Source organism: Sturnira hondurensis, unplaced genomic scaffold (assembly GCF_014824575.4).
Source record: "Sturnira hondurensis isolate 20B ecotype Veracruz unplaced genomic scaffold, ASM1482457v3 Scaffold0007607, whole genome shotgun sequence".
In the NCBI taxonomy this organism is placed as follows: Eukaryota; Metazoa; Chordata; class Mammalia; order Chiroptera; family Phyllostomidae; genus Sturnira; species Sturnira hondurensis.
Window position 1 is genome coordinate 220,979 of NW_028080238.1, and position 72,089 is coordinate 293,067.

Here is a 72,089-nt window from a genome sequence, read left to right on the forward strand (position 1 = left end):
ACAATGTTTCTTGTATCTTCACTATTTTTCATTACATGGCTGGATACCTTCTGGACAGACCTCATATACCTTCTTTATCTAATCATCTATTGATGAATACCTAGGTTGCTTCCATCTCTTGGCTATTATAAATAATGCTTCTAGGAACATAGGGGTGCATAAATCTCTTCAAACTAGTGTTCTTGTCTTCTTTAGATAAATATCCAGAAGTGGAATTGTGGGATCATATGATAATTCTACTTTTAATTTTTGGAGACAACTCCATGTTTTCCATAGTGGCTTCACCAGTCCGAGTTCCCACCAACAGTGCATGAGGGTTCCCCTTTCTTCACATCCTCACAAGCACTTGTAAATTGTCTTTTTAATAATAGCCATTCTGAAAGGTGTGAGGCGATATATTATTGTGGTTTTGATTTGCATTTCACTGATTACAGAGGTTGAGCATTTTTTTACTTGCCTGTTGGTCATCTGTGTCCTCTAGGAAATATGTTTCTTCAACTTCTCTGCCCACTTTTTCATTTGGGACTTTTTTTTTTATTACATTGTAAGTTCTTCATGTATTTGAATATTAACCCCTTAATGAATGTGTAATTTGCAAGTATCTTCTCCATCTTGGTACGTTTTATTTTCATTTTGTTGATGGTGTCCTTTACTGTGCAAAAGGTTTTTAGTTTGGTATTAATCCCATTTATTTCTGCTTTTGTTGTCCTTGTCTGGAAGACTGACCCAAAAAAAATATTGCTGACTGATGTCAAGGGCTTTCTCCTTATGTGTTGTTCTGGGAGTTTTATGGTTTCAGTCTTACATTCAGAACTTTAATTCATTTTGCTTTTACTTGTATAAATGGTGTAAGATAATTGTCCCATTTTCTTAACACTATTTTTAAGGAGACTGTCTTTCCTATTCTTGCCTCCTTTGTAATAAGTTAATTGACCATATACGCATTGGATTCTTTCTGGGCTCTGTATTCTATCTCATTGACTCCTGTGTTTTTATGCCAGTACCATACTGTTTTGATTACCACAGCTTTACAGTATAGTTTGAAACCAGTGAGCATCATTCCTCCTATTTTGTTCTTTCTCAAGATCACTTTCTTATCTGAGTCTTTTGTGTATATGTACAAATTTTAGGATTCTTTGTTCTAGTTCTGTGAAAAATGTTATTGGAAATTTGATGGGGATTATATTGAATCCGTACATTGCTTTGGGTAGTGTGGACATTTTAACAATATCAATTCTTTCAATACACACACACACACACACACACACACACACAGTGGAATATTATTCAACAATATAAAAGAATAAAATCTTGCCATTTATCTATTTGTGACAACATAGATAAACTTACAGGGTTTTACGTTAAGTGAAGTCAGAGAAAGACAAATACCACATGATTTCACTTACATGTGGAATCTTAAAATGCAAAACAAACCAGAAATGGCCTCAGACAGAGAACCATCTGATGATTGCCAAAGGTTACAGCATGGGAAGTGGGGTAAAAAAGGTGAATAATAATGAGAGGTACAATTTTCCTTGATCTCATTGTTGACCCATTCATTGTTTAATAACTTTTTTTTTTAGCTGTCTTTGTGTTTTTCAGGTTTCTTCTTGTGATTTCTAGTTACATTGCATTGTGGTCAGAGAAGATGCTTGCTATGATTTCAGCCTTAAATTAACTGAGATTTGTTTTGTATCCTATAATGTGGTCTATACTGGAAAACTTCCATGTGTACTTGAAAAGTATGTATACTGCTCTGGGGTGAAGATATCAATTAAATGCATTTGATCTAGTTTGTCATTTAAAGCCACTGTCTCTGTTCATTATCTCCCTGGAAGACCTATCCATTGAGGAAAATGGGGTATTAAAACCCCCAGCAAAGACTGTATTTCTGTTGATTTCTCCTCTTATGTCCATCAAGATTTGCTTTACATCACAGGTGCTCCTATGTTGGGTGAGTAAATGTTTACTAGGGTTATAGCCACTTGTTGATTGTTCCCTTTCTCATTATGCAGTGTCCTTTGTGTCTTACTAGAGCTTTGGTTTTAAAGTCTATTTGGTCAGCTATAAGTACTGCAACCTGTTTTTTTTTTCTTTTCCATTTGTGTGATATATCTTTTTGCATCCATTTAGTCTTAGTTTGTATCTTTTGATCTGAGAAGGGTCTCTTGAAGGCAACATATGTATGTACTTTTATCCATTCATCTACTCTGTATCTTTTGGTTAGAGCATTTAAAGTGATTATTGATAGATATGTAGTGCTATTTTATTGTTAGACTGAATTACTGTGGGTTGTTTTTTCCCTTTTTTTTTCTTCTCTTCTTAAAGCAAGGCCTCTAATATTTGTTGCAGTACTGTTTGGGGGTTAAAAACCTTTTAGCTTTTCCTTATCTGGGAAGCTCCTCATTTCTCCTTCAGTTTTAAATGATAGCCTTCTTGGGTAAAGTAGTCTTGCTTGTAGGTCCTTGGCTTTTCATCATCTTGAACATTTCCCACCACTCCCTTCTGGCCTGAAATGCTTCTGTTGATTAATAAGAACAGTGTAATTGGTACTCCCTTTTATGTAACTACCTGCTTTTCTCTTGTGCTTTACAATTGTCTTTAAGCTTTGTCGTTTTATTATTTTTTGTTTAAATTTTTAAATATATTTTATTGATTATGCTATTACAATCGTCCTACTTTTTCCTTTCCTTTATTCACCTCTGTGCTGTACCCCGCCCTCCACCAGCATTTCACACTCCTTAGTTCATGTCCATGGATCATACATATAAGTTCTTCAACTTCTCCATTTGCTATATACTATTCTTAACCTCCCCGTCTATTCTATATGTACCATTTATGCTAATTCCCTGTACTTCTTCCTCTGCTCTTCCCACTCCTCCTCTCTAATAACCCACTATGTGATCTCCATTTATGTGAAGCTGTTCCTTTTCTATCATTTTAGTTTTTGTGCTTTAGGTTTTATTGTAGACAGTTGTGAGTTTCTTATCATTTCACTCTTAGTCCATCTTTTTATTAGGTAAGTCTCTCCAACATGTCATACATTAAAGTGCTTGGTGATGATGAAATCTTTAACTTGACCTTATCTGGAAAGCACTTTATCTGCCCTTCCATTCTAAAGACCTTTGCTGGATAGAGTATTTACTCTCGAACATGGGTTTTTGCCTTTCATGACATCGAATACTTCTTTCCAGCCCCTTCTTGCTTGCAATGTTTCTTTTGAGAAATAGGCTGACAGTCTTATGGGAACTCCTTTGTAGGTAATTGTCTCCTTTTCTCTTGCTGCTTTTAAGATCCTCTCCTTATCTCCAATCTTGGGTAATGTAATTATGATGTGCCTTAGTGTATGCTTCCTCAGGTCTAACTTTTTGGGGACTCTGAACTTCCTGGAAGTCTATTTCCTTTGTCAGATTGGGGAAGTTCTTCATTATTTGTTCTGGTAAGTTTTCAATTTCTTGTTCTCTTCTGGCACCCTTATGATTCAGATGTTGGAGTGTTTCAAGTTGTCCCGGAGGTTCCTACGCCTCTTGTCATTGTTTTGAATTCTTGTTTCTTTATTCTGTTCTGGTTGAATGTTTACTTCTTCCATCTCCTCCAAATCATTAATTTTGAGTCCTGGTTTCCTTCCCATCATTGTTGGTTCCCTTTGTATTTTCTTTATTCCACTTTGCATAGCCTTCAGATCTTCCTCTATTTTGCAACCATACTCAACCATTTCTTTGAGCATTCTGATTACCAGTATTTTGAACTCTGCTTGTAATAGGTTGGCTATCTCCTCATTACTTAGTTCTATTTTTTGATATTTGTTTTCTTCTTCATTCGGGCCATATTTCTTTATCATGGCACACCTGTTACATTGCAAAGAGTGGAACCTTAGGAATTCGCCAGGGCGAGGCAACCCATGACCCTGGCTATAGTGCTGTATGTGGAGGAGGGTTCAGAGAGGGAACAATGCCACTTGCTCTGCTCTCTGCCTTTTAGTGCCTTTCCCCACTACCCACAAGCAAATCAGTTCTTCTGGTGATTTCCAGATCGGTGGTCTTGTGTACCTTCTAGGACCATGTGGGTCTCTCTAATGAGCTCTCTTGTGAAGCTGAGAATTTCTCCTACTGCCGCAACCCCCACAGGTTTTGAGACTATTTTCCTGTGCTTGAACCCTGGGTTGCACGGTTTGTCTTGCTCCCCAGTTGTTCCTCCCAGCTTATCTGCACACAAATGTGGTAACACCTGCTCTGCCAGCTGCCACCTCACCCACCTGGTCCTCCAGCCACTGTCTTGCTTGGAGTCCTCTCTGCTCCTCTTACCAGTCTGGATGAATGTTTCTTCTTTAATCCTTGGTTGTTAGACTTCCTCACCTTTCAATTTTCTGGCAGTTGGTTTTGGTTTTTAAATTTGTTGTTGTACTTCTTTTGGTTGTGTGAGGAGGCAAAGTGTATCTACGTACACCTCATTTTGGCTGGAAGGATTATAAGTCTTGTCATTTTAATTATGTGTGCCCATGTAGTCCTCATTCAGTCCAACTTGTTGGGGACTCTTCTGAGCTTCCTGGACTTGTGTTTCTTTTTCCTTTACCAGATTAGGTAAGTTTTCAGTCATTATTTCTTCAAAAAGGTTCTTGATCCCTTGCTTGCTATTCTCCTCTGATAGTTCCATGATGCGCATATTGTTATGCTTCATGTTGTCCATATATTTCTTAAACTCTTAGTTTTTAAAATTTTTTTCTTTTTGCTGCTCTACCTGGGTCTTTTTCTCTACTTGTCTACCAAATCACTGATTTGGTCCTGTGTTTCATCTAATCTAGTGTTTATTCCTTCCAGTGTATTATTTATTTCAGATATTGCATTCTTTATTTCTGGCTGGACCTTTTGTACATTTTCTATGTATTTTTTCATGCTGTTGAGTATTTTCATAATCATTACTCTAAAGTCTCTATTTGGTAAACTGCTTGCCTCTATTTCATCTGTCTTCTAATGAATGTTCTTTCATTTGGGATCCATTCTTTTGTCTTCCCATTTCAGCTCCGTATTTTCCTCTTTAATTGCTAAACTAATCAGATGTTGATCTAATCTATCTGTAATCAGCAACCTAGCATAAGCTCCACTGGGTGGGGCATGTAATTCCTGTGGGTGGGACTACTGCTTCCCCTCAGGCTTATGCCACTTGCAGGAGGGTGGTCTGCCTGAGAAAGATGGCTTCTGCAGTGTGGGGAATAACTCAGCACAGTAATCCTGGTAACTGTTCCTTTAGCTTTCTCCTCAGAGCCACCAGAGTCTCTTCAAATGTCTCTTCTATTCTACAAAGGAAATTTTATGCATTGGCACTTTAGGAGGCATTTTGTGTTTTGTTGTCTGTCCCTAGCAGACAGAAACCCTACTGTTTTTCATAGGTAGATGTCATCTGGGTTCCTTTCTGGCTCTGGTGCTTTAGGCTGGGGAGCCCAGCTTATGGTTTAGACCCTACCCTTCTCAGAAGGAACCCCTCGCTATTGAAATATCCCTCCGGAACTTCAGCTGCTGCCTGTGGGAGCTCAGGCAGCCCTATTGCAGCTCTTCCACACTCTACCAGTCTTGTTGTAGTAAAATGGTTTCTTCTGTCTGTCTGTGGTTATAAGGCTCCTCTCAGCTAGTGTTCATTGGTTATTGTTCATTGGTTATTCGGGATGATTTCAAAGAGAGAATCTTAAAAGCAGCAAGAGAAAGTTACCTACAAGGGAGTTCCAATGAGAGTGTTAACTAATCTCTCAACACAAACTATTCAGGCCAAAAGGGACTGGCATGAAATATTACAAAAAATAAAAATCAAGGACCTACGACCAAGACATTTAAAAGTGGAAGTGAAATAAAGAGCTTCCCCGACATGAAAAAGTTAATGGAGTTCATCACCACCAAACCAGTTTTATAAGATGAATAATATGAATAATAGAAAGGTAATAAATGCATATTCAACAATTACTTTAAAGGCAAAAAAATTAGATGTGCCAATCAACAGATAAATGGCTGAATGGATAATAAGACCATTTCATGTGTCACTATCAGAAGCTCACTTCATATCAAAAGACACCCAGAGAATGAAAGTAAAGGGACTGAAAAAGACACTTCATAAAAATGGTAATAAAAAAACTGCTTGGGTAGCAATACTTACACCAGACAAAACAGACTTTAAAACAAAGGGTATAACAAGAAACAGAAGGACCCAGCAATTTCATATCTGGATATTTATCTGAAGAAACCCAAAACACTAAAAAGACATATATATACCCGTGTGTTTACTGTAGCATTATTTACGATCGCCGAGATATGAAAGCAACCTAAGGGTCCATCAATAAGATGAATAGATAAAGAAAAAATGATGCATATATACAATGGAATATGATTTAGGCATAAAAAAGAAAGAAATTATGTAATCTGAAACAATATGGATGGACCTAGAGCATTATGTGTTCAGTGAAATAAGTGAGGCAAAGAAGGTCAAATGGCAGATGATTTCACTTATATGTGGAATCTAAAGAACAAAACACATACACATGCACAAAATGAACAAGCATATTAGAAACAAACTCAGACTCACAGATACCAAGAGCATTTTTGGAGAGGGTATAGAGAAGTTGGTTGAAAAAGTAAAGGGATTAAAGGAGTACAAACTAGTAGTTACAGAATAGTCAAGGGAAGGAAAGTACAGCATAGGAAATATAGTCAATAATACTGTAAAAACTACATATGGTGTCAGATGGGTACTACATTTCTTGAGGTGAACACTTTGTAAGTTACATAAGTATCTAATCATATGGTTGTACACCTAAAAGTAATGTACTACTGTACGTCAATTGTAGTAGAAAAAAATTAAAAATATTTAAAAAGGAAAAACCAGGAAAAAAGATAATTTTGCTTAATGTAGGGATGAAACCTATCTCCTAGTGTAGTGTAAACGGGGGAGGAGGAAGAGATATTTTTCCAATATTATTTAGAGAGCTCAAAGATAGTGTGAAAATCTACTTTATCATATTACTTATATCCATAGTACATCTTTTTTATTCTCTTTTTTAAAAAAAACTATGTTTTTAGCTTCTTAGGTGAAATACCCACTCACCAGTAAATTTTATATCAACCTCTTTAAGCTATAAAATTGTCATGCAAACACACTGACAAAATATACCAATATAGAATGAAAATATCCAGTTTAAGTTATTTTAGGCCTTTTTATTTAATAAATAAATTCAGTAAACAGCATTGTAAAAGTGAACTATTAAAATTAAAAGGCACTTAAAACAAGAATATGACTGATGTGAAACAAAGTGGGCAACTCAAACTGTGAGGAATAAATACACAGTGGTCTGTTACATAGCACTGACTGACAGTAAGGCTGGCATAGTGATAGTAATTGCATAAACTACAGTACAACTTCACATATTCATTAGGCAAATTTACAGCTAAAACATCAAAGAAAAAGTACTGATTAAAGAAAAGTCTTACCCCAAACTGTAGATACATTAAATGATTAGAAGTGGTGATGAAATGAAAAGCACCAGGCTTTAAACAAAACAAAATAAAATAAACTCACCCAAAGGTCCTAATCTGGAATATACTATGTAAATTAAGACCTTTATGTAAATAATGGTAAATTAAGGACTTTTGCCTAAATTTTCCCAATATTTTTAGCCAAGGCTTGAAGTTATAAAGAGAAGGCATAAAAGTTGTAAGTAACTCTTAAAATGGCACACATCTTTTTAAAGCTGTTTCCCCTTCCCAATTCTGACATTTTCCCATGGCTTCCGTAGATCATATATTTTAAAACTATTTTACACAACTAACTCCTAACACACTCATCTTTCAGATATGTCATCAGTCATGTATAACAGTCAGGTAGCGAAATAAATTTAAAACAATTCTAAGCTAGCTAGCAAGACATTTACCTTGGACTTTCTTATAACTGAAAAGTGACATATCTGTAAAGCTAAAAATCTGTTTGAATACTTCATACTGAGAAATGCTCATCATTCTCACTACTTTAACTATTGCCCTTTCAATCATCCTAGAAACGTCACTTAATCCAATAAGCACTTGATTCAAATAGTCCAGGAGGAAAAGGATAAAAAGGCACAAGGTGACCTTAGCTGATAAAAATAAGCATCCTGTCTCAAGTCTTGTGTCAGTCCCTGGCATTGATTATAACATTATTTTCAAAATTACAGAAAAAACTTAAGATTATACATATTGTACATTTTTAAAACCTGCACATGAGTAAAACCCACGGTGGCAATGCCCTAAAGCTACCTTATTCTGTGAGTATGAAAATCACTACTTTGCATTCAGTGTTGTACAATTTGTATAGGTAGTGCTCATTTTCCCTCATACTTCGGATTGACAACAGTTGTCACAGCACTCTTATAAATAGGATTTTCACCCTAAAAAGAAAAAGAAAAATGATCAGTTACTCTACTAAAAGCATGTAATACTACTATATAAAACAATATTAAAAGTGATAGTCACTTTTGGAAGCTGTTTCTATTTTATCAGTCTAGATATCACATTCCATTTTTTAAAAAGTATTAGTAAAAGTTTACACTAATATGAAAAAGGGAAGTTTTACTCAACAGGTCTAAAAAGCTGCCCTATAATCTGGCATTATTCATTCCTGAGTCTTTCCTCCAGTGCAGAGTTCATTCAAGAATGTCCTCAATGGCAGTGTTCTGCTCTGGTTTCTCTCTTTCAACTAGCTTTGAATGCCTGTCTTAAGAAAGAATTAACTCTTTTGCCATCAACTGCCTAATTCTTAAGCCTTTATTGTGCACAGAAGATGCCTGTTAATTAAAGAGAACCCTTGGCTTTCATTTCTCTGAGGGAAGGAGGTGTTCTGAGGTTCTTCCACAAAAGTTGCTAATTTAGAGAGCTCTGGGGTAAGGTTTTCAGTGTCACTCAGGGCATTGAGCCTCCACCAAGTCACTACATAACTAAATCTGCTTATAATGTTAACAAACATAATTACCACTCTTCATAAAATATTATTCTTCAATATGGTACTGGTAAAATGTTTTATTTTTATTGTGATACTGTATTTTAACAAACTATTAAAATCAGATCCAGTAAATGACTCAAGCCATAAACACAAGAGTTCTTTCAAGATCAAAAAGTATATTGAGTGATATTTTAGGCAAGAAAATAACTAAGAAAACTATTTTTAAAAAATAAGTAAAAGAAAAAGGGAAAAGGGAAAATTCATGATAGGCAGCTCAGGTAGAAAAAAATTTTTGAAAATAAAAAGGGGAAAATAACATACAACCCCATACTACCACTTTCTGAAAAAAGTCTCATGCTAATTGATACATTCAGCTATCTGCTACAGCACTCTGTTTCCTCCTGTTCTTGTAGACTGAAAGTAGACTTGAAAGCCAAGTGAGAAATAACTGCCCAATAATTCTCTATCAGAGAAAATTACAGTGAGTACAAATCAAATATTAAATAAAAACTGAAAACATTGAGACAAAAATTATGATTTAAAAATTTTTAGTTATCCTGGCTGGTGTAGCTCAGTGGATTGAGCACAAGCCTGTGAACCAGAGGATCACGGTTAGATTCCCAGTCAGGGCATATGCCTGGGTTGCAGGCCGGTTCCCTATAGGCCAGTTCCCAGCAGGGGACCCACAAAAGGCAACCATATATTGATGTTTCTTTCGCTCTCTCCTTCTCCTCTAAGATAAATAAATAAATAAAATCTTTAAAAAAATGTTTAGTTATATCTTACTGGTTGCAGTTAGTTTTTAAAAATATTTATAGAAAGCATATAAACAGTAATTCTTGCTGTTAAATTTTATTCACACTTCACTACAGAGTATATTTGGATCTGGCTTTAATTGCCACAATTTCTGCATTCTAGAAGGATACAGTCTGGTGGATGACAAACAGGAAAATAAGTCACTTTAATATAGTACAACACAAAGTAGAATTACATGCATAACAAAAAAAATAATTTAAGAAAAAGTGAATTGACTTTGAGATCAGAAATATTGTCATAGTGAAACTGAGTACAGATAAAAATATTGAAAGGTAAATAGAAACATACACAAATCAAAGTTCAAGGTGTAGGAAAAGGAATAGCACATTTATGCAGAAATATCTCTGGCTCAGAGTTTTAAAGGGTGCATGTAGGAGTGTATGTTTTGAGCAGTGGGGAATAGAGAAGAGACAAGAAAGAAGACAGTGCCAAATCAGGCAAGGTCCTCTATGCCATGCTAAACAGATGGAATTTTATCCTGTAGACAGGAAAGCAACGAGGGGACACATAAGGGCCGGGTCCTGAGAGACACCAAATAAACCACTATGATTTCAGTAGTTAGTCTGAATACCAGTGAAAACATAATGACATGCCTTAGCTCCAATCCCTTGTCCCCTCATAGTGCAAAATGCAGCTCAATTTTTCATTTTTTTCAGAAACATGGAGGAACTAAGGAGCCCTCAAAAACAAATAATATAGATGATAAAAGTCATATATCAGCCCTGGCTGGTGTAGCTCAGTGGATTGAGCGCGGGCCTACGAACCAGAGGATCGTGGTTCGATTCCCAGTCAGGGCACATGCCTGGGTTGCAGGCCGGTTCCCTGCAGGCCAACTCCCAGCAGGGGACGCACAAAAGGCAACCATACATTGATGTTTCTCTCCCTCTCTCCTTCCCCTCTAAAGATAAATAAATAAAATCTTTTAAAAAAAATCATATATCAAATTCTGAGCTCTAATCCCAACTGAAGCCAATACCTTATCACAAACACATTACAGCAGACATTTCACAATAGAGACAGTAAACTGGATCCTAGCAACTACATTCTTAACAAGTTATAGAGTACAAATAAGTTACACTTGTTATTTCCATCTATAGTACTGCCCATTCTTTCACATATGCTGGGAAAATAATCACTTAATTAAGTTTATTTAAAGTAATGCTTTAGGTAAATCTAATATTTAATACTTAAGAATTATAAAGGAAGTAAAAAAACAAACAAACCCAGAAAATAAAAAATGAAAGAAGGAGAAAAAAACACTTGTTATGGACAAGCCCAAAGTACAATTTATATGGCAGAACTTACCTTTGGAGGAAAGTTTCCCTTTTCATATACACAAACATTTGTATTTATTATTTCAAAGACCATTCAAACAAAAATTCAACATGCAAGGTTAGAGGTGAAATGAAACTATTTGCATTAAGCATCATTTTAAATGGAGATAAAGAAAAATAATTCAGATTAGTTTTCATCATTCAGAATGCAACCCACCTCTATCCCCAACAAAAAAAGCAAAGCCTATTTAAATCAAGAGAATAGGGTTATATTGAGAAATGTACTCAATAAAATTTCATCTTTGTGCTCACTCTGGAATGGCTAACAGGGATAGCTACAGAATCACCTCTACAAAATACATTAGATATACAATGCATGATTGTGGGAGATTAGAAACCCATTTATTTTTACATAACTTCAAAGGAAAGCAGAATAAAGATTTTCATCCACTTGAACAATTATAAAGTTGATAATCTGGTTTTTCTAATGTCACTACATGAGAGTCTTATGAGCTGAAATAATTACAGTGGCTGCTCATTATCCAAAATATGTTAATAATATAATTGATTGGCCCTGGCTGGTATAGCTTAGTGGATTGAGTATGGGCCATGGACCAGGTTCCCAGTGAGGGGTGCACGAGAAGCAACCACACAATGATGTTTTTCTCCTTCTCTTTCTCCTTCCATTCCCCTCTGTCTAAAAATAAAATAAAACCTTTAAAAATAAATAAAGATGACAAAATATGTATATATAAAATGACTGGTAAATTTTGGTCCCATATCAGAAAAGTGCTTTATAAGCCATGATTTATTTTAATTTCTTGATATTCATTCATCAAATTCTATTTTTTATTTAGTTTAATTTTTCTTAACAAACCAACTCAGAATAATCTGTAGTTACTAGTCTCTCTGGATTTCACTAATGAATAGACATTTTTACATTTGCTTCTTTAATTATCCAAAATGCTTATTTTGGCTGAAAAAGTAACATTTCAGCCAAAAACTAAGTTAGCAATTCAAACACTGAGTTTTGGTATTATTAATAATTTCCTTCAAAGTATAATTCAACGCACAGTAAAGGTAAAAGATTTTACCTTTTGGACATACAGAGTTTCTTCTATGAGAAATAATCCTATGAAATTGTCAATATTTGACTGCTTTGACGTACCACAAAAAAGAAAGAGAGTGAGGAAAGTTCTGAGAAAGGAAAGTAGGGAGAAAGAAGTGAAGAAAGAAAAGTCCAAGCAAATCAGTTTTCTTCTAAAAATGACTTCCTGGAAAGTACTATGTAAGAAAAAGAATGTGGCAAGTCTCAGACTAAAGTGAAAATGGAACAACCTGCCTATATATGAATCTGACTATATTTTTCTGCCATAAAATTTAATGTTGCCATTTCAAGTCTCAAAATCTGCTTAGAAATAAAAATGAGACCAGTAATAGATTCTAATATTATTAATATTTCCTATATATCTAAAAATACTAACATTCTAGTATTAAGATTTTAGTTATTATTTTATAAGCAAAACTACAGCTTTGGTTTCTATGTAATAAAGTGATTTCCCCCTTTTACAATGTTTATCCAATACAGCAGTGTTATTCTAAGTTACAATAAATGACAAAAGCTATAATTCTATATAAAGCCTCATCTATCTCTTCCTAATTGGGTAACAGTCTTCTAAGAATATGTGATTGCTACCAGTTCAAGGAAATGGAGCCCAACTGCCTGGGTTTGTGTCTCAGCTCTTCCACTAAGAGGATGTGAACTTGGACCAAGTTACCTAGTCCTTCTTGTGCCTCAGTTTTCTCATGTATGAAATCAGTAGTTGGGAAAGGAAAGAAGAATTCTATATGACCAGGAAGGAGAAATTGTTCTAATCACAATCTTTTTATCACAGAGTTTTAGGGGTTTATACTAAAATATTCTAGAAGCACTTCATAAAAATACAAATATAAGGAAGAATCCTGTCCACTATTGGGAAGACAATGAATTTATCATTCAGGTAAAAGATAGGCCCACCAAAATAACTTGTCCTAATTTACAGAAGAGAATAAGCAAGCCTTATTACAACTATGAAATTTTCAACCAAGTTTTTATTTAAAACTATAAACTTTTCTCTTTAGAGTCTTGGTTATTTTTTTTAAAGTTCAATATTACATTTGAGTATTAGACTCATTCAATGATTAGCAAGAAATATACGAACATATACAAATAAAAGGTCTTCTGGTTTTTAACAGAATTTCAAACTGCAAGAACAAAGAATCTCAAAATTGTTCTGGATCAACAAATGTTATGCCAGGTTACATTTATTTTGTCCTATTTTGCAATTTAGATTCACATTCATTTTTCACCCTAAAACTTACACAAGAAAACTTTTTCTATAAGGATAATACCATCTAAAGCACTGGTTTATAGTGAGGATTATGACTGACATGCTGATATCACGTCAGTCAAAAACAACACCATGCATTAGACATTCTGAGTGACTCATTGTTAAAGACATGAAAAACTAAAGCTCTGGAAACTGAGTGGCTCAACGCCATTCTACTTGGTGGAAGAGCTGGGATTTCACCCTATTCTGTCAGACCACAAAGCACATTCTCTTTTCACTACTGCTGCTTCTAGGCCATTATTTTAAAGCCCTTCTAAAACTAACTCTAAATTAACACACAAAAAAGAAAGGGCTAATATAATCATATAAAGAAAGCCAGATTAAAAAAAATAGCAATAGTGATAAAGGACACACAGTGCAGTCAAAAAAGATGACAATTCACATGCAAAGATAGAAAATGAAAAAAAAATACGAACGGCACTTAGAGACCAGCTTTACGTCCATAGTTTGGATTCTTGAAATTATTAATAGGACTCCTGTAAATTGGATTTTCTTGCTAAAGTAAAAGAAATAGTTTCTAATGATTTCATCAGGAAAAATGAACATGTACAGTGTTTAAACACTATAAAAAAGAATTTTTACTATTTCACTAATTTTACTATTTTTATAATTCTAAAGTTCATTATTTAAAAAAAAACAAGTAAACTACACTAAAATGCAAATGACTAAAATTCATGTACAATTTAAAAACACTAACAATGGTCACAGCCTTCCTGTATTACAAGATGACTACATGAGGGCCAACATCTGGCCACCCTAGCTCTGACACCAAATTTCAAAGCCCTGAACACTAGCACAAACTTTAGCCACTAACATGTAAAAACAATTTTTTATATAAAGCAAGGTTATTTGCTTTATAGTTTATATACCCTTTATATATGCTTTTTAAATACAGTTAGTTCTATGAATTCTCAAATTTATAAACATATCCACAATCAAGGTCATCCCAAAAAGATGCCTCATGACCTTTACCCCCACTCCAGCCCCTGAAAAACCACAGATCTGACTGCTGTCCTTCTGGTTCTGCCTTTTCCAGAATGTCATATAAATGAAATCATACAGTATGTAGCCTTTTGAGTCTGGGTGCTTTTCACTTAAGGTTCTTCGTTTTAGAGAGAGGGAGGGAGGGAGAGAGAGAAAGAATCTTTCCATTGAAGAGGATTCCACTTTACATGAGATGAAAAGGCAGAAGAGCTGATTTAAGATCAAAATTATTAAAGAAATAAAAATACTGACCACAGTAACCAGAAGTTACATTCTTACAGCATTTTAATGAATATATTTGTTTTTTTACTAAATGTAACACTTAATGAGGACATTAATAATCAGTTTTAGAGTTAATAAACAAGTCTCAGAAACACTACATTTACTTTATGACCTGCCTTACTTTTTAGATATTTTGCAACTTACCGTGTCCCATTTGGCATTCATTTTTTCCTTTTCAAATTTGGCAAATTCCCTTCGGTCATGAATTATCATTAAAAGCTTCCAAATCAGCAGCAAAGCAAGGCCAATCAGAACAATTCCAGCCACCACACCAGCTACAATTGGAATGATGTCTGGACCAGTGGGGCACTCTGTAAAGTATGGGAAAAAAAAAACAAAACAAAACTGAGCACACAAGGGATTAATGTGTGTAGAGTACAGCTAAGACTTACAAAGAACTGAACAGTCTCTTATAAAAAGGTAAGTGAATATAAACTACCCCAAAGAATCTATAAAAGACATTAAAACAAGTGAGTTTACAAGGCCACACGTTAGATGATTAATAAAAAATCATTATGTAGACTTCCGGCCAAGATGGAGGGGTAGGTAAAAACACTGCCTCCTTGCACAATGAAGTTTAAAGACAACAAAGTTTTAGTAACAAATATGCAACCAAAACACAGAAAATTGAACTACATGGAAGTCCAACAACAATGAACCCTTCAGCCAGTCCGGTTAAGAGGTGTGGAGTCAGTGGCTGGCGGAGCAGGGTTGTGCAGGAAAACTCAGCCAGCCCAACCAAAGCGTGTGGGCGGCGGTCGGCAGATCCCAGGCGTGGGGTTGCAACGGATAGACCCAGTGAGGGCGCAAGGCGGCAGGCTGACTGTGGTCACACATTTGTGTGCAGATAAACCAGGCGAAGGAGCAAGCAGGGAGACGGACCATGCAGGCCCCAGCAGTGGGAAGCAGCAGAGGGGACGGCCACTGCCCCTCTCTGACCCCGCCCCCACATACAATGTCACAACCCAGCAACTGAGTTGCCCCGCCCTAACGAACATCTAGGGCTCTGCCCCTCATATGTAACAGGCAGGAACAGACCAAAACATTATGGCTCAAGAAGAACTCAAAGCCCCAGAGCCAATAACTCTAAGTGACAAAGAAATAGCCAACCTATCAGGTGCATAGTTCAAAACACTGGTGATCAGAATGCTCATAGAACTGGTTGATTTTAGTCACAAATTAGATGAAAAAATGATGGCTACGCTAAGTGAAATGAAGCAAAATGCATAGGGAACCGATAGTGATGGGAAGGAAACTGGGACTCAAATCAAGGGAGTGGACCAGAAGGAAGAAAAAAATGACCAAACAGGCTCTGGCTGGTGTAGCTCAGTGGATTGAGCGCGGGCCTGTGAACCAGACGATCGCGGTTCGATTCCCAGTCAGGGCACATGCTTGGGTTGCAGGCCAGTTCCCAGCAAGGGACTCACGAGAGGCAACCATACATTGATATTTCTCTCCTTCTCTCCTTCCCTTCCTCTCTAAAGATAAATAAATAAAATCTTATCAATGCAACCCCAAGTCAAATTCCTGGCAGAATTTTTAGCGTTATCAGCAAATTAATTCTAAAATTTAAAAGGAAAGCAGAAAACTTGGGAAGTGCTTGAAAAACACTTTTGGAAAAGAACAAAGTTGAACAACTCACATTATCAGACTTCAAAAATAGTATAAAGTGGCAGTAATTGAAACAGTGTAGTATCAGCTAAGATAGTTGCAGAGATTTAACGGAATAGAATATTAGACTCAGAAATAGGCCCACACAGCCATGGCTGGTGTAGCTCAGTGGATTGAGCATGGGCCTGTGAAGGAAAGGGTCTCCAGTTCGAATCCTGGTCAGGGCACACGCCTCGGTTGCAGCCAGTAGGGGGACAGTAGGGGGACACATGAGAGGCAATCATACATTGCTGTTTCTCTCCCACTCTTTCTCCTTCCCTTCCCCTCTCTCTAAAAATAAACAAATAAATAAATAATATATTTTAAAAAAAAAGAAAGAAACACGCCCACACATACATTAGCTCATTTCAACAAAGGTTAAGAAAGGTCAGTCTTTTATACAAATGCTGCTAGAACTACTGGACATTCATATGCAAAAAAACCCCTGAACCTTACTCCAATACTAAGATTAACTCAAATGGGGTAAAGACCTAAGTGAAAAACCAAAACTATAAAACTTCTAGAAGAAAACACAGGAGAAAAATCTTTATGAACTTGAGTTAGACAAAGAGCTCTCAGATGAAATAACAAAAGCAAGATATATAAAAGAAAAACTTGGTAAACTGTAATTCAATTAAAATAAAAGATTCTTGTCTTCAAAAAAATCTTGCTAACAAAATGAAAAGACAAGGAAGAAAAGACTGGGAGGCACTATTACAAAACACAAATCTGAATAGGCAAAACAGTATTGAGAGTTTAGAAACCAGTTTGGCTCTTCCCTGTAAACATATGCATCCCATATGGCCCCAAATCCATTCTTTTCTTTCTTTCTTTCTTTCTTTTTTTTTACTTAAAAAAAATTTAATCTTCATTGTATTTTTTTCCATTACCAAATCCATTCTTAGTATCTATCCAAGAGAAATAAAAACTTACATTCCCACAAAAAATATACAAAAAAGCACATAGAAACACCAAGCTCCAAGTTAAATTATCATCAATAATAGTGTAATACATCAATAATGATGTATTACTAAGTGTCAGGCACTGTGTCAACTACATTGTGTGGACCACTGCACTTAATCTTCAAACTATCCACTCATAAAACTTCAGACTTGCTTTCTCTTCCTCATTTCTTACATCGTTACTTAAATACTATTTTAAACTTCGAGACTAAAAATGGCAGTGTCCCAACTTGAAACTAAAATAATCAAGCTGGAGGCTATTCCTGGACATCAGAGAAATTGCTGGTAGGCCTAGAGAGCAGAAACAAGACATAAGAGAAAATGAAAGGCATTTTGAAACCATCGGATTTATACCTGGGGTCTCTACAACGTGTACAATAGCCTCATTATTCCCATTCACCGAATAGGTGAAGTAGAACCAGCAATCATCAACATCCTTCTCCTTGCAGTGGGACAGGGGATCAACCTGGCCTGGTTGGGGTAACTTGTCTCGACTTTCAACTTTGGTAATGTTAAAATGGGAACATTCCTGTGTGCAGGTATCTTTCTTTTCTCCTTTATTGAAGGCTCTGCACTGAACACATTCTCTGTTAAAACACAAATTATTACATTTAAAATTTATTATTTAAAATTGCTTAAAGGTTATTGTGTGGGCTAGACTCAAAATCTGACCAAATTAAACCTAAAGCAATGAAATATTCGAATAAGTGGAGAGTTATACAATATTTATCAATGAGAAACTAAATATAAAGAAGCTAGTTTCCCAAGTGAAATGATAATTTATTACAGTTCAAACTAAAATCCTGAAACAGAAATAAGACTAGTAAAATAAAACTAGCCCTATCATATATTAAATACATAACATAAAACCAAAATAACTTAGACAATTTGTTGCTGATACAGTAACAGTTCTTCAAGAGGCAAAACCTTCAATTGTGCTTAGTCAAAAGGTAGTAATTCAGCAATTGGTAATGCTAATTTAACAAAGGTATATTATTTGTTATAATTAAATCTGTATAATGATATTATACAGATTTAATTACATAACAAATTCAAATCAAAGTAACAGTACTACTCTCATATCATATGTTCCAATACCATGAAGTATTGAGAAAGGATATTTTAAGATTTAAAGATTGGGCTTCTGTGGTGCATATAATTTACAGTGGTAATTATTATGGGTACTCTTGTGGATTTAGTGATAATACACAGGGCAACAGACAGTAAATATCAACTATTTTGAACTTACTTATGTTCAGCACAGACACCGAGACAGGTCTGGCACATCTCACAAGTTGGCCCTTGAAACTTGGGATCTGTGCACTTGCAGGCGCCACATTCACATATGCCCCGGCCATTGCAGATCTGTCCATTTGTGGCCATGCATGATGTCGTGTCCAGAGAGCAGTCACACGCACTGCCTGTATAGTTGGGGTTGCACTCACACACACGGCACTTGCAAACACCATTTCCTGTAGTTAAAAATATCATTTCTTGTAACAACGGTTAAACATATAAAGACTGAAGCATTAACTTAAAAGTAAAAATAAGCAATAATGAGGAAGAAAGTGTATCTAAAAGATAAATGGACCCTCAATGCCGTACTATTTATCACAAAGCAAACTCCAAATATTTTTATTGTATTAAATGAGAATTACATTTTATAACCATTTTCTGACCACTTTCTCACCTCCACAAATTAAGCCGTTGGATCTATCACAGTTGAAATTATCACACTCGCAGAATTTGCCAGAATAAATTTCATTTGTATTATCTCTCTTCCTACAAACACACTGCCCACAGACACACTCCCCATTGTTGCTGCAGATCTCAGTGCTGTTTTCTTTCCTGCAGTATGCATCCATGTCTTCACTGTTTACTTCATCTGTGCTGCATTCACAGTGTCTGCCAACACGTCCCTCATTGCACCTAAGGAGAGAGTCCAATATTTCAATCCCATAAAATAACAACAAAATAACTAGTTATGCTTGTGCAAAGAATGAGAGAAGAGATAAGACTGTGAACAATATCTTGAAACTACAAGTACATTACACAGTGTTTCTGTACACAAAAGTGTATATATGCACACAAGATCAGCCATTCCAGTTCATACAGAATAGATGCAAGGGTCTAAGAAAAAAATCTTTCTTAAGGAGAGTAACTTTTTAATTAAGATAAAACTGTAATCTAGCAATAAGTAGGTAAATAAAACATTTACAAACAGGATAAATTTATTTTTAAAGAGTATGTTTCCAAGTGATACCCTATTATATTTGCTACTATAGGTGAAGTATCTATAAATTTAGTGCAATGGTCCAATTGTTAATCTAAAAAAGCACAATAAAAGCACCCTAAAAGTGCATGGAAGCTGAAGAAAAACATTGAGCATTATCACTTTAAAACAGAAGTAACATACTGTTTACAAATAAATGTATCCCACCCTGATTGGTGTGGCTTACTGGGTTGGGTGTCCTCCCACAAACCGAGAAGTTGCCGGTTTGANTTTACAAACAGGATAAATTTATTTTTAAAGAGTATGTTTCCAAGTGATACCCTATTATATTTGCTACTATAGGTGAAGTATCTATAAATTTAGTGCAATGGTCCAATTGTTAATCTAAAAAAGCACAATAAAAGCACCCTAAAAGTGCATGGAAGCTGAAGAAAAACATTGAGCATTATCACTTTAAAACAGAAGTAAGATACTGTTTACAAATAAATGTATCCCACCCTGATTGGTGTGGCTTACTGGGTTGGGTGTCCTCCCACAAACCGAAAAGTTGCCGGTTTGATCTCCCGACAGGGCACATGCCTGAGTTGCAGGTTCGGTCCCTGTGAGAGGTGCCTGACTGATGTTTCTCACATTGCTGTTTCTCTCCCCCCACTTCCCCTTTCTCTAAAAATAAATAAATGGAGTCTTTGGGGGGAAAAATGTATCCTATGGGTCCAGACTTTTCAGACACCCTGTATATTTTTAAAACACCTGATGCTTATAGACACTGAATACATTAATTCTGTAGTGTCTGCTAAATATATAAAGGGAAAGAAGGCAAAAACATATTCAAGATAACCTGTTTAGTTAAATGATATTTTACTAAAATTGCATCTATATGACTCGGGATATGTACATGAAAAATAAACACCTCAAAAGCTCTTTAGAACAGATAGTTAATAACTGATGGTGAAATACAAACATTTCTTTTTTCTCATGATTAAAACCCTTAAGAGGCCAGTCCTTTGGGACTGACGTTTAATTAAAAATGCTCCCTTCCTATTACAATTTTAAGGGGAAAGCTGTATAAAGAGTATTTTTAATTGTAATTTCTTAAAGTTTATTTTAGTTTTAGACAGTGGAAAAGGGAGAGAAAAAGAGAGGGAGAAAAACAGCAATGTGTGGCCACCTCTCACGAACCCCTGACTAGGGATCTGGCCTGCAACCCAGAAAGGCATGTGCCCTGACTGGGAATCAAATCAGCAACTGTTTAGTTCACAGGGCGGCACTCAATCCATTGAGCCACATCAGCCACAGTATCAATTGTAATCTTTAATTAAAAAGTACGTAACCACAGTGTAGAAATGCAATTTAAAATAATTTGATTAAAGTTAATTTGATTGTAAGTTCTGAAATACTGTTTTCTTAATTTTGTAAAATGTATTTAACAAAATTATTTTAACAATGTAGAAGTATATGTAATATACAGTGAACATCCTTTATTGCTTCCTAATTTCATTTCCCAGATAAAATCAACATTGTAAGTTTGATCTATTTTTCCAAAAAAGTTTTAATAAACATATTACTCTAAGCATACTTAGCTCTAGAAAACTCAGATTGCTATTATATGAGAGAAAAAAGCCCAAATGCTACCTTAATAGTTTGTTAAATACACATCTTAAATGAAAATAAAAGCTTTACTTTAAAGAGCAGTCTTAAGAAAAAAAGGCAAGGAAGAACTTTCTATAAATATCACACACAAGATCATACTGGTTAGAACAACACATTTATTTGCTCCATATAGAGACTTTTCACTGGATGTCCCCAAACACAGCCTGCCTATAACTTTCCCAACCAATCAATGCCTCCCCGGGTCCTTCTCCAACAACCTCCAGCATACCTGCACGCACCACACTCAAATGTTCCATTCCCTTCATGGCACTTTGGGCTGCCAGGGATGCCTTCCCTCTGGCACTCGCACTCACAGATGAACTGAAGAATAATCTCTACTTCTTCAGTGAAGCCCAGAGGCTTAATTTTAATGGTTTCAGAATTCCTATTTGGGCATTTATTTGAAGTTATGCTAATTTCAAATTTAACCTTAAAGAAAAACACAAGATTAAAATTTAAGTTAACAACTAAGCATTTCAAATCTACTAAAAATATTTCAAAAAGGCACTCATTTCCTTTATTCTCACATTACAAACTAGACTGCTTATAAAAACAATTTTTTCTTTTCTTCGGAAAATATTTATATAACCTACCTCATCTCCAATGGAAATATTGGAGCATTTTCTTCCATTTTCCCCTGTTCCATTCACCCCATTCTTGCAGTAAGATTTATAATTTATTGTTACTCCTTCTGGCAATTTGCTGTTTTCCAAAATTACTTCTGAGGAAAGGGACTAAAACAAAGACTAATTATACACAGGAAAGGCAAAGAAAATGCTACTGTAAAATAAGTTGAATACATAAAACCAATGAGTACAATAAACTGTTAAGAGAATATCATTTAAATAAAATAATTGAAACCAAATCCTGAGTGCCCAGAAAACACAGAACCTAAGAGAAGCAGACTTTAATTAATTAGGATCAACCAGTGTCACCCCCATAAATTCAAGATCAATTCTTCCAAATAATGTACATGATGGAAAAGAGTATTGTTTTAATTACTGAACTGAAATAATGACAATCATATGGCATAGAAGCTTGATATTAATTTTGAGGAATCCTAAGAACTAGGAACCCACATCATCTTTCCCCATTGGCAATATGGCCCTATGACCTCAGCTAACCTGGGACAAATTGGCTAAGAAACTATGTTAACCCTGGCAAAAAACACAAAAACAAGTAAAAAGATTTCAGCCAGTGCTTTTTAAGAATCTCAGACTGCTCAGGACAAATACAAAAGGCTGCAGCATAAAAGGTATCCTTGTAGGATGGGAATTTACGCTGTTAAGATGGGGAACAACTCTGGGATAGACATGGAACAACTGGAATCTTGAAAACTGTAAAAATCTCCCTCTTTTTTTCTTGATCAGGGTCATCCTAAAACATTTTGGGAATCTCTGAATTGTGTTATGAAGGGAGGTTTACTTTTTTTCAGCAAAGTATTCTCAACAGGGTACTGTCCACATAGATCTTATTTAAAGTGTACTCACATTGTATGCATCAATGATCAATTGAATTACATTGCTAGAATTTGCAGATAATGTTCCTACTGCTGACTTAGGGATCAAATTTTTCAGTTCCTGCAATTAAAAGATAAACATATAAAATACAAATATATTCATTCGACCATCAGCATCCACTGAGTACCTTCTACTTATTTTTACACACCAGTTCTCTATACATTTTCCAAATAATGAAAAAAGTCAGAACTGAAAAAGAACACTTAATTTTACAATATGTATTAAAAATATAAAATACTTTGGTAAAATCCAGGCTTGTTGGGAACTGCTCTACCTGGTTTCAGGAACTGTAACTACCCCCCTTTGCTAAGGATGAGCAAGCAACCTCAGGAATGTGAGCCACAGGAGACAAAGCTTGTCTCTGGTAGCAAATGCTGCCTCAGTTTACTCCCACTGCCCCCAAAGCACGGTCGATGTTCATGATGGGTAAGACTCCTCACAGTGAGGGGCAACCTAAGCCAGATACAATCACTTGGGAGGCCATCATGGAAGGACTTGGGGGGCTGCGACAAAGAGGGAGCACTGGACCCTTGCCCCGCAGCTATGTGACATAGCCTGAGTCCCCATGTCCTCTGGGAGAAGAACTTCCTGGCTCTAATCCACTTAAGCCTGAATACTTGATGGGGAGGGGTGCAGCTTCTTGCCTTGCTAGAGCAGTATCTGGGGAGAAATCTGACATAAGAAAGAATTCCAAAAAATCTTGTGAAACCTGCTTTGATAAGGGTGCTTTCATTCATATATTAAGGGTCCAAGCAGGAAATGAGTATGTCTCCCAAAGTTTCTGCAAACCTCTTTCCTGACAGACACTAACTCAGACTAAGCCCTCAGATTTCTTTGAAATGTTATCTACTGTTTGATCCTTGCCACCCTGTATTCCTGTGTATTACAACCCAAAAAAATCCCCTGGAGAAAAGGGCTCCTGGCATTTTTCCTCTGAGAAACTGGCCACCTCTCCTCCCCAAGCAGATCATGTCTTTGTAGTGTTCACTTTCATCTGTGGTGGATGGGGGGACTTGAGGGCAAAGTCCCCCACATAGTCTGTCTGATATTTTTCCACACTTACCCTGAGACATATGATTTTGCTTCTAATCACTAAAGAAAGAGGGTCTAGAAATTTTGTTCTTTTTATTTTGCACATATAGTTACCTTGTAAACGGGCTGAAATTCTTCAGTAACTGCAAAAATCGTCTGAATGTTATTTTCACTTAGTTTTTGGACAAGGTGAGCAATAGAAGGATAATCCTTAAAAAATAAGTAATAAAATTTTAGTATGTAACTACATGCCTTTTGCAGTTTTTTAAGAAAATCATAATAATTTACATATGTAAATGAATTACTTACACAAGACTGATTGAAATAACACAAATAATTGCTGAAGTGGGTGGTATTACATGTGGGTTTCTAATCCTCTTCTTGCTTTGTATGTATATAAAAATTTCCATAATAAAAAGGTTTTATAAAAGAAGGTTCTCTTTGTATATTTAATGTCAGAACAATGAAATTAAAGTACTGCCAGTAATTAAAGATTGTATTACCTATCACTTAAGAAAAAAGACCAAGACTCACCAAGGTTTAAGTTTCTTCCAGAACCTAAATAATTTGCCAGTCTTTATTTTTAGTAGAGGAAGGGTGCTTATTTGTAAAACTGCATAAATGACTTGTTTAGAAATAATATCAAACTTGCTAAAAAATGATTAAAGGAGAGGCAGGTATGGTCAAGGCATGGAATAACTGTCTAAGCAGCTCCTTTTATCCTGAGGCCCTTTGTCTAAGTGGAAGGAAGCAAGCACAAAGCCACATCTTTGGAAACAGCAACAGTTTTCTTACACATTAGGTTAGGACCCGAACTTAGCAAGATAACAAAACCTCAAACCCTGAAAAACCCACAAGCCTGTCAGCCATGATACTCAGTATTAAACACTAAAGTTCAACAAGAATCCATTCAATGTGTAAGGAATTAAGCACTTACATAATAATGGCTCATTGTGTATACATTATTTTCCAGGTGACACCGCCCATCATTTGGTAAAACAATGCCACCAAGTTTCCCATCTCCAGCAAAGTGAAACCCAGCGTCTGTAGAAAATACCAGCAGCCGTGTAACGTTCCTCCAGCCAATCAATGACTTAAAAAGGAAAGGATTATAATTTTAAAATACTACTCACAATAATTCATATAGACTACCACAATACTTTTAGCCTTATTCTGTATCTTCTCCTTTCATAATGTTAATCCTATTTTTACTGATAAATGCAGAGCCCACTCCTCCACCCCACTGTAAACTGCATCTTGCCTAGCTGTCTATTTCACTCAGCTGCTTTTTAGAAAGTGTATCTTTTAAAGTCAATGTCTGTTCCCCCCTTTCAATGTCTAGAAAGTAAGCTAACTCACTTCATGTGTGACAGGGACCACATCTTGTGCTGCTCACCTTCATATCTGCAGCAGCTCACACAGTGCTCAGCACACAGTAGGTACTTTACATGTAAATAAAAATGTCTCAGCCCCTGCCTTTACTTTACTGTACTGCTGCTGTCTGTCCCCTTCCATCCTTGCCCTGGCTGTCTTCTACAGCAAGAACTCCCTTATTGACCCTCTACAGTAGGCCTTCCTTCTTAAATTACAGAACAAATGATCTTCTCCAAAGATTTGCCCTGCTTATCTCCACCATTCTAACACATCAGGAATGCCTATTTTTTCATTTATTTTATTCTCTACCTTATTCAAAAAATAATTTAATATAGCAATGAAATCCTCTTCTTTCTTGGTAATTTTGTAATTATATTTGTCTTGATTTATTCAATACATCTGTTTATATCCTCACAAGACTGAATTTCTTGAAGGAGAAATTAAGGTTATTAATGCTGGCAACTCAGTGGTTCTAGAGAAGTAGGTGGAACAATTAACTTCCATCGGCCCAAGAGGCAGAAAGACAGCAGCGGCCATGGGTGCTCTAGGCTGTTTCAACCCCACAGGTAGAGGCACAGTTATAGGCATCCCAGAATGCTCTCTTCACAGTGAACCACAAACAAATGGCTGGAAAGAAGAGGGTGTCAGGAGGCAATACCTAGAATATTAATCTTTCTTCCTCTTTAAAAGCAGACTATCCTCAAATTGCAACTACCCAGAGAGAAGTTAAAAGTAGCAATAATATAGTAGTTAATATCTGCTGAGTGTTTAGTGGCACTTTATAAGGGTTACTAAATTTAAGCTTCATAATAGCCCCATGACATACAGCTATTATTATCACTTCCTAAGGAGAAGGAAACAGCCCCCTAGAATGGCCAAGTAAATTGCCTAATATCAGTGGTGAAGGGAAAATTAAAAGCCATGTTCTAATAGTATAAAAACTATTCTCTTAACTACTAAAGTGTTATAGAATATTATTATCTTGGATATCAGTTAGCACCTTAGCAAAAATTGGCTGAAAAGTAACCACTTCAAAACATCTGAAACCAAGGAGGAATTTTGAGAGAATAGGGTTACTACAAGGAAAAAAAGAAGGAAAATGATATAGCAGCAGGTACTTAAACTTTACCCAAGTGCCCATAAATAGACAAGTGGATTAAAAAGCTGTGGTACATATATATAATGAAATACTTCATTGCCCATCAAAAAGAATGAAATCTTACCATTTCCAACAGTATGAATGGACCCAGGGGGTATTATGCTAAGTGAAATAAGTCAGACAGAGAAAGGGCAAGTACCATATGATTTCACTTACATGTGGAATCTAATGAACAAAATACATTAACCATCAAAATGGAAACAGACTCAGAGATACAGAGAGCACACTGGTGCTTGCGAGAGGAGAGGGGAGTTGAGCTGGGGGGGAAAGGAGACAGGATTAAGAAGTACAAATTGTTAGTCACAGAATACTCACAGAGATGTAAATTACAGCACAGGGAATATAGTCCGTAATGCCATTATAACTATGTGTGGGGTCAGGTGGATACCTGAAGTATTGGGGGACCACTCTATAAGCTTAAAGATGATGATAAGAAAAGTGACCAAAGGAAATGCTGCCTGAAGCCATTCTCTGAGCACTGTCAATGCTCCTGTAATACCTCAGACAACCTCAGTTCCACCTCCACACAAAGCCAGCACCTCAGGACACCTAGGCCTCTCTAAAAACCGTGAACAACAGCTAAAGGACTGCTGAAGTGTCCCACTGTTTCAAATAGTAAGTATTCTGGATTTTTAAAACCCTGTACAGATGAACTTAAGTGCCTGGTTCAAATAGAGACAAAATGATTATATATGCTTTATAAAGCACTTGTAGTTGGAGGGAATTTAGGGGCCTAATTTCTGCATCTCCCTGGAATAATTCAGTATAATATAGTAATAAAGGTTATCTTTTCCTACTAACTGAGAGTAGTAGAAATTCATACGAATATCCCTCTGTAGAAAATGCATGTACTCACCCCACAAACTGCAACTTGCATGATTGCATCAAAGCCACCTTCTGGAGAATCCAAATTTCCAGATATGCGTTGTTTACCAACAAGTTCGTTAAATACTTCGCCTTTATCAGTAAGACTGAGCACATTTTTGTAGCTAAATGGGCTGGTGCAGTTCTGATCACCTGTACAAGGGTTCCTGAGCTTGGCGGGTGTTGTACTAATATAAGGCATCACAGTCTTCTCCACAAATGAGCCAAACCCTACGCAGGAAAAAAGGGCATAGACAGGTGGATAGATGAATGAATAAACTTGCATTAAAAACAAATCAAAAATCTTACCACATGTGAGTCAATCTTGATTTTAATGAGAAACAATAAAGTTTGGAAAGAAGATCATTAAAACATGAAAAATACAGGTCTGAAGTAGGATTGGGCTGTACTGACAGAAGCAGTCATATTAATTAATAATAAAATAGAGCCCTGGCTGGTGTAGCTCAGTGGATTGAGCTTGGGCCTGCGAACCACACGATGGTGATTCGATTCCCAGTCAGGGCACATGCCTGGGTTGCAGGCCAGTTCCCAGTGGGGGACTCACAAGAGGCAACCATACATTGATATTTCTCTCCTTCTCTCCCCCTCTAAAAATAAATAAATAAAATATTAAAAAAATAAAAACAAAAAAAAGAAAGATGTCCTGGAATATTAAAAAAATAAAATAGAACCTGAATACTCAACATGTTTATAAAATCCTATGAACACAAGTGTTTCATTATCTACTTGGTAGACTATCAAGCCCTCCATATCCATGGGTTTTGCATCCTCAGATTCAGCCAAATGCAGATCAAAAATACTTTTAAAAAATCTCAGAATGTTCCAAAAACCAAAATTTGAATTTGCCATGCATCAAGCACTATGATGAATCCACGTGAATAAAATCATGTGTAGGCAGACCCTGCTGTTGCCTCAATGTAAATATCATTCTATATAAGGGACTTGAGAATCTGTGGATTTTGGTATCTTCATAGGGTCTGGAACTAATCCCCTGTGGATACAAGGTACAACAGTAATCTGTATCAAGTAACATGGCAGCACACATAACAGAGAACAAGGACACAAAGATTATTAGATATGTGACAATACTTATCAGTCCTCTTTGAAAGAAAAAGCTAAAACCTGACCTCTATCTCACAAGTATATGGTGAAGAATAAAACTACCAAGATTTATACAAATGAAAAATTATTAATTTTCTCAGTATTCCCACCTATCCTGAAGTCTGAAGTAATCCTTTTCATTTCATTCATCAGATCCGTTCCAAGACTTTTTACATTCTCCAAATCATCTTTCATAGAGTAGGAGAGGTCCATTAAGTAGTAAAGATCAATGGGATAGTCTTCAGCTCTCTTGAACTTTAATGCAAATGTCTGTGGCTCCCCTAATTAAACAGATATTAGAAAATGAAATTCACTTGTCAGCAATAAAAAGCAATGAAAAAAATTGTATTTACCAGGTAAACACCTTAAAACAAAATGTATTATTGCTCTACAGTACTTTGCCATGTATGATGCACACCCACATTTTTGTGCACACTATAAACGGGATTATCATACCCATGATATGCAACCATTATACCATGTATAATGCACATCCTATTTTTCCCTCATGAATCTTCTTGGGCAAGAAAGTGTGCATTATACACAACAAAATATGGGTAATTTTTACAAAACCTATTGGAATTCTGTAAATAATGCAGTGGACATGTATTTAATTTCATTCACAAATACGAAAAATGTCAGGCACCGGGGATGCAAGATGAAAAAGACAACATCCACAGTGGACAGAACAGTCAAAAATGGTTGACTTAGAACTAACACAGAGGAAAAACAAATAGATGGAACAACACAAATGAAACTGGGGCATGTGAGAAGGGCTTTTTATAGGCTACACCTGACTTTTTAAAGTTCTAAGTCAAGACTGTTCTCTGTTTCTCTTCTTTCCCCTGGAAAATATTTTTTATTGATTAGAAGTAGCCTATGTTCTCTGTTGAATAGGATCCTATTACATGCAAATAACAAATTCTGGTTTCTACTTTAGAAAACCTGGTTAAAAGTTTTAAAAATGTTCTATAGAGACAAAGAGATATGTTAAGAAACTATAGCAAAAATCTAAGAGAACAATGAAGATCTGAATGGAAGCAATGAGGAAGAAGAGGAGAGACGTATAAGAGGTGTTAGGTATAATTCACTTAAGAAATATACGAGAAATAGAAGGTTTGGGTGAAAAATCATTAAATTCTTAATTTGTAGATTATTTCTATATAGATTTCTAGTAGGCAGGCCACTAAATGGATGTGAAGGTTAAAAGAGAAAACTGTGACAATATACAAATGGTTTTAAAGCCGCAAGAGTAAAGTCAACAATTAAATGGACTGAAGAGAAAGAAAAAAAGACATTAAAAAAATTAGATGGCAATATCAAAGTGATCAGAAGAAAAACTAGGAGCTGATACCACAGAAACTGAGAGAAATAGAATTTCAAAAGGCTCAAAGGCATGACTTGGTACAGAAAAGCAAAAAGAAAAAGGGGTCTCCAACAAGGATCCACTAGGCTCAGTAGATCAGCTGATGGCAGAGAAACCAGTCCTGGCTCTGCCAGGACTGGTGTGAAGCAGAAGCCTGAGTACACCACACTTTTGAGAAAAAAGGGATGGAAACTAGAAGGAGCAGGAAGAGGGCTTGTTTTCTAGCTATGAGATTACCACAGATTCTTGCAAAAACCTTAATATTTTAACGATACTAAACAAATGCAAGGGAAAATATGTAAAATATTGTCTTTATATTATGTAATTATGCCAAGAATGGACACTTCTATTTTTAAAACCCATTAAATATAATATTTTCTTAATCTTTAACAAAATTTACCTTGAACATTAGGCAATACTTTTACTTCAAGTACATATGTCTTACAAATCTGAAAAAAAAATGTCTAAAATTTAATGTATTCTACATTTTTACTTGAGAGCCAGTGCATGAATGAAATAAATCCTCAACAGAAACTGGTGAAAGACTTGCATAAAGTTGTCAGAAAGATCAAGCAGAAACAAAGGTATTCACAGAATAAGATTTCTGTACCTGATCGTAACTGCAAAACCAACTGCTGTGGTTGGATCTGTGTGATATCTTCTGGCTGGAGCTTCTCTACTGTTCCTTTGCTACGGTTGGTAACATTTTTATTTTTCTTTATATCTTTGGAACCTCTTGGATTTTCTATGTCATCTGGATGACAACCCTTCTTTTTTAAGGCTTCTAAATCATCACATCGTGCAGAAGTAGGCATTCCTTCTTGTAAAAATGTCTAAACGACACATAAAATATAGGCGTAAATAAAAAGTATAATGGTCACATCTTTTACCTAATTGTAAATAAACAATTAAATTGCAAAAATCAAGCAACACATCTAATGTACTTAATTTGTTTTTTAAACAAAATTTTTCCTTCATCCAAAACATAAGTGCTCCTACATATAAATGAAAGATTTTCTTGAAATTAATACCTTTTTTACTAATACATTATTAGTAATTTATTACTTTAATAATACTTAGGACTAATGTAAGTTTAAGTATACACATTTTGACTGCCCTGCCTTCAAATTCAGAGTATCTAATCAAAGAAATTTCTTCAGTGAAATCACTTACTCAGCATGGTTAACGGCCAATAATGATGTACAATACACTCAATTATCAACACTTTTCCCTAAAATATCCCTTAGAAAATCCTTAAAAGCCTCTCATATTATGTAGCATTCTCAATCACAATATTTTGTACAACTCAATGTTTACAGAAAAGACATTATCCTAAAAGCATCTTTTTAAAAATTTTTATTTATTTTAATTGTTGTTCAAGTACAATTTTCTCTTTTACTCCCATCGCAGTCCGCCAGCATCTTGATTAATGATGTTATTTTTAGAAAGAAGATCAAGAAATTTAGCCTAAACTTAGAGGTCTGAAAAAAACTTCAACTATTGGCTATTACTGTAAACAAAACTTTTAAAATTTATTTTAAAAATACAGTAAGTGGTTACATTACAAGGGTTATGAATATATTTCTATAAGGCAAATTTAAGAAATAAAAAAGGTCTTAATGGCATGTAGTACTTGTGGTTTAGGGTAAAATTTCCAGTAGGGACATGATTTCAAAATATGTTACACTTCAAACAACTTGGAAATTTAAGATTTTATCAGATGACCAAAGAAATACCATAATAAAAACAAAAATACTGCTTTTAAGATGTATATAAAGATTCTGAATAAAATTTTTCCATTAAATTTGACTCAGAGCAAAAAAAAGACTATATATATATATATATATATATAATTTTTATTTTATTTTTTTAAAGATTTTATTTATTTTTAGAGGGGAAAGGAAGGAGAGAGAGAGAAATATCAATGTATGGTTGCCTCTGGTGTGTCCCCTGCCAGGAACTGGCCTGCAACCCAGGCATGTGCCCTGACTGGGGAATCGAACCACCATCGTGTGGTTTGCAGGCCCGCGTTCAATCCACTGAGCTATACCAGCCAGGGCGATATGTATCATTTTTAAATGTGTACATATAACTAAATCAACTATTATAACAGACATTTGACATATATCCCTAAAAGTTTTATATTTAGTTAGACAAAAAATTTTTAACCTTAACATTGAGAAAATGAAGGAATGCCTTTCATTTGGGGTCACTTATGTTCACTTTTATATGGTATATTCACTATCTACGAATTTTATGGTGCTGTATACAGTGAGAACACTTAAAAAATACACAGTGGTGTTGATCAGTTATTTTTTTTTTACTTTTTTTAATTTATTTTGATTGTTGTTCAAGTACAATTGTTGTTTTCTGTCTTTTACTCCCATCCTATCCCCTCCACACAGTGTTCCCCACCTCCCTCCCATTTCCAGCCTCCTTAGTTTTTTGTCCATGTGTCCTTCATACTTGTTCCTGTAAATCCTTCCCTTTTTCCCGTGAAATTCCCTCCCCTCTGGTCACCGTCAGCCTGTTTTCTATTTCAGTGTATTTGGTTATATTTTGCTTGCTTGCTTGTTTTGTTGTTTAGCTTCCTGTTCAAGGTGAGATCATATGGTATTTGTCTTTTACTGCCTGGCTTATCTCACTCAGCATATTTTTAAAGGGAAACATAACCCTAAATTTCTGTCATTAGAGAAACAATGGGAAAGGAACACCATGGACCATATGGTTCAAAGCTGCACTGCCTTTATATATTATCAAACCTAAAATACTAAAGCACAAAAACAAACCACCCAGAACATTATTTCTTTCCAAATATTAGCCAATTCAAGAAACTTCAAAATCATAACATGCAAGTAAAATTTCACTGAACATGAGGTCTGTCCAGAAGGTATCTAGCCAAATAACACAAAAAAGAGACATATATTGAAAAAGACAGAAGATACAAGAAATACTGTACACAGGGAAATGACACCCCAGTCCCCTTCAAAGTAGGCACCTTGGGACCTCACACAGTTCTCCCAGTCCCCATCAGCTGCCCCATCATATTTTCCTGAACTTCATAGAAGATCTAAAATCTCTTCTCTTTCAAAGGTGATTTTAGTTTTAGGAAAAGCCAGAAGTTGCAGCGTGCCAAGTCAGGGCTACAGGGTGTCTGAATCACCTGGGTAATTTGATGTTCTGCCAAGAAACTCAGCATGAGACATGATGCATGACTGAGCACACTGCAGTGATGAAGCTGCCAACTGCTAGTTGTCCATAGCTGCAGCCTTCTTAATCATCCAAATAGTTTCCATGGAGTAATGTTCAAGCTTAACACAAAATATGACATAGATTTGTTGTTCTACTCAAGTCATTTGAATGTGACAACCACACAGTACAAATGCTCACTCAATGGTATCTACCATCCTCACTGACTAGCACAGTGAAGTCGTCATTGCTCACATGTGCACGTTTTAGTCCACCACCCTCCTTGACCACCAGGTTACAACAATGTTGTGCAAACTGTTCTGGTATTAACAATGGCTGGAATTTTTCTGGACAAACCTCATATTCAAAATTAACCTTTAATAATTTAGGAATTATGCCACAAAGATCAAAATGCTAAGCATTTTGATAGTTGTCTCCAATTTAATTCCAGAATAACATTTTTTAATTTAATCTTTATTGTATTTTTCCATTACCATTTATTTCCCTTATACCCTCTTCACTCCACATATTACAAACTTTTGTCCATGTCCATGAGTCCTTTTTCCTTTTTGCTCAATCCCTCCACTCCCTAACTTCTGCCCCGACTAGCTGTCATCGCTCTATCTATGAGTCTGTCCCCACTTTCCTTATAAGTTCAGTTTGTTCATTAGATTCCATATAAGTGAACTCATATAGTATTTGTCTTTCGCTGACTGGCTTATTTCATTTAGTATAATGTTTTCCAGGTCCATCCACACTGTCAGAGTAAAATTTTCTTTTTTATGGCCAAGTAGTACTCCATTGTGTAAATGTCCCATAGTTGTTTTATCTATTCATCTACTGATGGATACTTGGGTTGCTTCCATATCTTGGTGATTGTAAATAACACTGCAATGAACACAGGCATGCTTGTGTTCTTGTGAATTAGCGTTTTGGGTTCCTTTGGATATTTTCCCAGAAGTGGGATAGCTGAGTCAAAAGGCAGATTCTTTTTTAACTTTTTGAGGTATCTCCATACTGCACATTGCACAGTGGCTGCACCAGTCTGCATTCCCACCAACAGTGTACTAGGGTTCCCCTTTTATATCCTCACCAGCACTTCTTGCTTGTTGATTTATTGATGATAGCCATTCTGACAGGTGTGAGATGATATCTCATGGTGGTTTTAATTTGCATTACTCTGATGATTGGTGATATTGAGCATCTTTACATATGTCTATTGGCCCTCTGTATATCCTCCTTGGAGAAATGCCCTTTGCCCATTTTATTTTTTTGGTGCTGGGTTTTGTAAGGACATTTATAAATGTTGGATATTAACCCCTTATCAGATGTATCAGTGAATATGTTCTCCCACTCTCTATGTTGTTTTTTTATTTTATTGATGATTTCCTTTACTATGAAAAAACATTTCAGTTTAATAAAGTCCCATTTGTTTCTTCTTCGTTTCCCTTATCTGCGAAGATACATCATATAGGACACTGCTACTAGAAATGTCCGAGATTTTACTGCCTATGTTTTCTTCTACGATTTTTATGGTTTGGGGTTTAATATTTAAGTCTTTAATCCATTTTAAATTTACTCCTGTGTGTGATGTAAGATGGTCTAGTTTCATTATTCTGCATACATCTGTCCAATTTTCCCAACACCATTTATTGAATAAACTATCTTTAGCCTATTTATGTGCTTCCTCTGTTGAATATTAATTGGCTATGAAGGTGTGGGTTGATTTCTGGGCTCTCTATTCTGTTTCTTTGATCAATGTGTCTGTTTTTATGCTTGTACCATGCTGTTTTGATTACTATGGCCTTCCAGTACAATTTGGTATTAGGTAGCAGGATTCCTCCAACTTCATCTCTTCTTTCTCTTCTTCACTGTTGCTATGCAGGGTCTTTTATGGTTCCATATAAATTCAGAATACCATTTTCAGGAGAATAGAAATAACCATTAGAAAAATTTTTAAATAACAATAGAAAAACCTCTCATTTTGTCTTTCATATGGTCAAATCATATTTAACCAGTTATGTCAAGGAGGTCCTTTAAATGTGTGTATCGGGGGAGGGGGGTACCAAATGCCTGAGTAAAAACAAATAATAAGCTTTTAACTTTCTGGCATATTCATGCTGTGCATAAATTATATATCTTCAAAATGACTTTCCTTCACCTCCCGTTCTAACTCGTCCATTCATTCAAAATTTAGTAACCTTTGTGAAGGTACCATGTTAAGCAATGTATAGAGATGACAAAAGTGAATAAAATTTAAACCCTAGCTTCAATGGGTTTTTATTAGGATGCAAATAAATTTCATATTAGTTTAACTCAAACATAATTAGGAAGGTTAATATGTATGTCTCCCATCAAAAAAGGGGAAAATCTAAGACAGTGAAAATTAAATGGCTAGAGTTTAGGGAAAACCTGTATAATAGAAATATTCCACAAAGGTGAGCTGTGTATGTAAATATGTATTTGTGTGTGTGTATGTATTTTTTAATTGCCTAGTAATTACATTAAAAGAAAAAAATGTGAAATTAATTTTAGTAACACATAATATTAGCATTTCAACATTATTAATAAAAATTTTAATCATTAAGACTTAGAGCTGTGGTATTTATTTGAGACTTACAGCAAGTCTCCATTTGGACCACCCACACCTCTAGTGCTCAAGCCACATGTGCCCAGAGGCTACTTTTAACAGCACAACGCCAGACCATGACACAATACTGTACACAGAGCTGATGCTTATTCAATAAACAATGATTTAAGTAGAAATTCATATCTAATTCTTCCCCAGGATGCAGTTTTGTGTAACACTAAATGACTACAGAATAACTGGAAAGGACCTACTCAATCTTACTTACTGAATTTGTACACCATCCACAATTTGGCCCTGCTTGTATACACTCTCCACACGATTTGGCGTTTGCTTTTAGACATCTATTTTCATCTGTCAGGAGAGAAAAGAAGAGACCACTTTACTCAACATTTCAAGACAGAAGATAATGATCACAATGATAAGTAATACAATATATATGAATGATAAATGTGAATACTGTGATCAAGGCCTGCCCCACAGAGGGCCCTAAGAGAGGTGGCTGTAGATCACCCTGACAGAGAGCTGTACTTTTTTTTTTACTACAGCGAAGACCAGGTACCATTAATCTATATACACATTTATCCTTTTCGTCAAAGGCATAATTTCAGGATCCATCATGATGGATGGTCATAACTGTCAGGAGTTTTCTTACAACTGGGCAAAGTATTATTTCTTTTCATTTAAATCATACTACCACAACCATAGCCTATAAGCATCTTCAGCAATTTTCCCTTCGTTTTTATGTGAAATACTTGAGAAGTCCATATTCAACCAATCCACAAGCCCATGACTTTTTTAGACTGTGTTCAAAGTATGTATTATTGGAATATACCTAAGCATCAGCATGCCTCTAATGTGGAAAGCACCAATATGGACTGTTTCCAATGTGTTTTTTCTGATTATGCTCATTATAGAAAATTTGAAGAATACATAAAAACATAAAGAAAAAACTAAAAATCACCTGTAATCTGCCCAATTTATACATTTAAGTCCTTTTTTACACAGAGCAAAATATCGGCAAAGAAGTGTAAATATACAGACATTATTTAAGTGAAATTGAGGATATGCATTTTGTATACTACTTTTTTAAAACAGAAATTACCACTTTGTTTATTTCTGCCACAAATGATTTTTAAAAATCCAAAATAATTAAACAAAGAGATAAAATTTTAAGAGAACAGTGAATTTAGACAACTGATAATGTTTCCAAAAATTATTTCCTAAAGATTCAGAATAAGTTAAGTCCCAGAGAGGTCTTCCTTGCTGCCATTCTATTTATTGATTGATTGATTGATTGATTGAAGTGACTTTTCAAAATTGTTTTTCAAGTATAGTTGTCTCCATTTTCTCCCACCCTCAATCCTATCTCCCCTTGGCTTTGTCTATATGTCCTCTTTACATGTTCCTCAACGACCTTTCCCCTAGTTATGCCCCTCCTACCTCCTCTCTGGTTACCGTCAGTCTATTCTTTATTTTAATGTCTACGTTTATATTTTGCTTGCTTGTTTTATGGATTAGATTCCGCTTATAGGAGAGATCATATGGTATTTGTCTTTCAACCCCTAGCTTATTTCACTTAGCATAATGCTCTCCAGTTCTGTCCATGCTGTTGCTAAAGCTCCTTCTTTCTTTCTGCTGCATAGTATTCCATTCTGTAAATGTACCACAGTTTTTTTTAAAATAATTTTTTTATTTAATTCCTGTTCAAGTACAGCTTTCTTATATTCCCAACCCTGCCCGACCCCCGCCCCATGCTCCCCGCCTCCCTCCCCTTTCCGCCCCCCACCCTTAGTTATTGTCCATGTGTCCTTTATACTTGTTCATGTGAGTCCATCCCCTTTTCCCCTATGATTCTCTCCCCTCTCCCCTCTGGACCCTGACAGCCTGTTCCGTATTTGAGTGTCATTGGTCATATTTTGCTTGCTTGTTTGTTTTGTTGTTTAGATTCCTGTTAACGGTGAGATCATATGATATTTGTCTTTTACCGCCTGGCTTATTTCACTCAACATAATGCTTTCCAGTTCCATCCATGATGTTGCAAAGGGTAGTAGTTCCTTCTTCCTTTCTGCAGCATAGAATTCCATTGTGTAAATGTACCACGGTTTTTTGATCCCCTCATTTACTGACGGGCCATTTAGGTTCCTTCCAACACTTGGATATTATAAATTGTGCCGCTACTTCTTATACTTTATCCTAAGTGTTTCATTATAAATTCTTCAAAAAATGGCTTTTCATGATTGTGTATTTCCTTATACTGTACCCTATTTAACATTTTATCACACCTTCAACAGTGCTAAGTAATTTTTTAATATAAATTTTTTTTACTCATTTAACAGGTATAAATTAGAATATCAACTCAATTGTAAGTTACTTAAAGTTTCATTTCTTCACATTTTTACTGATCATGTTTTATAAATCTTCTGTTTTGTATTTTGCAAATTTTTCTCATATGTTCTTCTGTTTTTACCGGGTCTCTACACATGATAATGAAATTAAACCTTTAGTTTCTTATCGTTGATGGTGCTTTGACAAATAGATATTTGGGGTTTTTATGTTGTTGGTTTTATGCAGTTAAAATTTATCTTCTTCATAGTTTCTTTTTCATTTGTCTGTGCTGTAAGTCCTCCTTATCCTAAGATTAAGTAATTGTTCTATGCAGTTTATTTTTTAAGATTCAAAGAATAGACTGGATATTCCATTACTTTGGATGTGGATGCACTGTGGTTTATAAGAGGATTAAATACATTTTGGCTTGATTTTTCATTCCTCTTATAACAATGTAAATATTTTGCAAGACTTTGTGCAAGAGCAGGAGCATCTTCTAGAATAGGGGTGTGAAACTCATTTTCACCAGGGGCCACATCAGCCTCGTGGTTGCCTTCAAAGGGTCGAAATAATTTTAGGACTGTATAAATGTAACTACTCCTTAACTGTTTAGGAGTTGAAATTACATTCAGCCCTTTGAAGGCAACTGGGAGGCTGATGTGACTTCCAGTGAAAATGAGTTTCACACCCCCATTCTAGAAAGTCAATTGTTCCTGGTTTCATTCTTTTAGATTGTAGTAGATAATTCATAATCCATAACTGTATACTTTTTACTTTCTTATCTTCCAAATATATTATATGCCTTTGCTTTCTCAATGCTCACTCTATTACATTCTTGAAAGCTCTTTCTGTACAGTACTTTATCCTATCATTTTAGCATTTCACTGGCCAGCCTCCTACCATCATTCTGGATGGCAGAGGCCAGACGCCTGTGGAAGAGCCCTGCAGGCCACTGTAAGGACCTTGCCCTTTACTCTGAGTGAGATAGTTACTGGGACTTCAGATGGATCAGCATGGTCGGGTGTAGGTTTGCCTGGACTTGAACTGGTCAAAAAGCAATACAAGAAAATGAAGACAAACAGGATATTTTTTTCTTACCTGCTTGCCCAAACACATAGCAAATTGAACTGATCAGTTCAATCCAGAAAATCAGTTGGAAAATCATCTGAAATATAAAATGTGTAACAGTATTATTAAAAAATAAAACAACAAAATACTTAAAACATTCCCACCTACCCTATTTTCTGTTGATTTTACCCCTCAAACCACTTTTTCTTCAACCTTTCTACACCCCTATAATCCACCTTTCCTTCCCAGCCATCTTTCACCAACTTTAACTAACTTTTCAAACCAGATTTCCAGAACCTGTTCTTGCTTTTCAAATCAAATGTATTTTAACATCCAATTAACAATGCTTCAAAAAAGAATAACCGTGTCAAGTATTCCCTAACACCATAGAAGCTAGTAACAGTCTTCGTTCCATGAAATCTGTTATTTCCTCTGGCTGCTGGGGGACCAACACGTTGCATCAGTACAGAATTTTAGAATGAACTTGCCAAAATCCTGACTGCGCTATCCCCTTCCTTACAGTTTTTTAAGCGTTTATTTTTCCTCAGCCTGAGACCAATATCCTGTACAAGGTCTTGACTCAATTTTTGAGTTTGATCTTTTATAATTTTTCTTTTTAAAGAAAAATAGTAAAATATTCTATTTAATTTCCTATAATTTGTACATCTACCAACTGGATGAAAAAAAGGTGGGGGTGGGGAACATAAGAAGATCTAAAAAAGGCTTCAGTGTCTTCCAAAATCTCTAAAGAAAAATCAAGTAATATTGTTTATATTAATTAGAATACCCCAAACTATTAGATATACATAGCTATCTTCTGTCAATCAAAGTTTTCACTACATTATTCTGTAACTTTCCAGAGTTGGTCAAAGGTGGCTACAGCCACAGGTCCCTTGACCTTATCCTTTAACTACTTACTGCTCTTGGGCTAGCAGCCAGTAGTGTATTATGCATAAATATTTGCCCCTCCCAAAAAACAAAAACAAACAGAACAAAAAAGGAGAGCTTTACTAGTTACCAAATAAATATAAATTAAAGCAACATAAGTAAATTAGAAACCAAAAAACATTTTTTAAACCTAGCAAAACTTACTGCAGAAGGCTGAGAGGAACTAGATATGGCTCTGTAAATTAGTATAATTTGGGGGGGAAATAATCTAACCTACATTAAAAACCATTAAGAAATGTTTCTACTTTCTGACTTAGTAATCTAGCTACTGGGAATTCATCCTGAGGAAATAATTAAAAATATAAAAGGTAATACACACTCCCATACACATTCAGTAGAGAACTCAGGGGCAGGCAAAAGTAGGTATACAATGGTTGATATGGAAAATAATAAAATGATCAATAAATAACAATACAAGAGACAAGTCTGTTTTGTACTCTCACAACTGTAAACCAATTTTTGCCTACCACTGCATATTTATAATAGGCAAAAGTACAAACATCCTTTATCCAAAAATAAGGAAAGGCTAACTACATCAACTTAATGAACCTATTAGAGATAACAATAATAAAATGAAGCAACATCAGAAAATTTATGGAGTAATTTTGGATGCAAGGTACACATGAAGATGACAGGTATGCAAATAACGGTACACAAAGTAACCAGGAAGATCTGGAGATGACAAAGAATTATAAGCAGACAATGGGTTTTAAAAATAATCATGGCAGAGTAACAGTGTGGAATTATTCACTTGGTAAATTTCCTTCATTCAGCTAAAGTATGTCTTTTAAAAACCTTTGTCTTCAAAGCTTCCAGTAGAGGACGCCATTCCCACAGCTCCTAGACAATGTTTCCAGTGTATCAGAGCACCTAGATACTTCATTTCCTCTGTGTCAAAGGCTGTGCTCCGCTTTTCTCTGGTGGCTTCCAGAAAAAAGCAGTAACAACTATGTGTACAGTCAACCACTGAGCAACTGTGCTCAGACCAGCCAAGTTCTGTTACGCCAGGAGCTTATAGTTTTTTATGTATCACTGTGACTACATCCGAAAAGATCAAAAAAGCTGTCATGGAAGTGTGAGAGGCTGGACAGTTCACCTTTTAAGGCCTATCTAAAAGGTGAAATGTGTAATAAATCCATGTAGATCATAATTCTAAGCAACCCAAATAATGTTATCAATTCCAGAGCTGTGACAAAAAGGACCTGGAACATTAAGACTCCAGAGGAAATGCAAGACTGTGACTAATGGAGCTCAAGAGCCGTTTCTGCACAGAGGCCATATATGGACTGACTCGTGTTTCATAGGGAGATGTCTCAGGATATTTCAAGGACTTCTAGACTACCTTAAAGAACCTCTTAAAATATTACACGATTCAGAGAATCACCACTAAGATAAAGTTATTAGGTAACATAAAATGTTTTCTAACACTCTTAGGTTACGTAGTTTTAAAATACTACTTTCATTGCCACTGTCTTTTATAAACCTTAACAAGCCAAAGATCAGCCTTCTGAAACCCTCAGGTCTCTGGAAGAGCTCTAAACGCAGAAGCAGGCCAATCAAGGCTTTAGTGCTGAAGAACAGCTGAGAGGGCCAGGGCAACAGTAGAAACAGCTCAAGGACAGATGTCAGCTCTCCAAGGACTGGTTAGCACAATAGTGAGAAAAAAGGCTTGGGCATTGGCTGATGATACTGGAAAAGACTAGGCTTTCTGTTAGGGGAAACAGAAGCCACAGAAGATGACAGAAAATAGCAATAGAGAATAAGGAAGAGCTGCCCTGGCTGGTATGGCTCAGCTGATTGAGCATTGGCTTATGAGCTGAAAGGTTCGCTGGTTCGATTCCCGGTCAGGGTATGTGCTTGCAACCATGCTGGATCCCTAGTTGGGGGCATATGAGAGGTAACCATTTGGTGTTTCTCTCCCTCTCTTTCTCTCTCCCTTCCCCTCTCTCCAAAAATAAAATAAGTAAAATCTTTTTAAAAAAAGGATATGGAAGAGCTGTGAGAACAAGGTTTCAAAGAGAGCACAGTTAGAAGTAGCCACCAGAAGTCAGCAGAAGAGAGGACTAAATAGCTGCCCTACCCAATCCTGACAGTCTTCACAGGTACCGGTTCCTTCTGCATGTGTGTGGGGAAGAAGGGCACACCAAGAGCTTCCTATATTTCAAACCTCCTAAGGCAGCACTTCTCCAAGTGTGATAGGGAACAGCTACATCAAATTAACTTGGGTGCCTCCCCTAGGCCTAGAAACCACCATCTCAAGAGCTGAGGCCTGTACTGTATTCCCAGGGATCCCTACGCTGAAAAAAGGTGCCCTAAGAAGTTTCCTACGAATAACATTCGTAGGAATAACAGGGAGAGATGCCTTTAGATATTGTACTAATGCTACCTGTTGCCTCCTTTTTATAATCAAAGGTCTTCTAGTTGTCTACGCTGGTCTCCATTTCATAACCTCCTACTCCCTCCTCAACCTGCTATAATTGGTGTCCACATGCCATCATGTACGTAAAAACTGCTCTTGAAAAAGAAAACCTTCCAGGCCTTACCCTACTTTCTGCATTCATTCATTCAAAAATTTCTTGGCTGACTACAATATGCACTTGGGGAGATATAGTACCTTAACTACCCACAAAATTTACACAAAGCAACATTTTTAACACATTTCACCATTCTTTCTTCAAATACTTCATTCCCCTGGACTACTGGTTTCTCTACAAGTTCTTCCTCAGACAACTATGTCAGGTTTTGTGCCCTGTCTGGAGATACAAAGGTCACGATCTCAAAGAATTTTCAGTTCAAAGACAAAAATTCAAATAATTAAAACATGATGTGATGGTTTCTGTAATAAAGATAAGAACAAGTGTGCTGAGGACCCAAAATTTGCCTGGGTAAGTTCAGAGGCTTCATGTGGACAGCAGTGTTTCATCAAGAATTGCAGATATACAGGAAAAGTGTTAGCAAATGGAGAAAAATATTCCAGGCAAAAGGTTTCAGATGCAAAGCCACAGAATACTGAGAAGAATTATAATTACTTCCTTTCAATCTTATTTCTAAACATACATGTTTCGGTGACTACCCACCCCCTCTCCCCCATGGAACTATCGTGTAGTGGCCTGCCCAGGAGGGGAGCTAGCTGCTGAATCAATAGGATGAATGTAATGACTAATAGCCTGCCCAGGAGGAGGCTCCCAGCTGACTCAACAGGATCAGGGAGAGCAAGTAACTAAGGAACTAGGAAGAACAAAGAATTTTGTATTAACTCCTATCAGCAGTTCTGCTTTCTTGCTTCTATAAGCTGCTTCCTGCTTTTGAGTCAGAACTACCGGTTGGAGTGACAGACTGCCCCCTCACCCTATATAAGCAATTGTTCCCCACTGATCGGGGTCCAGAATTTGGAGACTGCCTCCTCTGGTCTGAATGTGTAAATAAAGTTCCACTCTGTACTCCCGAAAGCGGCTGAGTTGTTTTCTGTAACAATGTCACTCTTTCTATCTTTAGAGGAAAAAGACTAAAAAAAAATACATTTACATTCTTTAACATTTACAAATAAAAGTCTTTAAAAACTTTATATATATGCAGTACATTTGTAGGAATTAAACAATTACACTTCAGGGAAAATTAGAAAAATGTGGTGAGTTATATTTGTTTCAAGTTTTAAAATAAGGTGCTCAAAAGCCAACTGTTATAAAAAGGAGTCATTCATCCACGAAAGATTTCTGCCTTTAAAAGTCCTTGCACAAGGGCTTTTAATTTTAATTCAATACAACTAATTAAATTCAAGTCAATAAATATTATGTGTTTACCATGTACCAGACATACAGGGGTAGGCAGAAGTAGGTTTACATTTGTTTGTATGGGGAAAATATAATATAAAAATAAATAATAATAATAATAATACAAGAATAAACTCTGTGTTTTGCATATTCACAACTATAAACCTACTTTTGCCCCTCCCTGTATGTAACAAAGCTGGGATGTGAAACCCAGTCCTAATTCAAATGCTCAAGCTGTCAATATAAGTAGGTTTCTAATGAGAAAAGTTGTTTGGGAAGCTCTGTTGCTACTCACTCTTCTGCATCCTATTCTCTGAGCTGAAGTATAACAGGAACTCCCTTAGCCAGGGCACAGGTAGCCAGGGGCACTCCTGGCGCTAATCTGCGACCCAATCATCACTTTCAGGCGCAATTGTTAATTTCCCTTACTTTGTGGAAAATGCCTCTGTTCTATTTATCTACTGTTACATAACAAACTACTCCAGAACTTAGCAGCTTAAAACAACAATATGTGTTATATTCTGTGGTCTCTGAGAGTCAGGAGTATAGGAGCATCTTACTTAGCTAATGGTTCTGGCCCCAGGGTCTGTTCCAGATTTCAGTTGTCAGAGGCCTGATGGATCTGCTTTCATCCCACTTCACCCCACACAGGAAGCAATCAGATGGGACAGCAGACGTGGAAGGATCTCTCTGAATACTCACCATCAAATGTGAGGGTGAGAGCTGGGGGTGAATTCATCCAGGGCAAGAGCAGGTTTCCCCTTATAGGAAGAACAATTAAAACTCAAGCTTGTTTTTCCCCTTTGTCTGGCAGGAAATAGCATGGTGTGCGTTTCGAGCCCAAACAGTAAGTCAGAATTAATAATTAACAAAAACTTACCAGAAAGTATTAAGAAGGAAGGGGAAAATAGAGAACGGGAAAGAGAAGAGGTTACATACTCCAAGGCAAAGATGCAAGTAACAACTCATTTGAAGTACTTTTCCACCCACTCTAGATCAACAGAACAATGCCCGAACTAGGAAACATACTAGAATTCACTATAACCACCCATAAGAAAAAAGGCTTTTTATGAGCAGACCCCTTCTTACCCAGTCATAAGGTCAGCCTGAGACTAATCAGCTACAACAATGGTTTGGCGGCTGCAAAGCACAGATTCCCAATACAATGTGAAAACCAGAGAACAGCTCATAATAGGACTACATATACTTTAAGAAAATTACAAAATAACCGACTGAAGACAAAATACCCACCTTCTCCAGGAAAATGAGCATATGGAAGATCAATCATCACCACCCACCACTCAGTCCTCAAGTGCAAGGGAAAGAGAAAGAATGGATATACTGCACATTGGCAAATAAAAAGCCCCCAAGACAAATAAACTGAAAGTGGGAGGAAAGAAGGGCAAGAAACTTAACTAGGAAAAACTTTGACAGGACAAAAAGTGAAAGAAAGTGAAGAATCTTCTCTGAAAATAGGAGAAAATATACATGAATTCATAAGCTCACTGAAGAATTTAGAAAATCTCAAATAGATCTTACAGTGATCAAAAATAGAAAGACCACAAAACTAGGGGGAAAGTTGTACAGAGAAGGAACCTACGTTGAAATCGTTTGAGCTTACAAACACAAGGAACACAACATGATAATGAAGAGCAGGTTTGAGAAGAGCCACACAGAATTCAAAATAATACAAAACACCTAGATACATTTTGATACTATCGATGATGATCTCATAAATGGACAACTGGAATAACTGCAACCAGTCCCAGAAAAAGGAGTCTTCTCTAAGAAAAAAAACGAAAAAACAATAAAGTTTAAAAAAATTGGTGATGGGGCACAATATAAACTCCAAGACTGCAGAAGGACAGACTGCAGAAATACAAGCACAAAAATAAAGACTTGAAACAAAGCTATGAGCCATTTTATTAAGGGCTGATCCCAAATGAGCATGAAAAGTTGTCTGAAGGTAATTCTTCCCAACTCCTCTTTCCACTCAAAAGTGACATTGCCAACCAATTGATACTCTTCAAATTAGCCTAGTGAGCTGTTCCTTCTTCACACTTGCTATGTTTATAAATGCCTTTTCCTTGAGGGGAAAAGAAAAAGTTAGTAACAATTTCAGTTGGAAAATTTTATTCTGAGGCAAGTTTACAAATATAACTGTGAATTGAGCTAGCAAAAAAAAAAATCCATCCTGATTAGTGGGATCAGGAAGCACTTGAAAGCAAGATTTCTTCCACATAATTTCAGTTAAGAAGAACTGTAAGCTATGTTCCCAAATTGTGTAATTTTATCCATCCTTTAAGGTACATCCCTCCAAAATTCTTACTTGACCAAAATGTTAGTTTAAGTGTTGACTATATCATTTGTCCTATCTCTCTGCCCTGCAGGGGAGTAGAACAAACAGTGGGGGCTACCATTTGAATGTATAACAAATGTTTGAAAATCTAACAAAACACAGGGAGAAATCACTTTCTCATTTTACTCAGCACTAAGCTGGGAATATTATCTACCTCAGAATTGTTGTAAGGGTAAAATATGACCATGAATGTGAAATCTCTTAGCAACAAATATCTGTATAGTGATAGAGTTTACTGTGATAGAGTGATTATCACAGTTTACCTGATTACTGAATTTTCTTTTTAGTTTCCAACTCATTCACTGGGCATAGGCTTGTGAACATAAGAATCTCAGTGACTATTTAATACATGGTTCTCAATCTTTTAAACCCCATGTTGCTTTAATAAGCACCAAGCTATATACTATTGTGTTTTTTGTTGTGTTTTCCTAATACAACATAACATTAAATGCACTTTCTCAAACTATAACCTTCTCCTTCAATAATCATAGATGACCCAGCACCACCCCTTTTAAGAAGCACTAAATAATAATTTGAAATAAATAATACATAAACTACAAAATATTAGAAGTAATAAATTACTATCCTAATTGCATAGAATATGAAAGCTAAATTATTTACATATGCATTTGAAAAACAGACACTGACATGTGATATGCATACTTCAATTAGTACGTTCTCAACAACTTCATGCAAATACTTTTCTCATCACTCCATTGAAACTACATTCCCTACAATAAAATTAAACAACTAATTTTTCTTCTACCTTTCTGGCTTTGTTTGTTTGTTTGTTTGTTTTGGTCTTCATTGGCTCTTTATCAACCACAATAAGCAGAATTCTTTCTTTGTGGTCCCAAAACATCTTCTTCGTAGTGCCCAGCACAGTAAATGACAAACCTTTAGTGATGGATGTTCCATAATAAAGTGTTGTTTTTAATTCTATTATAAAATTTCTATTGTAATTAATTGTGTTTATGTCTGTGTACCTCACCAGACTAGAGCTGGAGGGCAAGAACCCAGGTCTCCAAGGTTAAAAGTAGTCAAACAATATTTGTTAAATCAAACTGGATTCTGCCTTATAACTAAACTGTCTTTTGAATATGTGACCCACCTGCCATCCATACGTTTGTACTTACTTCAGTGCCGATCTTTTCTTCAAAGTCTATTAGAGAATATTACTTGTATGGTATATTGTGTAAAATATTCTTTGGTACTTGCTGTTTCCCTAGATTGGATACAATTTGTCCCAACTCCACAATATATTCAACAGCAAGGTTGATGCAATTTCTTCCTCTACACCCACTCAAGTACAGCATTTTTCAGGTAACTGGCATTCAATACCAGATAGATTAAAACACAATGTACAACAGAGTACATTATGCCAAAAGGTAACAGTAACAGATTTGGCTGGTCAGCATTGGCAGGTGTTCCCCACTCTCTGGTAACGATAAAGGAAAATGATTGTTCCTGGGAGAAGAGGAAGAGCTGCACTCTGCAGTGTTCAGGCCAAGCAGGAGCCACCCTTCAACTCACAGAATGAGGGAAGGGTGGAGACCAGTACTTTCTGGTGTAGATGCAAAAGTCTTAGAAGGTTGCACTGACACCCAGGTGTCCCATCTCCCAATCAAGAAACCTTTACTGCATCAAACTGCTTCTCTAATTGTCTCAATAAACTACTAAGGCTATCTTTTACCTCATACATGCCAAGCAAAGGCAAAACCCACAAATACCCGTCACTTACTAAACCGTCAAACAAAGGAATTAGAAACTGGGAAAGGGAAATGCTTTTTTAGACTCCTTTGCATCTACTCAGACCTTGACTGATAAGTGTTCCCAGGTTCTCCTTGGCCCCTTTTCACTCTACACTCTTCTGTGGTATTTTCATCTGCAGCCTATTGCTTCATCTATCACTTACAGACTAAGAATTCCCAAATCTACATACCTATTCCAAACAGACTTTTTCTTTTTTTTGAGCACCCATTCTGCACTCTAGGCATCTCTACCTATATATGCCCCATACTCACCTAAACAAAACAAAACAAACAAACAAACAAAAAACCCCTCAGCATTATATATTCATCATTTCCCTTCCCTCAGTCAACCAGCACCACTCCCTTGAGGTCATATTGCCTACCCTGGCGAATGGCACCATAAAACCAGAACCCGGTGTCACTTGGATTTCTCTCACCTCTCTTAACTCAGACACCAAGCTTTATCAAATCTCTCTCCTAAATACAGTAGTTCTTGTACCCCCAACTAGATCAACTCCTATACATACCAATGGTCTCCAAAGGTTTTTGATCACTCACCTTTATTATTTAAAAAAATTTGAGCATATATGCACCCAATATATATGTGTATTAACTTATTAATTAAAATACATGTATGTTTACAGCAATAGTAAGATATGATAAATCATAACAAAAATTGTCTTCCTATACTTCAGTGAGTCATTTTACACATCCCTGGGACTCAAGGATCTACACTTTGGAAACTGTGTAATGGCATCGGTTCTACATTAAGAAATAAATAAATGTGTATATGGTTATTGGAAGCAGTTTGGTTTTACTCACATACAGATAATTCATGATGAGATGATAAACCCACGCTTTGTCATATTGCTAAATATAGTTAACTTTATCTCCTAATGCCACAAAAAGTAACTTTTAAAAGTAGTTGACTTCTAAAAACCCACACTGTGCTATTTTCTTAATAAAACTTAACTATGTAAAAGTCTTAGAATTAGCCATCTTTAAATAGATGACAAATTTACCAAGTGTAATGTGACCCCTTTTGCACACAGCTCCTGAAAAAGTGGTATTACTTTTTTTTCACTTACATACTGAGATATTTTAAGGCTGCCAATGTTCTGGGTTTTATGGACTGCATCTCCTTTAACTGAGGTACATACTGTAATATTTTTTTTCCATTTTCTACATCTATAGATACTGCTACTATTTCAGGACCCTTTAGACTAATGTACTCTTCCCTACTTTATCCCTGTCGACACATCCCCCTTATCCTAAGACTCCCACTTCTACAACACCACCAAAGACAAACAAAAATTCCACAATACCTAACTGAAGTTAGACTTGACCTACTAATATGAGATATTTACATATTTGCTCTAGGATTATAACAATGCTCTAGGATTTTACCCATACCCTGACAGATTTCTAATTTTCCAACAGTCCATGTGAATCCTCGTAGATAAGTTCAGCTTGTTTCACATTCAGGAACTTAAATTCTCAGATATCAAAGTGCTGAAGTTTTTAGCATTTAGATGTTTCACTTCATCACTCTGGCAGTGGAGTTAAGACTAAATATTAAAGAAAACTTTTCTTCTGATAGAATATTATATTACTCCCCCATGCTGTGACCCACAATTTATTTGGCAAGAAGCCAAACAACAAAGATATTAAGTGGCAAGCATTCCATGAAAACCAGCCATGTTTAAACTTTTGATTAATTTTAATTTTATACAGTGACCAGATGTCCATCCCCAGAGTCACTCCTACAGTTAGGAAGTCACTGACACTGATATAGAACTACATATCCATTCAGTGATGGTAAATTGGGGCGGATTTAATTAGTGACCAAAAAGTTGAGAAGAAAGCTTGTTAAAATTACTAAATTCTGCGATTTTCATTGTTTATTCTACACTTTTCATGTGAAGACAGCTGAGGAAGAATAGAAAACAATGTTAGTATAGAACTTAATATTCTTTTTAAAATAACATTAAAAAAATCAACATTATAAAAACTTAAAACCTTAGGTCTGTGAAGTCAACATATATGACTTAAATTAGAGTTTACTGCTTTGTATTTACAGAAGTATTAACTAACCATATCCCGTCTTTTAAACTAGCATTCTAATATCATCTTCCATTTTACACTGCATTTTAGGACAAGGAAAATGGCTTTCTCCTCAAATGCCTGTAACCAAAATGCTGCTGTTTCATCTGTTTTCTGTTTAACAATTCATCATCTTCAGTCACTCATTTAATATTGATAAACCAAAATTATTTGAAAATATGAACATTATAGTGGACATTATAGTGAACATTATGTTCATATTTTGAAAATATGAACAAATATAGACTCATTAGAGATGAGTCTTGTCCCCGCTAGTCCACAAATGTAGACTAGGTAACTTGTCCCCAAATAAAATTCCTTAATCGTTCCTAAAAGTGGTAAATTGTACAGAATAACAACAACAATAATAATTTAAAAGGTTGTATGTAGTTTAAGAAAGATGCCTAATCAAAATTCATTTTGATGTATTTCTCTGTATTTCTCTGCCATCAAAAGTCAAAAACAATTCAGCAATTCTAAAACTTACCAGTGATTTTATCTATTACATTCCGAGAGTTTTAAAAATCTTTTTGATATACCAAGAAAGAATAAAAAGGAGTAAACTCTTCAGCATCGACTCCAGATGTTTTACATTTGATTTTCGTAACTACACTGTAGTTATTGAAGGTAACCTGTAATTCAAACATGGGCTCCGGAGCTAGACCCCACGCTTTTTCCACTTACTAGCTGGATGACCACATGCAAATTACTTATGTTCCCTGTGCCTCAGTTCCTTCATTCGTCAAATCGGGATAAACAGCACCTACCTCATTAGATAGGTCCCGGGATTAAATAATATACCACATACAAAGTGCACAGAGCTAAGAGGTGTTATGTGTTTACTAAGTTATTACAATAATTGCTACTTTTATTGGAGTAGGTATTATTCTTCCTCCCATTTTAGAGATGAGGAAACAACGGCCAAAAGAGTGTCATTATTTAACCAGTCACCACTAGTACTAAATTTTGGCTCAAAGGCTAAAATTTTATACAACAAAAACTGCTAAGGCATTAAATAATGATACTGTTTTAAAACACTGGTTGTACACTATAAAACCTAAGAAGGCACACGTAGTAAAGGAGATCAGGGCCATGTCGGGCATTAAACTAGGAGACCCAGAGGGTCGCCCGGCGCTGCACTGCGGCTTTCGTACAATTTCTGAACAGTGAAAGCCGTGCGCCTACGCTGAGCTCTCTCACTGTGCACAACGCCGGCCGGGTCCAGCCTACACTCCCCTATCCAATGCTGAGGGGTGCCACGACTATGCGCTTTAGATGAACAATTCCTTTATTGTCCCTTACTATCCCTCGGTGGTAGTTAATCACCGAGCTCAACATTGTGCTAAGGAAGAGCAAAGACGCGGGTCGGGACTGGTCAAAGTCCCAGTAACCGAGGGGGTCACGAAGCGGCCTCAATTCTCTTCCTCACTTGCCCACGCCCAGTGGGCCAGAGGAACACGCTCCGCCCGGGGACCCTGGTTGACTGGAGCCCTGGCCACGCGTCAGGCGACGATCACTCTGAGTGGCGTGTGTCTGAGCGGCCGGGGTGGCTTCCTGGTACTTCACTAGCAACCCCTAAACCCCGTAGTAACAGCTCCCAGGCCGGCAATCCTCCCATTCCCCTCCACCCCGGACTGGGCGGCTTCTGAGCCCTCCAGCAGCAGGCGCCGACTAGGCGGGGGTGGCGGGGAAGCTCTGGAACGACGCTGGCGGCCCGCACTTCCGCTCCCGCCAGTGCAACCACTGGACCTTCAGTCCCGCACAAAGGTCCCCGCCGAGCTGCGGCGCACCGAACCCCGAGGCGGCCACTCTCCTCCAATCCCCCCCGCCCCCAGCCTCTACCTTCTCTGGACACCGCCCCATTTCACGAGGTAAACTCCGGCCTGTTGCTCCGCGGTTCCCGCTTGGCTTCTCTTGCGGGCTGGCTCGACCTCCCAGTCTCGGGCGCGGCGGGCGGTGGCTCCTCCTTCTTAGGGGCGGAAGGCGGGGACTCGCCTGCCTGGAGCGGCCTCCGGATTAGAATCGACCCCCGCGGCCATGCCTCCTCCGCATGCCCCGCCCGCTCCTCCGGCCTCTGCAGCTGCCTGCTGCTTCCGGAAACGCATTCCTCCTTGGCGGCGTCAGCCGCGACTTTAGCGGGCAGGGACTGGAGAAGAACCGGCAGGAAGCCGGAGGCCAGGACAAAGGAGCTGGCCTACCCCGGAGCGGCCTGGGCTCTGGGGAGGGGCCGGGACTCAGCGGAGACCTGCGCGGTGCCTCAGTTTCCTCTTCTGCTAGGGGCAGAGGTGTTGGATGTATACCCGGGCCCCGCACAGCCTTACTGCCCTCCCAGGAGAGCAGACTGAACTCTGCTTTCCCGCCGGTCTTAGGTTCTGCCTCCCCAGAGCCACTGCTCTAACCAACCCTCTCTTTTGCCCAAGGGTGTCCCCTGAGTTCCTTTAGTCCCGGGCTCATCGATATAGTCCCCTATCCTGCAATGGTCCGTGGGCCACCAAACGTTTTCCTTATGAAAGGGAATTAACTAAAACCAATATTGTGTCTCCGGAATGATAGTTCTCTTTACTTGTGTCTATGAGAAAGGTGAAGACCTGGGGAGGGGATCGGTATCAAGTAAGATGGAAAGGAGGAAGGTTTTAGAGAATGCTGAGCTGGGGAGCTGCTCTTGTTAACCTGGCGGTTCACTTGGGGGAAACGGGAGGAGAAGGAAAAATTTCATCCTTAAATATACAGTTTCCATTTATCCTCACTTTTTTTATTAGGTGGAGATGGAACATTTAAAAGAGAAGGGTGACATTCATTATGAGAATGCTGGGCACATTTTGGTAAGAGGAGTGAAACCTATACCAACCAATGTCATACTGAAACCTAGTAATTCAGAAAACGCTACGGGCAAACTGAAAGTGTGAGCTGCCACCTGGTGAGCTGCAGTACCCTCTGGGAGCAGAGCTCACATTATGAAATCTGTGACACCGAAAAGTAGTAGTTCACTTGCGGGAGCTTAGAAGCTGGGATGCTCATTTGGCTGCCACTCTTCGATGTGAGAAAATAAAGTAATCCCACCTGTGGGATATTTGCACCTTGCTCATTAGTAAAGTCAAATCTGTCAGATAATCTCTCAAGACCTCTGAGAAATGAGCATGATTTTTGCGGCATCCTTCATGGATGACTAAGCTTAAGAGGCTAAATAAATGTTTCTATATTAATATCCCAAAGGTAAAGTTGCCATGAGACCTCAGCATTCTTGAATCTAAAGTTATTGGCTATACCACTGTTCAAAATTAAGCAAGACGACCGGGTGTCAACATAGGAAACCAGTTCAAAAAATAAAGCACAAATGATCCATGGTTGATTTGCACTACATTTCCCAGAATTTTCTTCCCTATATGTGATTCGAGGAGGCAATCTTTGCCAGAAGAACATTATAAAGTTTACATTTGCACAACCCTAAACAAAATTAGTTCAAGGACAATTTTATCATCTTTTTAATCTCAGAGTCTAACTCCATTCCAGGACACATAATATGGTCTCAGCCAATATTTGGCAAATGAATAAATAGGTCCTTTTGCTCTTCTGGGACCAGGCCAGAACATTTGGCTAAACTAAAGTGTAATTAGCAATTTATGTCTTTGGGGAAAAGACAAATTAAAGAAATATATTCTCCAAGAAAAGCAGTGATTGGTCAGGAATATGACTCTACTTGTGATTTCATAGAAATATTAATCAAAGGACAGTTCATAAATTATAAAATTTATGAACAATCTGAGAAAGGATTAGTCAGACTTACCAGGCTAAAGAAGAAATCCTAGTAAGAAAAAAAAAGTGCATGTCTCATTGCTAGATTATAATAGAATATTTGTTAGTACTTTGATTTAAGACAAATCATATTTTACCTATACTGTATCCCAATTATTATAAAGTTACTTCTGCCATTTCATAAGTCATTATGTCAGATATTTAAAACTTGGCCTTTCCATTAGATTAGGCACCATACCACTATGTAGTCTTCAAAATCTACCTTTCTTCACTTACCATTTTCCAAGATGAAGTTTCAAAGTTACTCACCGGCAAAGACTTTTTTGGATGCCCAGTTTCATTTCAATGAGTATTTAATTCCGCGTACCCTTTGCAACATCATGGATGGAACTGGAAAGCATTATGCTGAGCGAAATGAGCCAGGCAGTGAAAGACAAATACCATATGATATCACCGTTAACAGGAATCTAAACAAGAAAACAAACAAGCAAGCAAAATGTAACCAAAGACACTGAAATGCAGAACGTGCTGACAGGGTCCAGAGGGTAGAGGGGAGAGAATCACAGGGGAAAAGGGGAAGGACTCACATGAACAAGTATAAAGGACACATGGACAATAACTAAGGTGGGGGGTGGAAATGGAAGGGAGGTGGGGAGCACTGGGGGGGGCAGGGCTGGGAATACAAGAAAGAAAACTGTACTTGAACAAGAGTTAAATAAAATAAATAAATAAATAAAATGAGTATTTAATTCCTAGTTCTGATTATATTTAAAGAATATGCTTACATAAATGAAAGCAGCTACTAATATTTACTCAGGTACAAAACAGCTAAAGTTTTCTCTAGAAACCTGATTTTCTTTTTTGAACAATGGGGTCACAGTTTGATCACTGACCTTTAGAATGTAGCAGGTTATATTTAATCTCATGACTATAAGATACAGGATTGGGAGTAAAAATGAGTCAGTGTTGGCTTCACGAGTGGATAGCTGTCTTTCTCTTTTGGTTTTACCCTTCTTGACAGTTAGCCTTTCAAATATTACTTCGTTCAATTAGCCACATATCTTCCCATCATAACTTGAAGGCTTTTCAGTTTTGAGAATGGAAACGACCCTAACCAGTATAAGCTTGTTTGGGCAAATATTTTAGTATGTATTGATTTATAAATCATTTTAAGCGCAATAATCACCAGAGGCAAGACCCCATGGCATTAGAACAAAAGATGAATGCCTGCATTGTGAGAATAAAAGTGTATTCCCAAGACCAAATTTTTTTGGTGTTGGCTATTGACTGGCACCATCCATACCAGATCATTTTTAAATAAACAGGGTGACTTTGTGTCACACTATCCCCAGGATAGCCCCAGTTTTGTCTGTTGTCCTAGCATAATTATTAATAGCACTTCTTTTCATTCTCAAAAGTACATCCTGGTATGAGTGATAGATTATATGGTCATCCTATAAATAAGAGGCCACAAACAATGAGGAATAAGAAGAGTAGTTTTAGAAATTCAAAGGGGATGTATAAGGACACACTGCAAATCAAGTTGCACGTTTACAGTTAAAGACCAATTCCAACATTGATAAGGGAAAAAACTGTGTAAGGATTGATATGCTGAATTAGACAGTTCCTATGTGATAAAAATTCCTTACTAAGAGATTTAATTAGGGAAAATCCTTGAAAATAGCCTGGCTGACTAATAAGACTTGGTTTTATATACCATTGTAAATGTATGTGGTGGCTTCCAGATCAAACTGATTGATAATGGCTACATAAGCTTTTAGCTACTTTTCTAAGAACTGTTTATACAGAATGACCACAAGTATTTTTCTCAACTGCCGCCCCCAACTACTTAGAACACAACTCCTTTAAACATTAAAAAAAAGAAAAGAAAAAGGTGAGTGGATGGGGATGAAAGGAACAGAAGTCTCTAGTAATGTCTTCCACTGATATGGAAGTGCCTCTGGATCATAAATAACCCCATTCCTTTTTTTTTTATAAAGAAACTAAAATCCCTCGATTAAATGTGAATCTGTGTGCCTTGGTAGGAAAAGAAAAGCAGCCCTGGAAATCATTGACATTTTTGAAGAACATGAAAGGGCAAAATGATCAATCCTTCCAGTTCCTCCTTCTTCTGTCTCCAAATATACAAATAACATGCAAGTAATCATAATGCAGAGAAACTGGAAGTTTGTTTATTTTGCAACTTTCAGTTTTTGGCTTGGGAGCTCTGATTTAGTGAACATTTCTCAATACTCTTTTATAATCGCCAGAGGACCCATGAAAAATTCAGCTACAGGGCAATCACCAACTCTGTATGTATGGGATGTTTCAGGGAATTTGACTACCTTGTCCTGAGGCTTCAGACTTTATTCCTTTGCTTTTCGAAAGTAAAGTGGAAAATGTCAAAACAGTCTGGACTGATTTGATGTGTATCCCTTATAGCTTAGGCTAGCCATTAAGTCTTTTCCTTTTCTCGATAGTTAGTAGTTGCCGGATTATGACTTTGAATATGGGTCATATGAGTAAGTCTTCCTGAACTGGTTCTGCTTTCTGTTCTCCATATATAGCAGCTCCTTCATCTCCTGTCCAGTCCATGGGAGTGTGAGGACTCCCTGCCAGCATTCAGATGCTGCACATTCTTTAGATCCCAGAGGAAAAGTGTTTTTAGGTAGTTCTTTTCAGACACTGAGTTTCTTCAGCTGGAGAAGGGAATGTGCCTTCCCAAATAAGAATGAAGAATATGCCAAATATAAGCAGTTGAACAGCACTGGAATTATTTTTAGAACCCAGGGTCATGCAGTACAGGAAATGATGGTGCTACCAATGGGTTATGGGTAGTGACTATAAAACAACACTATTTCTGTATTCATTTAACTACTTCTGAGTATGTTGAGAAAATTTAGTAGTTTGAATTAGGAGAAGATTGATTTTAGGACAGATTCATGAAGGAGCAGGAAAGCTACATTTGGTTAAGAGGTGTGTTTGGTAAGTAAGAGCATCCTCCTTCTTCAAATTAATCCCTATAACATATCATCTAAGATAGAGTTTTTGATATGAACCTATGCATGGGAAACCATAAGTCCATAGATACCCTAAAATTGTAGACAAAGTTTCATTTATACTTACAGAGCTGCGTTTTGGCAGCTATTTCTGGTTTTAATGGGATCTCAAAACCCAAAACATTAAGAATCGCTATTTCATTTTTTAATTAAATTTATTGGGCTGACAATGGTTAATAAAGTTACATAGATTTCAAGTGTACAGTTCTATGACACATAATCTGTATATTACATTGTGTGCCCACCACCCCAAGTCAAGTTGCCTTCCATCACTACACACGTTTATTTATAGACCAAGAGCCAACATAAATTCTTGTTATTGTTGCTCTGGAATTCTGAGGTATATATTAATTAGTTTTATCCAAAACAATTTTTAAACATCAGATAAACTTCTAAATATTTTGTTATAATGAGGTTTTCATTGCAGTGTTATTTAACTGTAGGAGGTAGAACAGAAAAAGTAAATCTTTTGTGATCAAACCACACAATTGAAGAGTGTGCTATTTGTGTTTGCTTTTAAGGTAAAAAAAAAAAAACTTCAGAGGGAAACTAGAGCTTTTTATTTCAAATTTCCAATTTACATATCAGTCCATAAATGCCTTCAAATCACATCTAAAAATCACCCTGTTTAAAAACTTGTAAAATTTTAGTTAGATTGAAAGCAATTGTGAATATATTTAATGGTATTTCCTAAGAATATTTTCCATGTAGCATCCAGAAGAACAAGGCCTATAGCTCTGCTAATTTAGGATTTCTGCATTTTTGTTGGGTGATGTCATAGGCTTTTTACTCTATGATCACAAGAATTCCCTATTTAAAACTGTTAAAGGGTGTCACATGCCTAAATACAACTAAACTGTTTTCTCTTACAGTCAGAACATTGCCCATGACAAATGAAACACTTCAATTCTAACTTCCCCAGTAGGGAGGAAATATTTGCAAGATGCAGCTGATAAAGGGCTATTATCTAAAATGCACAAAGAACTCCCAAAACTTAAGAATGAGAAAACAAACAACCTGTTTAAAAAAAGGACCAAAGACCTTGACAGACACTTCACCAAAAAGTATATACAGAAGGCAAATAAACATATGAAAAGATGTTCCACATCATATGTTATTAGGGGATTTCAAATCAAAACAACAGTGAGATATCAGTACATACCTTAAGAATGGCCAAAATCCAGAACACTGACAACAACAAATGGCGGTGAGGATGTGGAGCAATAGAAACTCTCATTAACTGTTGGTGGGAATGCAAAATGGTCCAGTCACTTTGGCAGTTGCTTATGAAACTAAAGATGCTTTTACCATATGGTCTAGTAATTACTCTCCTCGGTATCTACTCAAAGGAAACATATGTCCATACAAAAACCTGCACACAGGTGTTTACAGGAGCTCTATACGTAATTGCCAAAACCTAGAAATGCCCAAAATTTCTTTCAGCAGGTGAATGGATAAACTCTGATACATCCAGATAGTGGAATATTTAGTGCTAAATAGAAATAAGCTGTCAAGCCATGAAAAGGAGTGGAAAAAACTTAAATGTATATTATTAAGTGAAAGAAGCCAGTCGAAAAGGTTACATCCTGTATGACCCCAACAGGATGATATTCAGGAAAAAGCAAAATTAATGAAATAAATAAATCCATGGAATAGAATAGCCAATTTTTTAAAGTGAGTTATTAAACTGATGGGACTTTGTGTGTTTTAATGTTGACATCATGTGTGGCACGGGCCCTTCATAAAGCTAGTATATACATTTGGTGCATTTAAAAAAGAAAAGAATGTGTTAGACCTGAATGCAGTGACATCGAAAGACATTTGATATACAAGGTCCAGCCATTGTTACTAAAGTGAGAACCATTTGTGCAACATCAATAAAACTTGGCAGCCAAGAAGGGTGGACTGAAATGTGCATGTCTGAACAATAGTGACTTCACTGTACTAGTCAGTGGGGGCAGTAGATGCGTTGAATGAGCATGTGTGCTGTCGCATTCAAAATGACTGAGTATAGAGCAATGAATCTGAATCAAATGTTGCATTAAGTTTGAACTTCCTCTGTGGAAACTATTCAGATGATTCAGAAGTCCACAGCTATGGATAACTGGTGATTGGCAGCTTCATCACAACAACATGCCTGCTCATGCATCACATCTCATGCAGAGTTATTTGGTGAAACATCAAATCACACAGGTGACTCAATTCCCCTAGAGCCCAGATTTGGTGCCCTATGGCTTCTGGATTTTCCCAAAACTAAAATCACCTTTGAAAGGGCAGGGATTTCAGACTGTTGATGACATTTAGGAAAATATGATGGGGCAGCTGATGGCAATTGGGAGAACTGTGTGATATTCCAAGGTACCTACTTTGAAGGGGACTGAGGCATCGTTGTGCTATGTACAATGCTTCTTGTATCTTGTATCTTCTTCAATAAATGTCTCTATTTTTCATATTACATGGCTGGGTACTTTCTGGACAGACTTTGTATATTATGTGTGTGTGGAGAACAAGACACAGAACACATTATGGTGTACTCCCTTGTATGAAGTACTATTACTGTGATCAACACTTTATAGGTAAGGAAACTGAGATCAGAAGTTACACTTAACAGGACAAAGATTTGAACCTAAGCAGTCTGTCTCCAGAGCCCAGATGTTTACTTATTGCACTTTATTGCCTCTGACCCCTTTGAAACTTTACAGAGACATTGTCTGCCCTTTTCCACTTCCACTGTGACTAGACAGATAAGTCTGATATTCAAGAATAAGAAATCAGTCTATCTGCAAATATAAGTCATATTCTCCAATACCAGCATTTTCAATAATAATAAGGTGACATTTTTACTTTCTTCTGTGTTACTCCTATCTCTTCTCTTAATTGATGTATCTATCCTCTATCTATATATCAAAAGGAAAGGATGACATGTTGTTGTAATTGTTACGTGATCAATGTGAACAAGCATATAGGTATGGCTGTGATTATAGAGTCAGATGATTCCAAAGTTGGTCAGTTTAAGTTTCTTAAGGATAGTGATCATATTGTATGTGTCTGTATATCCAATGTGCTTTACATATGTGGATGAAAAAAGAGCCAAATACTAAACCTCAAAAGCTCAAGGGAGGCCTGCATTGCAGCCTTACGAACTCAGAGATGTAAAGTAACCACAGGGGTGGTCTGAAATTAAAACATTAACCAAAAGCAGTTCATGGCAGGTAGTCATGTTCTAAGCTCAAATCTTCCCCAACAAAAATCAATTTTTACCTTAATTGAGCCCGTGTATTTTCTTTTTCCATCTATGATAACATGCCTTTGGAATGTCAAAGTAATTTCCTTTTTCTGGACCCCTCAAAGCACCGATACCTCACCAGAGCACCAAAGTGAAGACCACAAATTCTCTCACTGTTTTTGAGTTAATGGTGGACTGTTGATTCTCTAGTACCCACCTATGTAAAAGAAGTATGTGTCTATTATTTTACTCTTTACCTGATCCCAGAAGTTTCCCCACTTTGCTTTCTCCTACTTTCCTAATGTATCACCAATGGATTTCATGTAACCCACTTACATCTTCTCTTTTGATTATAATATGTAAAATAAGGTGCAAACTGACAGTTTGTGGAGCATTTTCTCAATCCATGGAGGTTTTGCTTCCTAGGAATTGTTAGGTTGGCTCAAACCAACTCAGAAAAAGTCTTGCAGGTTTGGATGTTTCTTATGTTGATACATATATATAATTATATTGCTTCTCAACACTTAAAATCACCATCCGTTTTCTTTGACTTCATCTTAAACCACCTTCCCCCGGCCCACTATACTTCAGCCACATTGACCTTCTCTATATTCCATTACTTTATCAAATATGTTCCTAACTTGGGGGTTTTGTCCTTATCATTTCCTTCGCCTAAAATCTTCACGTCTGCCTCCTTCTTGTCAATCATATCTCAGTTTAACTATCAACTCTTTCGGAAGTCTTCCCGACTCCCAATCTATAATATTCCCTCAGAAAGTCTGTATCACATTGCCATATTTTAATTCACTGCATGGCAGCAGTCACTATCTAATATTTTTCTCTCTATTTTTCCTTTGAATATTTACTATTTTCCCCCACTAAAAGGCAAATTTCATGAGAGAAGCTGCTTTGTTTGCCCAGCTCAGCACCTAGAGGTGCCTGGCACATGTAAAGAACAGAGAAATAGTTATTGAATAAATTAAAAATTACTCATTCACTATTTATTTAATAACAGCTATGATGGTTATTTCAATACCTTGTGAAGATTACAAAGTACCACTAAAATAAGATCTTAGAGGAGGGATCTGGTCAAGATGGTTGAGTAGATGGATACTGCATTTACCTCCTCCCATGACCACATCAAACTTACAACTAAATTATAGAACAATCAGTCTGGATAACCATCTGAAGACTAGATGAACAGAAAATCTATAACTAAGGATGTAAAGCAGAAGCCATGTTGAGACTGATAAAAGGTTTGGAAATATGAAGCAAACTAGTCCCACATCCATGTGTATGGTTGAGATCCAGAGAAAAATCTCAGTTCAGAGGTCCCGCCTTTGAAGTAAAGGGTCTCTGCCCCATGCCAACCTCCCCAGTGAGCAATAACAATGTTGAGAAGATGTGCCCACATAATATCTGGCTACGAAAATTAGGGGGATTCCATCCACCCAGGTGAAACTCAAGGCTGCTGAAAGCCAAGGCATCCTCTTAAAGGGCCAGCCAGCACACAAACACTTGTTTATAGACACTCACCTTGGGCTCTGTAGACACTCACCTAGGGACAGACAGTAGCTCAAGGACACCAGAAACATACAGGGAAAAACTGAGTCATATAGCTTCAGGGAAAGGGCTAGAAGGATGGCTACCATTGTTCCTGTGTTAGGCTGTCCTCCCAAGTGTCTGATACATGGCAACTTTCATGGGTTGAGGCCTATCCCAAAAGGGCCCAATCTGAATCTACATTAGCCAGGTGAGCTCCACTAGCTCCACCCTGACAAGTACCTGAGACCCCCAATGTATCCAACTCATGCACAACCCAAGGCTCCCTCATCACCAAAAAGTCCAGGCCTACAATGCAGTCTGTCTTAAAAAACTTTCCAGGAATTTCAGTCAATCTCAAGGGGATGCCAGAGACATACGGAAAGAAACTGAATTGTGTGGCTTCAGGGTGAAGGCTGAAAGAATGGTCACTATTGTTGCAATATTGAGTCCTCCATCCCCATGGGCAAATCTGGATCTGTCCTAGCCTTATGAACTCCACTAGCTTCACCCTGATATCTCCCTGAGACCCCACCCTGCCCAACTTGTGCATGGTTCAAGGCTCTGTCAGTAACAATCAGCATGGGCATACATTTTAGTCTGTCTTAAAAAAAAATTCTCAAGGAATTCCATCAAGCTCAGGGGTAGCAGAGACATATAGGGAAGTTGTGTGGCTTCAAGGTGAGGGCTAGAAGGATAGCTGCCATTGTGCCTGTACTGAGTCTACTTCCTCCCATGACCAAATGTGAATCAGCATTACCATGTTGACTCTCTGATACAACCCTCACAAAGTTCTGTAGGCCCCAGGTAGGGAGCATCTGGCCTCAGTGTACCCTGACACTGTTGCTGAGTGGCCTCAGCCCCAGCACTAGTACCAAATCTGAATCTGTATTAACCTAGTGAACACTGTTTGCTCCATCTTGGTGACTTCCTGAAACCCTCTCTCACCCAACTTGCATACTGCCCAAGACTCTTTCAGCTTCTGAGCCTTATGGGCAGCCAGCAGATAGTGGCTGGTTTGGGTAGCCATGGATCATTTAATGACCTGCACCAGGTTCAATAATGGTAGCAGGTAGTATCAGTACTCAGGTTGTTCCTGCCCCCCCCCCCGCCCCCGCTCAAAACACAAGCCCAGCAAAATCAGCTACTGACCTTAGATTACTATATAACTCATAACAGGAAGCCCCAGGTTGGACACAGGCATTGTTTGATAAGAACCTGCACCAAAGTCCATTTCAAGAGGTCCCTGAACACCTGGTGGCCAGCTTCAGACCACAACAGAGTACCACCCAGTTAGTTCCACAAGCAGCATGCCCAAAGGAAGTTCTTAGCTTGGCACCAGAACCTGCATGAACAAATCCCACCCTGTGAGATCAGACCCCACACAGCAGCTCATATGCTATGGTTGTGGCCAGTCCTCACAACAACACAACCTGGGGGTCACTGCCACCCACTGATGTGCCAAGAGCAATCAAGCAATCAGTTACTATAGGAGGGCACAAATAAATAACACATGGGACACTCTTGGAGCACACAGTGAAGGAAATCAGGGAGATGGTGCCACTGGGCCCCACTGGACACTTACTACATAAGGTCATCCTTCTAAGACTGGGAGAAGAAGCAGATCTAATATATAGAAACAGAGAAGCAGCCAAAATTGAGAAACAAAAAATATGTCCCAAATGAAACAACAGGAGAAATCTCCAGAAAAAGAGCTAAATGAAATGGAAGCAAGCAATCTACCCCACATGGAATTTAAAACATTGGTTATAAGAAACTTAGGGGGTGAATGAATGAACTCTGATAACTTCAAAAGAAATAGTGAGCATAAGTTCTTCATATATTTTGGATATCAAACCCTTGTCAAATGTATGACTCAACACCAGGAAGGCAAACAATCCAAATAGAAAATGAGCAAAGGATATGAATAGACACTCTCCAAGGAGGATATAGAGAGGGCCCAGAGATATATGAAAACATGCCCAACATCACTAGCTATCAGAGAGATGTGATTAAAACCACAGTGAGATATCACTCCACGCCTGACACAATGGCCATCATTAATTTATCAACAAGCAACAAGCGCTGGTGAGGATACCAAGAAAAGGGACCCCTGGTGCACTATTAGTGAAAATGCAGACTGGTGCAGCCACTGTGGAAAATGGTATGGAATTTCCTCAAAAAACTGAAAATAGATCTGCCTTTTGACCCAGCAATCCCACTGCTGGGAATATAACCTAAGAATCCTGAATCACCAGTTCAAAAGAATCTATGCACCCCAATGCTCATAGCAGCATTATTTGCAATAGACAAGTGCTGAATACAGCCTAAGTGGTCATCAGTAAGTGAGTGAATAAAAAAACTATGATACATTTACACAATGAAATACTATGCAGCAGAAAGAAAAAAGGAGCTCCATGGCTTTACAAGAAAAGTAAATTATAGGCCAATATTTCTGATTAACATGGATGCAGAAATCCTCAACAAAATATTAGCAAATTGAATTCAGCAGTACATTAAAAAGATCATATATCATGATCAAAAGGGATTTATCACTGAGATGCAAGATTGGTTCAATATCCACAAATTATTTAACATATTCCATCACATAAACACAATGAAGAATAAATGTCATACAATCAATAGATGCAGAAAAACATTAGCCAAAATCCAGTATCCATTTACAATAAACTCTCAGCAAAGTGGCAATAAAGGGAACATACCTCATCATAATAAAGGCCACTAATGACAACATCATACTCAACAGAGAAAAGCTAACAGTGTTTTCTGTAAGATGAGAAACAAGATAAGGTTGTCCATTTTCACCACTTTTATTAGTTTTTATAAAATTTTATTTTTATTTTATTTTTTGAGGAGAGGGGAAGAAAGGGAGACAGAAAGGAAACATCAATGTATGGTTGCCTCTTGAGCACCCCCTACTGGGGACCTGGCTCACAACCCAGCCATGTGCCCTGACTGGGAACTGAACCAGTGACCCTTTGGTTCACAGGCTGGCACTCAATCTACTGAGCCACACCAGCCAGGGCCTCTTTCACCACTTTTGTTCAAGATAGCTTTGGAAGTTTTAACAATTACACTACAAGAAGAAATAAAAGGAATCAAGAGTGGAAAGGGAGAAATAAAACTGTCATTATTTGCAGATGGCATGATACTGTACATAGAGAACCCTAAAGATTCCACCAATAAACTACTAGAACTTTATGAGCTCAGTAAAGTAGCAAGGTACAAAAGAAATATTTAGAAATTAGTTACATAGTTATAAATTCAACCAGGTAAGTGAAAGACCTGAACTTGGAAAATTATGACACTGAAAAAAAAATTGAAGAAGATACAAATAAATAAAAATATAGGAAGTATTAATTGTGTTAAAATGTCTATAATACCCAAAGCAATCTATAAATTCAATGCAATCTTTATCAATGCCAGTGACATTTTTCACAGAATGGAACAAAGAATCTTAAAATTTATATGGACACTCAAAAGACCCCAAATATCCACAGGAATCTTGAGAAAGGTGAACAAAGGTGGAAATATCACACTACCTGATATCAAATTATACTACAAGGCTATAGTAATCAAAACAGCATGGTACTGGCATAAAAACAGACACACAGATCTATGGAACAGAATACAAAGCTAAAAAGAAAACTGCTCCTGCTTATATAGTTAATTAATATATGACAAAGGAGGAAAGAATATACATAGTGTAAAGATAGTTTATTCAATGAATGGTGTTGGAAAAATTGTACAGATAAATGTATAAAAATGAAACTTGACCACTAACTTACACCATACACAAGAATAAAGATGAAATGGATTAAAGATTTAAATGTAAGTCACAAAAAAATCATAGAAAAGAAACAGACAATAAGCTGTCTGCCATTTTTCTTCCTTATATTTGTTTTGATATAGTTCAGCATGCAAGGGTAACCAAATGAAAAAATAAACAAATGGGACTACATTAAACTAAAAAGTTTTTGGACAGCAAAGAAAACCATCAACAAAGGGAAAAAATGACTACTCTTTAGGAAAAGACATTCATCGGTGATATATTCTAATGTGGGCTCAATATCCAAAACTTATAAGAACTAATATAACTTACCACCAAATACACAAACAATCTAATTAAAAATGGGCAAAGGACCTGAATGGACATTTGTTTGAAGAGGACATGTAGATGGCCAATAAACATATGAAAAGATGCTCACCATTGCTAATTGTCAGAATATTGCATATTAAAACCACAAGGAGATATCACCTCAAATCTGTCAGAATGTATTTCTTAAATAAATCAACAAACAAGTGTGGCAATAATGTGGAAGAAAGAAAGCCCTTGTGCATTGTTGGTGGGATTGCTAATCATTGCAGTCATTATGGTAAATAGTATGGAGGATCCTTAAACAATTAAAAGTAGAACTACCTTATGACACAGCAATTCTGCTTCTGGACATATATCTAAATAAATCCAAAACACTAATTCAAAATAATACAACTATGCTTATGTTCATTGCATCATTATTTACAATAACCAAGATATGAAAGTAACCTGGTGTCCATCAACAGATAATTCAATAAAGAAGATATAGCACATATATAGAATGGAATATAAGAGAAAATGGAATCATAAGTTACCATTTTGGAAAACATGCATAGACCTAAAGGGTATTATGCTAAGTGAAATAAGTTAGTCAGAGACAGACAAATACCATATGGTTTCACTTGTAGGTGGAATCTAAAGACAAAATAAACAAACAAAACAGAAACAGACTTGTAGATACAGAAAACAAACTGAAGGTGGCCAGATAGGAGGGGTGGGGAGATTGGTGAAAAAGATAAAGGGATTAAGAAGTAAAAAATGGCAGTTACAAGATAGTCATAGAGACGAACATAGGGATTATAGTCAATAATATTGTAACACTACGTATGGTGTCAGTGTAATAGAATTATCAAGGGGATCATTTCATATATTATAAATTGTTTAACCACTGTGCTATACTTCTGAAGCTGATATAAAATAATACTGAATGTCACTGTAATTTAAAAAAATAAAAATAAAACAACATTTTAGAAAGCAATTTGTCCAGTGCAGCTTTTATTCTTAATCTTGCTCTTAAAATATTCCACTTAATTTATGATAAAGCATTCAATTAAACTAGGTATAGAATGAAACAACCTCAAAGTGATAAAGGCCATATGTGAAAAACCCATAACTAACATGCTCAATAGTAAAAAAAAAGATCACATTTCCTTGAAGATCATGAATAGGAGAACGATGCCCATTTTTACCACTTCTATTCAACATAGTACTGCAAGTCCTAGAGCAATTAATCAAGAAAAAGAAACCAAAGACATTCAAATTGGAAAGGAAAACATAAAAATTATGTCTATAGGCATGATCTTGTTTATAGAAAACACTAGATTTTACACACACACACACACACACACACACACTAATAGGATTAATAAATAAATTCAGTAATTTGTAGGACACAAAAGAACACACAACAATTTGTTGTGTTTTTATACACTAATAACAATTCAAAAGGGAAATTAAGAAACTCAATTTTATTTTTAATAGTATCATAAAGAATAAAATATTTACAAATAAATTTGACCAAGGATGTGAAAGACTTGCACACTGAAAAGCACAAAACATTGCCAAAAGAAATTAAAGAACACACAAAGAAATGGAAAACAATCACATGTTCATGAATTTTAAAACTTTATATTGAAAGACTTATATTGTTAAGACTTAAAATATTACCCAAAGTTTTCTACTGATTAGTGCAATCTATACCCAAATCTCAACATCATTTTTTGCAGATAGAGAAAAGTTCACCCTTAAATTTACATTGAATCTCAAGAGACAATGAATAGAAAAACACAAACTTGATCCCTGGCTGGCGTAGCTCAGTGGATTGAATGAGGGCCTGTGAACCACACGATCGCAGTTCGATTCCCAGTCAGGGCACATGCCTGGGTTGCAGGCCAGTTCCCAGCAGGGGACTCATGAGAGGCAACCATACATTGATACTTCTCTCCTTCTCTTCCCCTCTAAAGATAAATAAATAAAGTCTTTTTAAAAAAAGAAAAACACAAACTTGAAACAAGAAAAATAAAATTAGAGATCTCACTCTTTGTGATTTTAAAATGCATTACAAAGCTATGATCATTAAAACAGACATATAGAATGATGAAATAGATTAGAGAGCCCATAAATCCTTAGGTATATTGTCAAAAGATTTTTGACAGGGGTGGCAAGACTATTCAATAGCAAAAGTACAATCTCCTTAATATATAGTATTAGGAAGCTGGATTATTTACAAGCAAAAGAATAAAGTTGAATCTTTACCTTATACTACATAAAAAAATTAACTCAGAATGAATCAAGGACCTAATCATAATACCCCAAACTATAAAACCCTTGGAACAAAACATAGGGAATAATTTTCACAGTATTGAAGATGCAAGGATTTTAAGGATATGACAAAAAATTACAGGCAACAACAGTAAAAACAGACAAATTGGACTTCATCAAAATTTAAACTTGAGTGCTTCAAAGGACACAATCAGCAGATTGGAAAAGCAAACTATGGAATGGAAGAAAATATTTGTAAATCATATACTGATAAGGAGGTAATATCCAGATTGTATAAAAAACAATTCTACAACTCAGCAACAAAAGAACAGTTCAATTTTAGAAAATAGGCAAATATTTGAAAATAAATTTTTCTAACAAAACATATACAAATAGCCAACAAGCATATGAAAAAATGCTCAACCTCACAAACCATTAGGGAAATGCAAATCAAACTCACAGTGGGGTACCACCTTATACCCACAAGTATTGAAGAAGATGTATAAAAATTGGAAACTGTGGCTATTTATAGAATTGTAAAATGGCACACTCATTTATATGGAAAAACTATGGTGGTTCCTCAAAAAATTGGTAATAGAATTACCACAGAATACATATTTCTACTTCTAGGTATATTGAAAATTGGATCTCCAAAAATATTTGTATAATGCACATAGCAGTATTATTTACAAAAACCAAATGGTGGAAAAACCCAAGTGTCCATTGGTGAATGATTGGATAAGGAAAATATGATATATTCATAGAGTGGGAATATAAATGAAGGAGAGAATTCTAGAAGCAGCAAGAGATAAGGGGACAGTCACCTACAAAGGAGTTCCCATCAGACTGACAGCTGATTTCTCCAAAGAGATCTTACAGGCAAGAAGGGGCTGGAAAGAAGTATTCCAAGTCATGAAAGGCAAGGCTCTACATCCAAGGTTGCTCTATCCAGCAAAGCTTTCATTCAAGAATTGAAGGTCAGGTAAAGTGCTTCTCAGATATAAGGTCAAGTTGAAGGAGTTCATCATCACCAAGCCCTTATTATATGAAATGTTAAAGGGACTTATCTAGGAAAAAGAAGATAAAAAATATGAACAGTGAAAGGACAGCAAACACACAGTTATTAACAACCACACCTAAAACAAAAGCAAACTAAAAGGACAGCTAGATCAGGAGTGGAACCATAGAAATAAAGATCACATGGAGGGTTAGCAACAGGGGATTTGGAGGAGGAGAAGGGTACAGAGAATAAGTAGCATAGACGGTAGGTAGAAAATAGATAGGGGGAGGGCAAGAATAGTAGGGGAAATATAAAATCTAGAGAACTTGAGACACGTGGTCATAAACTAAAGGGGGGAATGGTAGGGGAGGGTATGTACAGGGTGGAGGGGAATGAAGGGGGGAATAGAACAACTGTAATGGCATAATCAATAAAATATATTTTAAAAATAAAAAAATAAAAGAAATAAACCCACACAAATATAATTAATACTTGACAGAGGAAGCAAGCACATGCAATGGGGTAAAAATAATTACTTCAATAAATAGTGTTTGGAAAATTGGACAGATATGTGCAGAAAAATGAAGCTAGACCATTTTTTTATACCACACACAAGAATAAATTCAAAATGGATTAGAGACTTAAATGTTAGACTTGAAGCCATAATTCCTAGAAGAAAACATAGGCATCAATATCTCGGACATAGCTTGTAGCACTATTTTATCAAATATATCTCCCCAGGCAAGGGAAATAAAATAAATAAACAAGAAAGGACTATATCAACTAAAGGTTTTTGTACCACAAAGTAAAACATCAACAAAATTAAAAGAGAACCCACAGAATAAGAGAACATATCACCAATACATCTGATAAGGAGTTAATATCCAAAATTTATAAATAACTTGTTAAACTCAACACCCAAAAATAAAAAAACCACCCCAAAACCACAACCCAGTTAAAAAAATGGGCAAAGGATCAGAACAGACACTTCTCCAAAGAGGACATACAGATGGCCAATAGATACATGAAAAGATGCTCAACACCACTTATCATCAGAGAAATGCAAATTACAATCACCATGAGATACCATCTCACACCTGTCAGAATGGTTATCACCAATAAATCAAGAAACAATTAGTGCTGGCAAGGGTGTGGAGAAAGAGGAAGGCTTTTGCATTCTTGGTGGGAATGCATACTTGTGCAGCTACTGTGGAAAGCAGTGTGAATACACCTCAAAAAATTAAAAATGAATCTGCCTTTTGACCAAGCAATTCCACTTCTGAGAATATGTCTGAAGGAACATAAGAACCCCTATGTTCATTGCAGCATTATTCACAATCACCAAAATAGGGAAGCAGCCCTATAATGGCTGAATGGAATTTTTAAGAAGATCAAATAATATGCTGCCTACAAGAGACCCAATTTAGTCATAAAGACACATAGATTGAGAGTGAAGGGATGGAAACAGCCATTTTCAAGCAGATAGTAACCAAAATCAAGCAGGGGCAGCAATACTTATATCAGACAAAATAGACCTTAAACTAAAAGTGGTACAAAGAGACAAAGGGGCCATTACATAATGATACAGGGTCAATACCTCAAGGAAATAAAACAATTATAAATAATTTTGAGCCCAATATAGAGTACCTAAATACATGAAGCAAAAACTAATAAAGCTAATAGGAGAAATAAGCAGTAATATAGTAATAGTTGGAGATTTCAATATCCTACTCTCAACAATAAATAAATCCTCCAGGAAATCATTAAGGAAGCAATAAATTTGAACACTAGACACCAGAATAAGCCTTATGAACATATATAGGACATTCTATCCAATGGCAGCAGAATACACATTGTTTGCAAGAACACACAGAACATTTTCCAGGACAGACCATACATTAGACCACAAAACAAATCTTAGCAAACTCAAGAAGATTTAAATCATACCCATTATCTTCTCTGGCCACAATGGCATGAAACTAGAAATCAATAACAAGAACAAAATTGGAATATTCATGAATATATGGAAATTAAACACTTTCCTGAACAATCAATGAATCAAAGAGGAAATTAAAAGGGAAATAAAAAATATCTTAAGACAAGTTAAAATGGAACCACAACATACTAATGGAATACAACAAAAGCCATTCTAAGAAGCTCATAGCAATTGTCTCCTATTTTAAGGATCAATAAAGATCCAACCAGAGGGGAGGGGGAGGGGGATAATGGGGGAATGAAGGAGAAGTGTGAGGTCAAGGATCTTATATAAAGGACCTATGAATAAAGACAATGTGGCGGCAGGAGGATTGAATGTGGAGGTGGAGGTAGGTAGGGCAACTGAGAGTAATGAGGGAAAAATGGGGAAAACTGTAATTAAACAACAATAAAAAATGGGGAAAAAAGAATCGGTAAAGATTACAAATGAACAATCTAACTCTGCACCTTGAGAAACTAGAAAAGAGAACAAACTGAAGAAAGGAAATAATAAAAATTAGAACAGAAATAGAGAATGAAAACACAATAAAAAAAGAATTAACGAAAGTAAGAGTTTATTCTTTGAAAAAAAATAGACAAAAATGACACACACTTAGCTAGACTAACCAAGGGAAAAAAGAGAAAGGACCCAAATCAACAAAATTACATATGACAAAGGAGACTTTACAACTGATGCCACAAAATTACAAAGATCACAAGAGGCTACTGTGAACAACTACATGCCAACAAAGTGGGAACTGCCACCTAGAAGAAATGGAAAATACTTAGAAATATACAACTTACCAAGACTGAGTAAATTATAAATAGAAAATCTGAATAGATCAATTGCTAATAAGGAGATTGAATCTGTCATCAAAAATCTGCCAACAAAGAAAAGCTCAGAACCAGATGGTTTCACTGGTAAATTTTATCAAATACCTAAATAAGAATTAACCGCAATACTTCTCAAACTCTTACAGAAAATCAACAAGAAAAGAACACACATATTCTCATTTTAAGAGGCCAATATTATCCTGATACCATCAAAGGACACTCCTAGAAAAAGAAACTACAGACCAATATCCTTGGTGTGTGTAGACCAGAAATTCTCAATAAAATATCAAACCTAATATAGCATCATATTAAAAGGATCATTCCCCATGATCAAGTGGGGTTTTCGCCTGGGATGCAAGGATAGTTCAACATGCACAAATCAATATGATATATCATATTAATAGAATAAAAGGAAAGGGTCATATGATCATAGCAATAGATGCAGAAAAGGCATTTGGTAAAATTCAACATCCATTCATGATAAAAAACTCAACAAATTAGGCACAGGAAGAACACATCTTGATGTAATAAAGATCATGTGTGACAGCTCACTGTTAACATCATATTCAATGATGATCATTTGAAAGCC

The 72,089-nt window shown here is 36.6% G+C and overlaps 1 protein-coding gene across 1 annotated transcript; it reads right to left on the bottom strand.

Moving 5' to 3' along the window:
* Positions 1-7,547: 7,547 nt before the first annotated feature.
* ITGB1 (integrin subunit beta 1) lies at positions 7,548-51,713 on the bottom strand. The gene is made up of 16 exons (XM_037052864.1): positions 51,576-51,713; positions 38,833-38,899; positions 35,675-35,760; positions 30,241-30,463; positions 28,375-28,545; positions 27,135-27,373; positions 24,683-24,838; positions 23,860-23,955; positions 22,684-22,773; positions 21,787-21,927; positions 21,423-21,622; positions 19,001-19,239; positions 18,560-18,782; positions 17,665-17,897; positions 14,843-15,009; positions 7,548-8,401 (listed from the first exon to the last, which is right to left on the bottom strand). The coding sequence occupies exons 1-16, from the start codon at positions 51,594-51,596 to the stop codon at positions 8,336-8,338; spliced, it is 2,418 nt and encodes an 805-aa protein (XP_036908759.1). The 5' UTR covers positions 51,597-51,713; the 3' UTR covers positions 7,548-8,335.
* Positions 51,714-72,089: the final 20,376 nt, after the last annotated feature.

Excerpts from the sequence above, each read along its gene's own strand:
- ITGB1 (XM_037052864.1), bottom strand. The coding sequence starts at position 51,596 with ATGGGGCGGTGTCCAGAGAAG. Across the intron at positions 35,761-38,832 it reads CTATGTGTTTGGGCAAGCAG|ATGAAAATAGATGTCTAAAA; the intron begins GTAAGAAAAAAA and ends CTCTCCTGACAG. Across the intron at positions 24,839-27,134 it reads TGCAAGTTGCAGTTTGTGGG|TCATTGATTGGCTGGAGGAA; the intron begins GTGAGTACATGC and ends TTCCTTTTTAAG.